The 72,089-nt window shown below is 38.3% G+C and overlaps 1 protein-coding gene across 1 annotated transcript; it reads right to left on the bottom strand.

Annotated features, from left to right (window-relative positions):
* Positions 1 to 31,196: 31,196 nt before the first annotated feature.
* Positions 31,197 to 50,176, bottom strand: LOC149078075 (cellular tumor antigen p53-like). Its single transcript, XM_089241665.1, has 9 exons — positions 50,062 to 50,176; positions 48,262 to 48,334; positions 44,414 to 44,597; positions 41,889 to 41,999; positions 41,475 to 41,574; positions 36,196 to 36,389; positions 35,774 to 35,874; positions 34,174 to 34,265; positions 31,197 to 31,727 (listed from the first exon to the last, which is right to left on the bottom strand). Exons 1-9 carry the CDS (start codon positions 50,169 to 50,171, stop codon positions 31,679 to 31,681), a joined length of 1,014 nt encoding a protein of 337 aa, XP_089097791.1. The 5' UTR covers positions 50,172 to 50,176; the 3' UTR covers positions 31,197 to 31,678.
* Between the last annotated feature and the right edge of the window lie 21,913 nt (positions 50,177 to 72,089).

Genomic DNA, 72,089 nt, shown 5'->3' with positions numbered 1-72,089 from the left:
CATGTGACCTCACCATACCCTTTTGGTAAAATTTTCTGCAACGGTCGCTTACTCATTTACCAATAGGGCAGACGCTGCGCCTTACTCAATAGGTTCTGAACTCGATTATTAAAGTCCTAAATTCTATCATTACAAATTAGTAGTAATTAGTGCGACATTATTACATCTTCCACAATTTTTGTTATATATTTTTATTTTATTATGATCGTGGATTTCGAATTCTTCCATCACCTAATGTTTAATTTTTAATTAAAATATTACAATTATTGCTGTCGCATCTGAACTAGTCCTACGGGATTGTGGGCATGTATTGGAAAACATTTACGCCGGTGTGTGTGTGGAAATTAACTCTAACTCGGCAAATTATTTATTCTGATATAGAAAGGCATCCTCAAGATCTGCAGGCAATTTTTGAATTGATAATTTAATCCGATTACACGGCCTATTGATGGTGACTTTTCACGTGAATGCTGAAGAGTTTTGTTTATCACACAACCGATTTCCATCATTTATTAAACCTATTAATTAGGATAACACCAAAACGTTATCTTCCTACTAGATATTCTGGGTGCTAATCATCTATGCAATTTAATATAAATATTAAAATACTCTCTTCAGTTTATCCACTTATAAACTTCTATTTAAATTAGTCTTCTTATAATGAGCTATTTTGTTTCTCAAGTAATAAAAATATATTTACTTTCTGTTGAAATATTAAACTTATATTCGGCGTATTCTTTGGATCATATTTCTGCACTTTGGCGCTCACGCAAACGCTGTCGGCGCATTCCAGAGGCAAATTTTTCAGCACGTTCACCTACTTGTTTGCCAGTGTAATGAGACCACAGGACATCTACGTGTGAGAGGAATGTATATGGCTGAATACGCACATACGGATTCGTCATACCCTCTTGATAAAGCTTTCTGCAACGCTCACTTACTCATTTTACCAACAGGGTAGACGCCATGCCTTATTTGATCGGAAACCCTTTTAGTTTTCAATTTATGTTTGATTATTCCATCTTATTTTGTTATTCGATATGTTTCACCGTTAGAAGACAATTTAAGTAAGTTGGAAATGCCCTCGCAACTGGTTGATTCACTCATTAAGGCGGCCCTGTTTGTATTATTTTTCTGTCTTATAGCGTCCGCACAGATGCTGTAAACATATTTCGAAGGCAAGTTTTCAGCAACGCTCACCTACTAATTTGCCTGACGCTTCCAGACATCTGTGCGTCTGAGGATTACATTGTCCGTCAGACAATGTGAACACTCAAGATGCTACCCTCTTGGTAAAGTTTTCTGCAACGCTCGCTTACTCATCTACCAACAAGGTAGACGCCATGATTTATACTTGATAACACTTTAGATCCCTTCGGGGTAGATTTACGTCATATGAAATGTGATTTCAACTTATGAAACTTTTTTGAAAAATATTTCCTTAAATTTAAGTCTTATTTCGTTTTATGTTGAATCAATTCTATTCTTTTGGCATATTTATTTACAAGGAAAATTTTCTCTCTCGAAATATTTATAATTATCTGAAGATTAATTTGCTCTAATTTACAGTTTATGGGTATTTTGTTTTATAAATTATATTTCTTAGACGTTACGCGGATCCTCAAGTTCACATTAGTTATTAAGTTTTATATAAAATTATTTTGTTTCATAAAATTTCTCAGTTATGTGTAATCTGTGGAAAAATAGTTTATAATTTTCTCATCTCTAATTTGTATCCAATGAGAATTATAGAATCAAAGGAATTTATGAGAAAATCTTTGAAGAAAATGCTTATTTTTGGATATTTAAGTCATTAATAATTAAGTAATTTTCTAATATGTTGTGCGATAAATATTTAATTATAAATATATATTAGAAAAAATAATTGAACTTACGTGATTCGTCGAAAAGATTAACATTATAATTATTTATACAGGATTAAAATGCGTTATATTAACTGTGATTGTCAATAAGCATTTTATCTTTAGTAATTCATGTTAATAATCGGAGTTTTATCAATATAATTGGTGATTTAATGGATTTTTTTTCTTATTTTCACACATCACTTATGTAATATTACAATTACAAATCTTATCGTGAATTCCATACTATTTATACTTTAGTCACATTATCTTTCGTTGGAAACATTATATTGTACTATTTGTTCTTTACATTTGAATATGTACTCCTAATTTTAAATCTATCGATTATGTATATTATATATGACTATTCGCGGTGGGATTGTGTTTGACGTAATAATGATGTAGTTCACCATTTAGATAGCTAAATATGTTTTATAATTTGTAACCTGATATTTAATATTATTTGTTTCCTTGAAATATTAAATAAATTAGATGTGAAGATGAAAGTGTGTTTACCTTCCATCGTATTTTTTACCTTTATTAATTTGACCGAAATGTTCATTATGGAATAGTTTAAAGTTATCCGTTACAGTAATTAAATTATTTTGTCTTTTTTTTAAGTTTATGTATGCATGATAATTATGGTTTTTTACGCCTATTTATTTCGAATCAGTTGATATCGTTCTACATTGTTTGTAAATTGCAGACTTTTTTGTTGATTCAGTGTAGTTCCAGATTGGGGTAAATGTCCGGATTATTCAATTATTTCACTTTTATCTTGAATTTTCAACAAAATTATCCATCTATTACTGTATTACAGATTCTTATCCACCATTGGGACTCTTCAGCACTCGTGTGACTTATTATCCTAGCAATTTTTTTTTTTTACTTTTGTCTATGGAGTTTGTATCTTAACCTACTCGCGCGAATTCGTGAGTATTACAATTCACATTTTTCTTATTGAACGTAATAGAATGTGGCACTTGTTAAACCTATTGAACTGTCCCTCTTTTTTACTGATTGATATTAATAATCTGATTTAAGAAAAATCAAGTTGACTCAAACCCCGAATCAGTAATTGGTAAATTTATTGGGAGAATATTAGTCTATGGTAGAGTTTCCCAGATTTCTCGTTACATCACCCATTTCTTCAGAAATTATTTTCTGTTATCGGCTCCAACTCAACCTAACCCACCTCCACCCACCTGTCATTCCATCGCCTCCCAGAGGGCGGCATTGCCCACTTTTGAAAACACTGATTTATACCTACAATTTTTTTTTTTTAAATATCGCTACACCATATTATAAATAGTGGTAATGTAAATATAAATGGATTGAGCTCACCCCGTTTGTAAAATATCCTAGCAAGATGGAGTCCCTTTTTCGATGTCATCCCTCAGCAAGATGGAGTCTGTCCTTAGATGTCATCCCTCAGCAAGGATGTCGCACAAGAAGACGATGATCCTCTTCAAGACAGCACAGGAAATCTATTGCAATATGATATATAACGATAAATACATTTTGATGATTCAATGCGATATAGAATCCAATTACCCACCCCCCAATGTTTTCAGAGCCAAAAAAATAATAAAAACTATTTGTTTTTATGTACAGTATATATATCCCATATATATATACTGTACATTCGAGACTTAGAGCAAGGGTTCTTGACCTTTTTTTTAAGTCGCGACCAAACATCCAACGGCATGATCAACTTCACGACGCATCGCTCTATTTTTAATTGAAACATTCTTATTATAAATTTTTCCTTTCAACAAAATTTTAGTTTCTGAAATGGAACCAGCCCGTGGCATCTAAACAGATGAATCAGAATCACCTGGACCCAAGGACCCGAATCAAACAAAGGAGGCCCCAATTTATTGAAAGATGTCTCTATTTCTGAAGAGTTATTTCTTTCACAAATTCTGGAACTTTTTTCCCACACAAGTTTCCACGGTTATTTTATTTTCCGTTAATCTCAGAATTATTCTTTGTTTGTTCCGAAATAATTTTCCATTAATCCTGAGCAATTATGTTGAATTATGAATTATGTTGCTCGTTCATTTCAAATTCTCTGTCAGGATTTTCGTTAATATTTGTTAAATGCGTTCATAATTTGACGCGTGCTATGACTGGAGGCGTTCATCGACCAATGTGTGGCCAGACGGATCGGGAAAGAAGGCGGCTTCTTTGACTTAGGTTGGGGGCTGGAAAATCCTGGTCGTCATTTGAAGGATGATTGCCAATGGTGGAGCGGCCAAACAACTAATAAAGTCGAATCCTCTTATTACGAACTCCAAGAGACCGGAGAAATCACTTTGTTATAACGAAATTTCGTTATAAAGGAATCCCAGGTTTTTACTTTGTTCCTGTGTAAACTTATCGGTGGGGGGGGGGGGGGATTTAAAAAGTTTTTCTTTGAAACGAGATTTTTGCTATAACGGTATTCGTTAAAACGGAAAAATCAACTGTACTAGTGCCGACATCAACCCAGACCCATAGCTCAGGTGATTTACTCCGTGTTACTCCAGAGGGGGGTGGGTTGAAGAAGAAACTCAGAAAACACCCGCTTCCCGACCGTTACAAGATCAGCCCGGTCCATATACCCAGGGCGAGCCTGGCACAATCATACTCGGGCCCCAAGCAGACATTGCTGATCTGCAACCATACAAAGTCGGCAGGGGGGGGGGGGGGCAAGACGAAGTCACATCGTTCATCCTACCAGACCAGCGTACAGCCCCCCCCCCTTTCCACTGAGCGCAAGCAAGCCCGGAGAAAACACCCGAAGGGGGAAATTCATTCGACTGGTAAACATTGTTACGGACAGAAATGTCCCGTTGTACACGGGACTATAATGTATACAGCAATTTTTGCTGCTGCGCGAGTGACATACGACCCACAATTCGTAGCCCAGCCCAAAAGCTCATAGGCCTCGCAAGCTCTTGCTCGTGCTGCGCAACGCACAGTGCACTCACCCATGACGGACTGAAACGCGAATGCAGCCTCGGCTTATTCCAAGGATCTCCAGCACATCGGCTACCATTACACTCATACGATATATAATTCCGGAACGTTTGTCAAATGGCCACGAAATATTAGACGATATATAAGACAGAGATATCAACCTCTAGTATTATGTGCGACAGAACTCATTAAAGTCTAATACATTCAAGCAAGTTACGCTGGTAGCATGTGATTTACAGGCCGATCCATTAAAACGCAATGAAAGACCATAGCTTGCAACCATCTCCAAAAAAAAAATTCTAATTTACTTGAGTAATTTCAATTCAGATGGTCAACCAAAGGCCTAGAATTATATTCAAGCTCACAGAATCTGAACGGACAATCTCATCCTATAATGCAGACTACAATACTGAATGAATCGATTACGCGAAAGAGAATTGGGAAAATAATATCAACTCTTACCTGAGGAATATACTCGAAAAAATTCCATTTCCGATCACAACACACGGTGAAGGAACCGGGTAGAGTCTTTATACAAAGGAGCTCCGGAGAAAGACGTCCTATCCGGCGGGCCGACAATCCAAAACTGAAGAAATATTGACTGTTGCGCTTTCAAATATTTTTTTTACAAGAATGCATTCGATTTAAACAGTCAAATGCAAAATATTGTTTCAAAATTGCATATATTTTTTTTTCTTCTATTCCTCTCAATCCATGAATTGAATACATGTTACGAAATTAATACATTTCTATGGTAATATCAATACTGTAGCTATATATAGCCTAACTGGAGATATAAGTGGCTCATAATTCAATTTATTAGATCAAAAAAACCCTCAACCTGTTGCTTGTATGTACCTAGGTCTCTACTCACTGGCATACCCAAGAGCGACCCATACCTATGCTCGTTTTCAGTCGTCGCGAAATAGACTATGAATAAAGTCTGGTCACTTCAGAAGACAATTTTTCTTTCAGAACACGGCCCATTGCCAACTTATTTAAAACGCTTCGGACTCTCCAATAACAAATTCTGTAAGGGGTCATTCAAGTATTACGTCAGCATCGAAGGGGGCGGGGTTGAAGGTTGCTTACGTCATCAACCACCCTTTTTTAAGATATGAAATATTCTAAGCTGCTGACGAAATTTTGCTGACAAGGGGGGGGGGGCTAAAAAATGGCTAAAAATCTGCTTACGTAATACTTGAATGGCCCCTAACTGTGGCGGTAAAGGAGACCTACTGCACTATTTCACGCAGTGCCCGTACACCAGCGATGCTCATTTTCCACAAGTAAATCCATCTTACATATACATGTGGAAGAAACAAATCATTAAATGGCAAGTCCTCACTAAAAAAGATGGAAAACCTTATAAATTCCATGGAGACCCATATGCATATATGGCACACCACGACTAGGCCTTCTGCTAGCCTACCTCCAGACTTGGGCACATCCACGACTTCAATCCTATCACATTACTCGAAGCAAATCCCTGCTACGGAATAGACTAACAATGTGATCAGAATTCGATAATCTCTATATTATAGTATACGCTCTGGTAGCGTATTGCATCTCTGACGACTAGCCATATGTGATTGGGTTATCTGATATGCACACATTTTTGTTTGCATTTCTGTCTCTGAAATGTTTGGAAATTGTGGAATGTGTATAGGACTAGCATATGTATTTTGCATATTAATCATACTGAAAATATGTTTCCCGGTGATGGCTTTTTGGTTATAAGTCCCGTAGGATATGGACCGAGCCACCACACGGTTAGTTAGTCATCGCAAAATATTCATGAATTAAATCTTTTATGCATATGGTACAATTAATTTTAAGCATACGTTTGTGTGTGTGTATGAATATCTGAATGAATGAACGCCAGGGTCTCGGCCACCGGACTTACCCCGTTGCTCTTCCAGCCCAGCTTCGTGGCAGAGTCTGGAACAAAGTGAGTGTGTGCACCTAACAGTCTGAGTGTGTAGCTAGTATTATGTATGATATTTCAGTGCTACCATCTATACTTCAAAATGTGAGTGAAGTGTAATGATTGAATATTTGTAACGTTGTAGGCCTGTTGCTCTCTGTGGCGAGACTTTTATAGGCTCTGTGGCGAGACCTCGTATGACCCGTCCAGGGAATTTGTTAGTGTTAGTAAACATCCATGCCCGAACCCAGACCTGCACAGTGAGAAGCCAGTTCCCTAACCACTCGACTGCCAGGCGGCGATATCCAGGCGTTAATAAGATATTATTGTTTACTTGAATTTTAGATAAAAAAACTGTTCGAGAAAGTTTTTTATTTGGGTTTTTAACTTTAAATGCAAATTCTAAAATATTTAATAGATGTGAAGAACAATTTAATGCATGGAATGAATAAAGTAAATACTACTGTAAATAATGTGTATCCATATATGCATATAATTATTATTATTTTTCTGTCTCTGTGTGTGTGTGTGTGTGTGGTGTTTTTTATTTGGACTATAACATATCCACCAAATTGTTTTGTATCTACCAAACAGGAACTTGCAAGAGCTATAGAATCTTAGAGCTATACAGAGTAAAAAGAGAGATGCCCAGGCCGGGTGCTATTTGACTGTGTATAAACTGAAGAGCCAAAAAAAACTAGTACAGGCATGCGTATGCAAATAAAGACATATGGAACCAATCAGAGTACGGCGCTGCAGTCGGCAACGCCTATATAACATAACAAATGTCTGGCAGAGTTGTTAGATCGGTTACTGCTGCTACAATTGCAGGTTAACGAGATTTCATTGAGTTTGAACGTGGTGTTATAGTCGGCGCACGAGAGATGGGACATAGCATGCCCGAGGTAGCGATGAAATTTGGATTTTCACGTACGACCATTTCACGAGTGTACCGTGAATATCGGGAATCCGGTAAAAAATTAAATCTACGACATCGCGGCGGCCGGAAAAAGATCATGCAAGAACGGGACAGACGAGAATCATTTAATGTGACAGACGTGCAACCCTTCCGCAAATTGCTGCAGATTTCAATGCTGGGCCATCAACAAGTTTCAACGTGCGAACCATTCAACGAAACATCATCGATATGGGCTTTCGGAGCCGAAGACCCACTCGTGTACCCTTGATGACTGCACGACACAAAGCTTTAAGCCTCGCCTGGGCCCGACAACACCGACATTGGACTGTTGAGGACTGGAAACACGTTGCCTGGTCTGACGAGTCTCGGTTCCAATTGCTTCGAGCTGATGGACGTGTACGGGTATGGAGACAACCTCATGAATCCATGGACCCTACATGTCAACGGGGGACTGTTCAAGTTGGTGGAGGCTCTGTGATGGTATGGGGCGTGCAGTTGGCGTGATATGGGACCCCCGATACGTCTAGATACGACTCTGACAGGTACGTAAGCATCCTGTCTGATCACCTGCACCCATTCATGTCCATTGTACATTCCGACGGACTTGGACAATTTCAGCAGGACAATGCGACACCCCACACGTCCAGAATTGCTACAAAGTGTCTCCAGGAACACTCTTCTGACTTTAAACACTTCCGATGGCCACCTAAATCTCCAGACATGAACATTATTGAACATATCTGGGATGCCTTGCAACGTGCTGTTCAGAAGAGATCTCCACCCACTCTTACTCCTACGGATTTATGGATAGCCCTGCAGGATTCATGGTGTCAGTTACCTCCAGCACTACTTCAGACATTAGTCGAGTCCATGGCACGTCGTGTTGCGACACTTCAGCGGGTTCGCGGGGGTCCTACACGATGTTAGGCAGGTGTACCAGCTTTTTTGGCTCTTCAGTGTGTATATATTTTTGTTTATATGCCATTGGCAGAGAGGAAATAATTTCCTGGACAGATATATTGAGAAAAAAAGTCACTAAAAAGAGTAAAAAATACCTGCGGAGAGAGTAAGTACTCTTCCTCTCACACATTCATTTTCTTTATTTTTCATAATCAACAGTCATCTGTTGGGGCAGATGGTGTCAAATTGCGATAAGACCCCAGCTGTGTGTGGGTGTATACTACCCTTCCTCACAATTACATACAAACAGCATATCCCACTTTGGGTATGTATGTATGTAGAATCTCTTCTAACCCAGAATTCGCCCCACTGCACATTGCGATTGGTGACAAATAAAGTGGAAATCGTTGGAAGTGTTTAGTCTCCCAGGGCATTTTTTTCCGCTTACATAATAGTATTCGATAATTTATTGCTCAAGTCCCAGTCTCTTCAACAGCAATGTCGGATGCCATGGCCTTCACAAGGGTGGAGATGGCAGAGCGCGTTCAGCGGAGGAGGTGATGACAGAGCACCAGCCCCGGGAACTACGACGATTATTATCTCTTTTTTTTTTCATTTTTTCACTCCATAAATTTACTATACAGGATCCCCATAAAAAAGCCCGATCTGGAAACCCACCACAAAGATCCCAGCCCAAGGGGTCCTGTTGCAGAATGTGGGGGGCATGTCGGATATAGCGAAGCTGCGTGTTCTGATCATAGGCGGAGATAGACTTGGACGTCTAGGGGGGGGCACGGTCATTATTTCTAGGGGGGCACGATGATGATGATGTCAATTCATATATGCATATATACATTAGATCAATCACCTTCACCTTTGACGCTGGGGGGGCGTCGTGATAAATATCATCATCTGTCGGGGCAGATGGTGTCGAATTCCGAGAGAATAATATCTTACTCTGTGTGTGTAAGTGGAGTCTTCTAAACCCAAAATTGGTCCCTCTGCAGATAGATGGCAAATGGAGACAAAATCAATAAACATGGGGAGGGGGGGGGGAGTGTTTAGTCTGAAAGGGCATATTTTTAAGCTCATGTGAAAGCCATGAAACTTGTATTAAATGTCGAAACTTCGGCAGTATTACGATAGTAATTTCAAATCACTCATTCTCAATGTCCCAGTTAGCGCAGAGAAATATCCGTACAAAAAAAAAAATAATTAAACACACAATTAAATGTTAATTAACACAAAAATTGATGGAGATAATTTTAAACTAATGTGAGAAACCGTTTCCGAAACTAATGAAAAATTTAGAATCGAGGGTGATTATAAAAAAACTATCCCGACATATGGGCCCCTAACTATCATACCATTCACAGAAACTGAATGAAATTTTGGCATAAGGTATTTTGAGGTATGCGCTCAAGAATGATATGGAAAACAACAGCGTCACTCTAACAGTTATGGTTGTTACAGTGAGAAAATTTCGAAAATATCAAATGGCAACACCAAGTTTTTTGTATTGGAATGTGATCTGCATTGTGAAAAACCCTAAATAGCGTTCGAACGGCAACTGTAGCATGAAAATCACCGGCGGTAGATAGGCTAAAAGTGAGGACAACCAATAAGGACAGAGAAGCAGCATAAAATAAAGCATTTTATTGTGTTTTCCACATGACCTTGTGGAGGACTAATCAGGCTGGGATCTCGGTGTGACGAATGAAACGAACATTAATGCTCTGGTAAAGTCACGGCAAAGTCCTTTTTCCTTGCCTAGCTCCGGGGATTTTCGTGCTACAGGTGCCATTCCAACGCTATTTAGTGTTTTTCAGTATGGAGATCGCATTCCAATACAAAAAACTTGGTGTTGCCATTTGATATTTTCGAAATTTTCTCACTGTAACCGTAACTGTTAGAGTGACGCTGTTGTTTTCCATATCATTCTTGAGCGCATACCTCAAAATACCTTATGCCAAAATTTCATTCAGTTTCTGTGAATGGTATGATAGTTAGGGGCCCATATGTCGGGATAGTTTTTTTATAATCACCCCGTATATATATATATATATAATAGAAATAATTTCGGAATAGATTAAAATTCAGAATTAATAAAAGTAATAATGCCTAAATTGATTAAAATGAAGAAATAAATGGAATTATAATAATTCAGCAATTGATGAAAATTGAGAAGCGACATGAAATAAATGAGCTCTCTCTCTCTCTCCTCTTTTATAAAAAAATCTGCGCTCTCTCCCGAGACTGCACAGTGACGGTGCGGAGATGTGTGAACGGCTACATTGCTTAGCAAAGAATTATTGTGATGACCGTGTGATGACCAACCCTCGGCCGACGCACGGTGCGGATATGTGTGTCCAGGCCTTTACGTGGGGTAGTTACAAAGCCTCCTAGAAGTACGGCAGTATCTAGGAGGCTTTGGTAGTTATGACGACCGTCGATTGTGTAACCAGACCAGAATTGAACGTTTTCGTCGGTTCCTAGCCTTTGCAGGCCGTCTTCCGACCTACAAATTGCCTGGGATCGGCATATGAAGGGAAAAAGACATGTTTGTGTTTACGTGTCAGTAGTGCAGTGAGCGCATGTGCAGAGAAATAAATTTTAATGTGTCAATCCAAGTGGGTAATTTACAGATCTTTGAATTCAGAGCACTCACTCATCGCGAGAAATATTTACTATATTCTAAAGGAAAATTTGTCATTAAGGGCGGAGGGGGAGGGGTAGCTAACGTTGTGTTACCCAAAAACCCCCACGGATAATGTGACATAATGTAGAGATGTCGGCTGTATAAAAAATACCAAAATTATATGTTTGTAGTTTTGAAAACTACAGAACAATCAATATTTTTCAATTAGATCACATTTATGACACACACACTGGAATTGAAATTAATCATTTATAGTTTAGTAACAAACTCCCGATGTTTTGTGAAGCAATTTATTAAAATCTTGTTCTCACATAAGTATTTATTGTGCTCATCTTATTTCGAAATAATTCAATGAATAACAATGTGTTGAAAACGAAACTTCAATCGCGTATTAGTTGGGACCATTCATTCACAGCAGCATGACACGTTTATTGTAAACCGCACTAGAAACTTGCCTTCTTGGGGCTTTGCGGCCACTATCCAGCAGCAGCGGCGTTCATAAAAGCAGAAGATTACAAAATTTTTAAAAGTATAGTAGTTCATATGGAATATATACAGTCGAATTCCGTTATAACTAGGCTGACCATATTTCCTCGAGAGAAATACGGGACATTGGGATTCCAAATACGGGAAAATACGGGACATCGCTAATTATCGCCAAAAATGACGCCAAAACCGAACAAAGTCGCCAAATATTGTTGAAATAATGGAGAAATCACAATGGCGGGAAATGCAGCATTACTGCTAATTGCAGTGGATTAAAATGAATTCCACGAAAAAAAAAAATTTCATTAAGGCAAATGTGGGAGATTCATATACTCATTTATAGTTGTAGTTATCATAATATAATTTATAAGTTGAAAATAATTTCAATCTTTGACTTTAATAAAGAATAAAAATTCAAGTAGGCTTCGTGCAAAATACGGGAAAAACCGGGACACTTTTGCTAAAAATTCGGGACAGCCAAAAAAACAGAAAATACCGGGACTGTCCCGGGAAATACGGGACGTATGGTCACCCTAGTTATAACGAACTCCAAGTGACCGGAGAAATCAGGAATTCGAGGTATTTGCATTTTTGCTACGTAAACTTATTCGGGGGATTAGAAAAGTGTTCGTTATATAAAACGAGATTTTCGCTGTAACGGTATTCGTTAAAACGGGATTCGACTGTAGATGCAATAAAATGGGAATATAAAAACTAACAGTTTCCTCGGTCTTTTACTTCTAAAAAAAACTAAAGATCTAAAAGTAAAGCTCCGGTATTTCTTTCTCGAGATAATTGTCACAAAATTGTGTTTGCCTGCTTTGAAGTCATTTATTGTACCACAATTGTAAATAAAATTTGCATATGCGTAATTTATATTTCTTTTTGACGTGTGTGATCGAAGTCATATACGTACATATTTTTCATTTTCAAGATAAGCTCTGACAAAATCGGTGCTTAATTCGACGTAACATCAAGAAAAATTTGTTCAAAATATGTCAAAATGTTTACACTCGTCTCGTTCACTGCGATATTTATTCGATTATTCACTTTTTAGAAAAATCTGACGATATATTTGCTTGTTCGGATGAAAGGAAATAGAAATTTTCTTATTTTATAAATTCCCAAGTGTTGCCATGTGTGTTTTCTCAAACACTGTTTGGATATTTCATTGAATCAGTTTGTTTCACTTGTGTTTCATAAACGTTCTTATAAAACTTGAAAACGTAACCACACACAATACTCATTCTCTCAATTTTAAAATCAGATACTTATTTGTTTTTAACCTACTAAACTGTCAATATTTTATCAAATATGAATCACATTCATTTCATCATTAAAAACTCGCATAAATATTTATACTTCTGTAATTATACATTATTATGGTGCTTTTGTTATGATTGTCTACATAACATCCTGTTTTCACATTTTATCGTGCTTTTGTTTTCAACAACAGAGGACGCTGTTCACACCACAGAATACCATAATGGAGGAGAGCGTGAGCGTACGAACATACACTGCTCAAAACAATTAGGGGAGCACATGGTTTTAACAAAATTACGCAAAGATGCATACCGATAAGTAACATAAAATGAATCAGCCATAATTTAAAGCCTAGCAGGAAACGGAAGAAGAAAACTTCATATGCAAATCAAAGTTCATGACGTCAAAAACCAGCAAAAGGAGATAAGGGCAGAAATCGGGATGTTGCAGAAACGTCTGTTTTACTGCCGTAACTGTGAAATTCGATTTTTGAGACAAGGTGACTTGAGGATGTCTCAACAACGTGATTTACCGGAATCCATAGCATGGCGTGTTATAGGCAGACTGGAATGCGGGCAAACTTCGACCAGGGCAAGGTCGGCCACGCGCCACTACAGCAACTGATGACCGGTATGTACGGTTAACAGCCCGTCGAAACAGAACAGAGAATGCTACGCAGCTGCAAAGACGGTTGCTCTTGGCAACAGGACGAAGGGTGTCCAGCCAAACAGGACGTAATCGGCTTCATGAGGCAGGGCTCTATGCACGTAGGCCAATGGTCTGCATTCCGTTGACCCCACGCCCCCGTGCGGCCCGAAGAAGATGGGCTGCTGAACATCGAGATTGGGAGCAACATGATTGGAGCCAAGTGCTGTTTACAGACGAGTCCCGATTCAGTCTGGAGTGTGACACCCGACGTGTTCTGGTATGGAGGGACAGGGGCACTCGAAATAACCCCGCATTCGTTCGTGAAAAGTCACAATACAGACGAGCTGGTTGGATGGTATGGGGTGGAATCAGCATAGGCGGACGTACGGACCCGCATATCATTCGGAATGGCACTTTGACGGCCCGAAAGTATGCAGACGAGATACTGCGACCTCATGTCATCCCTTACGCTGGAGCCATTGGAGATTCCTTTGTTTTCCAGGATGATAATGCCCGACCGCATAGAGCTCGTCTGGTGGAGAACATGCTTGAAGCTGAAACAATACAGCGTATGGGATGGCCAGCGTACTCTCCTGACCTGAATCCAATCGAGCATGTTTGGGACATGCTCGGACGACGCATTGCTGCGCGACCAAGGCCGCCTGATACTGTCCGAGACTTGCAGATTGCACTTCTTGAGGAGTGGAACAGTATTCCCCAAAGTCTGATCGATAACCTCATCGCATCCATGGCATACAGCAGTCTTAGCTGTTCGAGGAGACCACACGCCCTATTAAAACTCATGCATCATGTCTAAACAGTACTTTTTTTATCGTTTACATGTAACCAAATTGTTGCCCTAAATCATCTTTTCATGTTTTTTTCCATATTTTCAAAGAATTAAAGCTAAATTCCAAATTTTTTTTACGTCTTTTTTCTGTATTGCGCATTGATACGCGTGTACTATGTACATTGTATGCCAATACGTGGCTGTCTCGCACGGTTTTCTTCACTTTTTTGCTTGCTCTCCTACTTGTTTTGAGCAGTGTATATATTAACGGAAGTTAAATCAATTTCGTTAAAAATATCATTCATTCATAAAAGTCGAAAACGTATCGTATATAATTATGTATAAATATGATAAAAATCATGTAAAATGTGGTGTATAAAAGTCTATAGAAGCGGTTTTCATTCTGAAGGGCCTTGCGAGGTCCTGGGATATTTAGGAGGGGGATGAATATCAAGTGAAAGGGGTGCCAAGAAAGAATGCCGATAGAACCTGACCTACCACCATCTCTACTTTGTGCAGATCCGAAGATGACTCGTAGGCATATTTTCTACAGCGGGAATACAAAATGAAAATGTTAGCACTATTTTGGAGAGTAAAATACCGTACGTAACCCGTTTCCAGGTAACCTACTTCACCAAAAGCGAACTCCGGCCATATTGTCATTAATGAGATAGGTTGGAAATGAAGGCGATGTCTATCGGTAGTCGTATGAAGTTCGTTAGGGAAAATACCTTATCTATATCCTTCGTCGGGTTCGAAACCGGGACCGTGACAGCAACCTTCACGGAGGCAGACGAGCAGCTTACCACCACGCTACACGGGCTTTGCATGACCCCTTAACAAGAAGGAAGCCCACTGGAGAAAAAAACTATACAAAAATGAGTGAATGCTCAAAAAAGTTCCCGTAAATGCATTAAGCCAACACCACTTATAGAACAAGGCCTCCGCACGAAGATCGTGACGTCACTGAAGAAGGCCATTTCACCTATTGCCATTGGATAATGCGCATGCGATATCTTTATCGTTTTTTTGCAGTATGTCCAATGGCAATAGGAGAAATGCGCTTCTTCACTGACGTCACAAGCTTCGTGCGGAAGCCTTGTTGTATAGGTGGTGTTGATTAAGCCCAAAGTCTTGTGATTTTTTTACCCGTAAGAAAGCGGTATTTGACGTAGAAACAAGTTTGATGGTGATATCAACCACGTTTCTTCGATTCGCAAATTCATCATGTTGTACATCATTAGTTGGAGAGCATATTATTTTGTTAACAGTTACTCGGCACCTTGGTTCCAGCGATGCGCAGTGTCATCACAGTAAATCTTGAAGCAAAGCTGTATGTTGTTCGGACTGATTTATCCCAGGGTCAATCGAAATTTCCAGTGAAGTTTAGGATTCGAAAATCAGGTCAGAAATTTTGCGATTATTCACAAAAAACAAAAGATGCGTAAAGCATTGTTTTCACACAGAACACCTACAGATGAACCCGCTTATAACGTTCCCGCCATAAACGTATACATGCTTCTCGAACGGGGAGGGGTGGGGGGAAGGTTCGAATCACTGAGGCTATGAAAAGTGAACAGGAAGGAGCGAATGTATCCATCTTTGCCCTCCTGGCTATGCCAATACATAATACAAAGCGTCCATAATTAAAAGACCCTATTTTAAAGTAGCCTACAGGCGAAACCAGTCATCAGAAAATTGCGAAATTTTGTGGAAGAGTTCACGAAGTGATGGGAATTTGCTACAGGGGGGGGGGGGGAATTTGTTGCACATGTCGCCACATTTATGTGATGTCACGCCGCAGCTGTTATAAAGTCGAGAAACATTCGCGGAGATCTTGTTTCTCAATGTGTTTGCCGCTCACAATGACGATTAGTTTACGAGATTGCGCTTTTTCTCGGTCAAATGGTTTCACCAAAACAGCACACAATTCCGCAGCACTTTTCTCATATTTTTCAATTCGCTCGGAATTTCACTTGTAAAAGGACGATAAGATTCGAAAATAAGGTTAGGCTATTCCTTCAGCTCACTTCTAAAAATACGATAAGAAATGTAATAAGGGGCCGTTCAAGTATGGCCATATGCAAATTTTTAGCCATTTCTGAGCCCCTTCTCAGCTAAAGACAGCAAAGCTCTGACTCCCTTCTCCCCCCCCCCGTCAGCAAAATTTCGTCAGCGCTGCCCCCTACCTCCTAACGGTGGGATCAGAAACGTACGTAGGAGGGGGGCATAGGGGGCTCGTGCGCTCCCCCCAGACGACCAAAAATTAAATTTTTTTTAATGTAAAAAAATACTTTAAATTTCGAAAGAAAATACCTTTATAAGTTATTCTAATCGATTTCTGTTCATTTCAATGCTATTTGAAGGGCAAGAACTGAAAATTTATCTTATAAGAAATTCATTGCGACCCACTTTCTAAGCCATATTATGCTAAACCCATGATTCATATGAACCATGGTGTGGCCCGTCAACCCAAACCTAATTTTGTGAAAGTGAACTAAGAGTCATGTTTACATATCACAAGTGACCATTGGCACAATTCCACAGCGTTTAAGCGACCCGTGGAATATTTTCAGATCACTCAAGTAGGGACCGGATAGTTTTTGAACGCATTTTTATCATTTTTGAAATGGAAATTATACTTCCATGAAAAACGGTTGGTGAGATAAAGGCTGCATTAGCATTTACAGGACATCCTGTGTGTGTGTGTGTGTGTGTACTTACTGTGTCGGACTTTCGCTGGGCTTTGGCCGGCTTTCTTCACGTCGATTCCATATCTATGGACAGCTAAAATATCGATATTAAGATTCCTTTGATCACTAGGGATGCCATTGCTAAATATAATACTTACGGTTAGTTATGACTAATTATAAATGGGCATGATTATCATAAACAAAAATAAGCCCCGAAATCATTGGGATCGACATATAGGGATATATATAGAGGCCGGCCAAAGCTCGGATTGCGGGTGTTGGCCTTGCCAACTGGCCATGTTTGGGCTTTGGCGATAACATATTTTTAATATATTGAAACATTAAAAAAATATATATTACTTTTTTCCCAATTTTAAGAGCAAAAAATGTGGGATTCTTTATACGCGGTGAAATATGGAATAACTTATGCTTTAGAAACACACGACGGTTTGTCTTTATTTATCACGTGATGTTTCCTCTGATGGAAACAGTTTGTTATTTAGACCAGTCTACAATCTCCCTTATAACTATAACCTCATTTTACTTCTGTTCATGAAAATAAATATCTTTTTGACATTTCAATACAATTCATTTTAATTACTTAAATTTTGTTTAATTACTTATTCTTAATTAGTTTGTTTTTTTTTACCGTAATTTTGTCCGTATTAACACTTTCCAAGATGACTTTTGCAGAGTCCTGTACTAAAAAACAATTTACATAAAATATTAATGCAATAGATAGCGCTTTACGAATTTCAGATTTGCTTTGAAGGAGCATGGATGGTAATTTTTTTTTTTTATAGCTATAATACCCAGCGCTTCCCGGGTTTTCTTCAATGAGGCTTTATTTGGATCACGTGATATCTCCCTCTTTCTTTGAGGGACATGCGAACCGTGTCTAAGTTAACCAATATGGCGACTTCCTGCGCGAATCATGAAATAAAGAAATCTAGATTTAAAGAAACATAGAAATTAATACTTTTTTTTCCTTTTTTAAGGAGCGCCAAGTATTTCGATCCCCCCCCCGCCCCCTTCAGGTTATCGAGATCTGCCCGTTTCAGCTTCCAAAAATGCTTAGTTAAAGCCGTGGAATTACTTCGATGTACTTTACGGGCCCATGATTTATTTTAAAACAACCTAAAATATATCCATTTATGCAGTTGAATATTAAAAGACAATACAGACAACATTTTCATGTTTGAGAAGATACAAATAAAAAGTTTAAATCAATGTTATTGCATGGATATCAAAAATAGGTCCGACTAATTACTTCATATTTAATCTCCTGGGCTTCGTATATCTCTAAGCGAACGCAATATTTCAGAAATCGAGCATTCAATACAATTTTTAAAATTATTGATGTGGTGGAAAATCCACTAAATTTCTACAGTAAAATCGGCAATTTTAACACTGATTTCTATGGGGATCATCCTTTGCCTAACCCTGAAAGTGAACAAACCTCTCAAGTGGTCTCAAGCACATTTCGAAATCACTTGAACGACTAGCGGCACACCTCCAGTTCACTTAAATGGATCGTGAGTGATACATTCGCAGATTATCCTACTGAGTGGTTAGTGGCACATTTTCAGATCTCTCGAGCGGCACGCTTGCAGATCACTTAAGTGGCACGTGCCACTTCTTTTTAGATCATTTTGGAGGATCGAGGCTCATTTCTGGATAACTTAAGAAGTCCGCGAAATATTTCAAAACAATGAAGTCCAAAAAGTCGAGCACCTTTGTGCTAAATATCTGACAAAGGTGTTTCAGCGACTGGGACTTTGGCAATGAGTGCTTTAAATTATTATCGAATACTGGTGAGGTAGTATCATTGAATCAAGCCCCGGCAGAACTAAACACCCCAATCGTTATTGATTTTAATAACCGTTTGCCATCTGCAGAGGAGCCAATTTTCAGTTTAGAAGATTCCGCGAACACACACACACACACACACAGAGTAAAAGATATGCTCGCTCTTTCGTACAATATGCTCCTACTGAGCTGAGATACACTTCTCCGAGGTGTTATCGGAATTTGACACCACCTGCCCCTACAGATGATTATATTTATGATGGCCGTTGACTCTGAATAAAAACGAGTGTGTACGTGAGGAAGAGAATATCGTTCTCCCCCATAGATTGTTTTAATTTCTATATGACTCTTTTCTTCTCTCCCATTTTATCACTCCGTAAAATAATCTCCTCTCTCCGAACTATAAACAAGAATGTATGCAGTCAAACTAAGCAAATGGCCGTCCTTTCATTTCCAGCTGCATTTAAAGATCCTATCCTTTTCTGCTGGTTTGTCACATACAAAAGATCTATCGGAGATCAATCCAAAATAAAAATTTCTATAAAAAAACACACGCACACACAGACAGTTAAGAAATTTATATACATGTATTATTTACAGAAATGTTTGGAACAATTAATTATAGTTAATTTACGCTAGGGCTATTATATCCAAATCACTCTTGTTAATTAATTTACTGAACATTTTGATTACACCGAACCGGCTGCGTTTGAAGCAATCGACACAGCTTCGTAGTCAGCATACGGCAGCGACACGGGCAACACACGGAAAGGTGTGGTCTGAAGAGGAACGAGCCGAGTCACGGTCCTGGCACGGTGCGGATATGTGTGTCCAGACCTTAAGACGGAATAATGTACGCGGAGGGATGAAAAAAGTTGACGCGCGTGCTGGAAACGACATGGGGTTACTTGGAGGTTGATAAAAAGGTTTTCGCGGCCATCATTTGATGAAAATTGTTTGTCCGTAGACCGTCATCCGTTACTTCTCAACATTTCCCCAACGCTAGTGGAATCATCATCAGGAGAATCGATAAAACTAGCTTAAGGTACTGTTTAATGATTATTACAGGTTCAGTCCAATTCAGACCACCCCGTTACAAAAAAAATTGGATTGACGGCCATTTTACGTTCATGGAAATATTACAGTGCATTATAAAACTGGTATGAGATTATTGATACAAGTGAGAGCATTAAACAATATAATAAAAAATTGTACATGTACAGTCGAACCAAGAAGAAAAGGGCCCATAGACGCTTCACAAAAGCATGACACGTTTATTGTAAAGCGGACTTGATTGATAAAAACTTGCCTTCTTGGGCTTTGCAGCCACTATCCAGCAGCAGCGGCGTTCATAAAAGCAGAAGACTACAAAATTTTTAAAAGTATAGTAGTTCATATGGAATATATACAGTCGAATCCCGTTATAACGGACTCCAAGAGACCGGAGAAATCAGGAATTCGAAGTATAAGTACGTAAACTTATTCGGGGGGGGATTAGAAAAGTGTTCGTTATAAAACGAGATTTTTCGCTATAACGGGATTCGACTGTAGATGCAATAAAATGGGGAATAGAAACTCTAACAGTTCCGTCTTTCACTTCTAAAAAAAACTGAAGATCTAAAAGTAAAGCTACGGTATTTCTCTCTCGAGATGATTGTCACAAAATAACAATTTTCCTGCTTTAAAATCATTTATTGCACTGCAATTATAAATAAAATTTGCATGTGCGTTAAGTAAATATGTCTTTTTGACATGTGGGATCGAAGTCGTTTACGTATTTTTCATTTTCAAGATAAGCTCCGACCAAATCGGTATTTTACTCGACGTAACATCAAGAAAATTTGTTCAAATTTTACGCAGTCGTCTCGTTCGTTCACTGCGCGATATTTATTCGATTATTCACTTTTTAGAGAAATCTGAGGATATTTTTGCTTGTTCGGATGAAAGGAAATAGAAATTTTCTTGTTTTATAAATTCCCAAGTGTTGCCACGTGTGTTTTCTCAAACACTGTTTGGATATTTCATTGAATCAATTGCTTTCCCTTGTGCTTCATTTTAATGCCTTAGGCCGGTGTTATATAAACGTTCTTATACAACTTAATATTGAATGAATACTCATTCTCACGTGAGCTGCCGATACACTTGCAGACTCTTATGACTTATTGGTTACTATCAGCAGCAAAAGTCTACTGATGAACTTTAAATTCAGATACTTATTTGTTTCTAACCTACCGAACTGTCAATACTTTATCGAATGAGAATCACATTCATTTTATCATTAAAAACTCACATAAATACTTATACTTCTGTAATTATACATTATTATAGCGCTTTTGTTATGATTATCTACATCATTTCCTGTTTTCACATTTTATCGTGCTTTTGTTTTGAACAACAGAGGACGCTGTTTACACATGCCACAGGATACCATAATGGAGGAGAGCGTACGTAGTAATGGAAATTAAATCAATTTTGTTAAAAATATCATTCATTCCTAAAAGTCGAAACCCGGGTGACAAGATATTTAGTTGCGGCCCTGATAGCGGGCATTTAAAATGAAAAGGCAAGCACTATTTTGGAGAGTAAATACTGTATATGTAAACCCGTCTTCCAAGTAACCTACTTCACCAAGAACGAACTCCGGCCATATTGCAATTCACTGCCATTGATGAGATGGGTTGGAAATGAAGGCGCTGTATATTGGTGGTCGCCTGAAGTTCGTAAGGAAAAATACCTTATCTATATCCTCCCTCGGGTTTGAACCCGGGACCGCGACAGCAACCTTCAGGGTGGTAGACGAGCATTTCACCACCACGCAAGTAAGTTTACGAGATCGCGCTTTCTTGGTCAAATTCTTTTACCAAAACAGCAATTCTGCAGTAACTGCTCTACGGAATTTGGAAGAGGATTCGAAAAGGGCCAATGAATGTTAAAAACCTTCGGAGTATGATGATAACGAAATTCGCTCGAAACCACAGGATCGTTGGTTGTTCGACCTGGAATAGGAAGAAAACCCGTTTCTATAGACGCAGTACAGGAGGTTTTGCTTCAGGTGGAAGAGGACAGGGCTTCAAATTCTCACGGTAGCAAGAGAATTTGGACCTGACTAGCGTCAGGCGTGTAGCACAGGCGTTGGATAGGCCACGTTCAAATGTCCATCAGATCATGCAGATATTATCCGTACAAACTTTCACTTGTGCAGCGGTTGCTTCCACATGATTATGACTCTCGACTACGGTTCTCACTGCAATTTCTCGCTTGCGTTGAGGTCGATTCAGAACGGCCTTGGAATATCCTCTGGACTGACGGAGCGCATTTACACTTGGATGGTGCAGTCAATACCCACAACCGCCGAATTTGGAAACTGGAAAATCCGTTAGAGGTTCCGTTGCATTCATCAAAAGTGACGGTATGGTGTGGATTTCCGGCATAATTTATTCTCGGTCCCTACTTCTACGAGGAGTTTTGTTCTACAGGTCCAGTGACATGTTTGATGACCGGGAAGCGATATGCATTGCTGTTACAGAACGAAATTGTTCCGGCTCTGCAAGCACGTCACTGCCTTGCAGACACAATCTTTATGAAAGACGGAGCTCCTCCCCCTACATTGCAGTGTGTGTTAAGAATGTCTTTGAAACCCATTTTACAGAAGAACATCAGCCGGCACTTCACGTAATGTACGGCCTCCCCGGACCTTAATCGACGCGATTTTTGCCTGGGGGGGGGGCTTTGAAACGTCTTGTAAGTCGTGACAATCCAAGAACTTTACCTGACCTTAAAGGCAGCAGCATTCCACGCCACGTGCTGAACATTTCCCCGCACACACTTCTGTCAGTTGTGGAACATCCCATATTGCGATTTCACATGGTATCTGAAAATGATGGTCATCATGTAGAACATGTTTTGTTGCAGTAACAATTGTGAAGATATTTAACAATTGTTAAAAATTGTAAACGCTTTTCATTTTTTAATAAATTTCACAATTTTCACAAATTCCACAATTTTCTGATGACTGGTTTCACCTGTAGGCTACTTCAAAAAAGGGTCTTTTAATTATGGACGCCCTGTATGTATATACAGTCAAACCTCGTTAGTAAGTCACCCGGTTAACACGCCACTCCGCTTACCGGGTCACCCGATTGTCCTCAGGCAGGAATTGGCACAGCTACGGCTTACTCCGTTTAACGAGTCACTCCGTTCACTAAGTCATATTTGTGCTCTCCCAAGAGTGACTCATTAACGAGGTTTGACTGTATATATACAGTATATGTTTAATCGATACCCCATTTTCACAATGCTTTTAAATTATTCACCTTGATCATCGTATAATAACCTACACTTTTTATTTTGCATAACCTGTGATATTATTCCCAGCCGTCTAAATGAATTCTGCTGGATCCGTTGTATTTTTCTAGCCAAAAAAAGGCCGCCAGAGAATTTAAAGTAATTTGCTTACCGCGCGCACTAATGTTATAGAATCGGCATAGACATGATGAATAGGCTATCAGAGAGGGCCCTCGTTCCACCATTCAAGATTTCCAGGCATAGTTTGACCAAAGCAGAATAGCTTATAAATTTCTATGGCATTCGTTAGTTGAGAGAAACGGGGTAAAATTGGAAAAAAAAACCATCCGTGGTCACGCAATACTCGCTAATCATTAATGAACTCTACAATTCATTCATTCTTTAATTCGGCCTTTTAGGTCAAAATAAACGACTCATTTTCCGGAAAGAAGAAAGTGGTACAACGCATTTGCAGCCGATTTACAGATCACTTAAGTGGCCTGCGAAACGTTTTAAAACCAGTGAAGCGGCCAGCACTCTTCTAGAAGTCCAGGGCCCCTTGTGCTAGCCGCTAAACTGTAGATTTCTTGAACACAGAACCTGTCTACAAATACAGAATCATAACCAACGAGTTATTTGAAAGGAATGCTTTTATTAATATATGATCAAACAATACAAAATTTAAAAAAGGATGATTCAACATGCACATATTAAAGCAAAAAATTTGTATCTGAAACAACAAATTCTCAATTGTAAATCAGTATATATTTACCGTCAACCCAACTTGAATAATAAATGAAACAATCACTACATGGAAAAACGAAAGAAAAATACGTAACAAATAATCGAGGTTAAATATTGACTACAAGAATCATTACTCGTATAAAAAAAATAAAAAGAGTACAAATCAATCAAAATGAAAAACATACTTGAGCAAATAAATGAATGACTGACACATGAACATTGCCACGAAAGATCGCTCATGAAACCATTTGGTCTGAATTAGTTTGCTCGGAAAATTTGTGTAAATCGACAATACAACCAACACACTCACTGCTATAAGCACTTCGCCAGCAAAATGCAAACGGTAAGTGAGAGTTGCAATTGAATACAACAATTTGGGATTTTTTTAAACCAATATTATATCACAGCTGCATGCATGTTGGCTATTGAAGCCACGTTGAATTACACAATCTAATTATCTAACGATGACTTTGGTTTTTTTTCTCTTTTTATACGGTCAAATAAGCAATACGAAAAAAATACACTAAAAATTGTTCAGTATATCAGTCTTGAAAAACTTCAACATCTTGATCACGGGTGCACAACCTCTGGCCTGTGGGACAAATCCAGCCCCCAAAAGATGTTCAAGTCAAGAATTATTGGTAGTAACTGATTATTCTTCCATATCAATTAAATACGGGAAATCACAGGATCCATACAGTTCATTACCAATTATAGCCAAAAAATATTGTCGAAGGAAGTAAAGTTGTTAATTATAGCCAAAGAAATTATCAAGGGGAAGTAAAGTTGCTAATTTTTGGAAAAGAAAAAAAAAAGCTAATTATAGCCAAAAAAAAAAAAAATGAAGTTAGTGAAGTTGCTGAAAAATCACAAATGAAGGGATCTACCAAAACTCACTTTGCAATTCGCCAAAAAAATATATATATATACGCAGTAGGCGTTTGATAATCCAGCCTGTCTAGTAATCCGACGATTTTAGGTGGGGTTTCCTTCTGGCATGGAAGAGTCTGCATGCAAAAGTTTGTTATTTAAATGGGATTTTCCAGTATTCCGACTCACCCAGGTCTGATATGTGCTGGATTAGCGACAGTCTACTGTATATATGTTTAACAAATATCTGAAATGAATATACTTATATGACAATTGTTAATCATACATAATGATCGCAATTTCAATCTTTGATTTCAGTAAAAAAATATAAATTTATGTAAAACTCGTTGAAAATCGGAAAAAATAGGAAATTTCATAAAATTAATTGGAACAGACAAAAGGTTACATGCTCACTATATATGTTCCAATTTCGGGCCCTGGCAAAAATACTACATATCTGGTCCGCAGACTGAAAAGGCTGTGCACCCTTAATATTGGTTACATACAATTTCGAAAAAAAAAACTTAATAATCAAGAAAAATATCGTTGAATTTGATTAAGGCACCATCAGCATTCAAATTATCAATCGCAAGGTACAAAGGTAACCCTCCTTTTTCAAAAGTTATATTCAATACGAAATATTTTCAATAACTTTATATTGAGAAAATTAATACATTCTGACAGTCTATTAGAACGAGACGAAAAACAATTTCGAAATGTCGCTATTCCACCCACACACACAAAAAAAAATTCTCAAAATTTGACTAATCTAATGCGAAAAAAACCGGCCGATTCACGAAGACAGTGAAAAATTATCTCGACATACTTCAACTCATTCACTCACATAAATTTAAACCATCAATTTAACCACTGGATATGTTCAGCAATACAGAAGTTACATAAAAAGCTACCAAAAGGTGATACCACAGTTGATTCCGCCCACACTGACCAGCAGCACAGGCACCGTGGTATCATCTATTGGAAGCCTCGAATGGATTTCGGGAAACTTATGTATACTTCTGGATTTACTGATGGAAAATCCAAGACCTCAAATTAAGATACAGACTAAATTCCAGACTCAAAAATTACTTTTGACTAGATCTAATTTTGTTTTGTTGAACAATAATATTTGGCCTCAGGTATTTCAGTGCTGTCGTGGTTTTTGCATTGCCAACAAGTAAATGAATGGGTCATTTGTAATCAAATATAATGGATTACGATGTATACTCAAACACCCATTGGTTCTTTAGCTTTCGTTGATAGAAGAAAACAGGCCTCACAGACTCAACTACAATGGCTTCCAACAGTTAAGTACATGGCAGATCATAAAACATAACGACATCACTTTAATCTTGCTGCTCTCGATTGGACGATTAGTGGAACACTAACGTATGATACTCAGGCATGCAGTTAATTTATGTGGATCCTTCGGCACACAGAACTGGCAGATATTGTCTTACCAAATAAAGGTGCAACCATGGAATGAAGAAGTTGTGGAGGTCGCTTGTTGATTCTGCTTGTCTACTACAGCAATATACCAATTATGGAAATGAGTCGAACAGTTTATCAGACCTAACCCAATTACCAAGGGTTACCACCCCTTCTGATGATTGGTGTGGGTGTGTACATTGCTATAATGACCAAGTGAAATCACGAGATATGTTCACAGCTTTTAGATCCATGGTCGCAGTATCACTTCGTAAAGCAATATTTGCCAGTACTGTGCGCCGAAAGCTCCACATGAACCAGACTGTATGCCAGAGTACCACTTGCTTGTGTACCACAAGCCATTCACCTAGAGGGGCAAGATTAGAGAACATGTTGTCATTATACATTATGTTATATAAGCCATTGCATGCTTAACTTTTGGAAGCCAGTGTAGATAGAAATGGAGGGAAAACGCTACAATAATCTTACACAGGGTGAGACCAATGGTTTCTCGAATACCAGAATTATATCTCCCGAATTTGAATTTTCAGTCTTCTTGATACAAAGAACAAAATTTCTTAGTCTCTCAAATCTGTAGTTGCCAAAAAAAGACTACCACCATCTAAAAATACTATTGCGCATCATCCGGAAAAAATTACACCTTGACTTAATTGCAACGATTAATTTCATACATTAATCTTTATGAAATTCAATTTAAATACAATAGATTTGGCTTGTAAGGAGGCCTTGATGCAATGAAGGATGAAATGATGCATGATATGCATGTAATGGAGTTACGTCTGCATCAGTGAAAAACTACAATTCATATAACTTTTGTTCTGATGGCCAGCCAATGAGATATGTAGATCAGAAGCCACCAACTGATAGGATCAGTAAAATTTTAAAAAAATTACGGTGGTGTGTCCACAGGATTCAGAATCAAATTTGGGGGTAAACAAGGTATGAAGAGTTGGCGATCACTATGATGCACAGGTGACATGGACATCCAATTGAAGGATGAAAGAAAAAAAAAATGGCTCGTAAAATACTGAGAACTTTTTCAATTACTGAAATTATCTTACTCTTCAGTGACAGTCGTAATGTTGAACAGTCACGAGCCTATGACTACACTCAAAATGGTTTTACTATTGACATGACAAAAAATGAGGTAGAAGGCCAAGAAGTTCTGGACAAATCAACCAATTGAAATAAAAATGTGCGTTTTGTTCTAAAATACTTATAACCTAGGTTTTTTTTTGGTACATTTAAAAAAAAGTTTAAATTTCACCACAGGTGGCGCTGTAAAACAAAAAACTTAACATAACACATAGAATACAACACAAGCCTCGCATAATTAATGTTTATGACACAAAGTTTGTTACATAAAACTATAACATTCTAATATGAATGCCCATTTTACCTTGTGTGAAAAACTGCTCGTGTGTTGAAATATAGAAATTTTAACGCAATTCGTGATATGCACAGTTTGATTTTATATGTTGCCATTATTTGTTTTACAGCACCACCTGTGAGTGAAATTTGAAATTTTAGAATTGATCAAAATATAAATAAATAAAATTCAATGCCATGATAATTAATTTAGTGCAAACCACCTCTTTTTATGTCAATTGGTTGATTTATTATTCTTACAATGTGTCCAGCACTCCTTGTCCAACCTGTACATTGACTGGTCGCTACCTAAACTCCTAACTCAGGGGGGCCTGCCCCAGGATCTGAGAGGGGGCAACATTTTTCAGACATTTTAAATGCGTAATTACTCTGAAAAAAAAAACAAAGAAATCAATTTCATGTTACAACCATTAGGCTAAAATCCAGGTAAAGAAACGATAGTACTATATACTACCAAGGCTTTTGAATACTTTGAAATCCAGCACACGAAAGATCGTAAATCAGAAGAATTCCTATCAGAGGGTAAAACTATGACTGGATTTATTTGAAATAAGACGGTTTCTTTTAATATAACAGCGTAATCTTTACTTTGAAAAACTCTCCTGAAAATATTTGTTCAAATTTCAGTCTTTGATTTGTAAAGTGGTTGATAAAAATTACAAATTCGAGCTCCAATTGTATAAATGCATAGAAAAATCTCACACAAACTAATGTTCGTTAAATGGTAAGTACAAAAAAAGTTTTAAATTATCTCATACAAAAGATGGTAAACATATAAAGTTCCTGCCTGCGCAAAACAAATTAAATACATCAATTAAAGTAAAATTTCTTTCTGAATAACTACTCCAGTGCAAAACATCATTTCAGAAAGCAGCATTTTCATTTCAAGTCAACTTCAGATACACCAAAAAATTAAAAATGCAAACTACCAATAGACTATTCCGAAAAATCGGTTCATTGAGCCACAATTTAAGTACTCCGAATTTACCACTGACAATATTTCGGCAGATACAACAAATGTCTTCTCTTTGAAAGAAAATTAACAGATATCTCTCACTTTTTCAAAGTAATCGTTACAACAACATTCAAATATATAATAAACAAAAATCAACATTAATTTTTTTAATATAATCAGCATATCATTCCGACAAATCAACAAATTTCACAGACACTGAAATGTCAGAACAAGATATCACAGTATTTACTCGAACCTAATGTGCACTTCATGTCTCGGCTGCCGCAACTGAACATATTTCAGATTCAACGAATACAATTTTGCAAATTATTTCATTTTACTTCTAAAAAAAATATTGTGGTAGTGAGCCATTGTTGTTTTTGGGATAATGGCAGCACAGATATTTTCTGGATATTTTGAGCACAACTTAAAATTGAATGGAGAGGGAGCCATGACAGGCTGTTAAGAGAGGACAGCCTACAGAGAGACAGATTTGTGGTTTTGATGCTTGCAAACTATGCCTATTTTGCGCTATCCTATTTTTGCGAATGATACAAATGGGTTAAGTGCTCTAAAACTGTGCCACATGTCACTCAAGGGATCTATAAATATGCCACGGATCATTTAAGTGTTCTGAAACTGTCAAGGGTTACTTAAGTGATCTTTGAGGCCTACTTCAGTGATATGAAAATGCCACGGGCCACTTAAATGTTCTGGAATTGTGCCACAGTCAATTAAGCGGCAATTTGCGAATGTGCCGCTTAGTTCATTTTTAAAAAATTAGGTTTGTGGGGACAAGCCACATCAGATAACCTTCAGGGCCACATTTTGCTAGCGGGTCAACGGTTTACCATATATGGCTTAAAGGGTGGGTCACAATGAACTCCTTAGAGAGAAATTTTGCGTCCTTACCCAACAAAAAGCATTGAAATTAACAGAAATTGGTTATAATAGCATATACAGGTAATTTCATTTGAAATTTCAATAACAAAAATTTTGCCTTAAAAAAATAATTTTTGTCTTTCGGGGGGGGGGGGGGGGGGGAAGTGCATGAGCATCCTATGCCCCCACTCCTGCGTACGTTTTTGATCGATCCCACCAATAACCCTTAGGAGGTAGAGGGCAGTGCTGACAAGGGGGGGGGGTCAAAAATATCTACAAATTTACTGACGTAATACTTGAATGGCCCCAGAACAGACTGCCTGTATAAAAAGTTAATTTCTTTATTTTAATAACTATACAACCCCTTCCAATACGAATGACAGATCTGAAGTCCACACACGTTATCTGAATACTTTTTCTAATTGGAAGCATGTCTCTAGGATCAATGGTCTGCCAGTAAATTGTGATACGAGCTGTTAGATATGCATCCAGTACAAACTGTCAACTCTAGCTTAGTATGGATACCAGAGAACACCACTTTGGCCTTAGGCCAATGATGTTCAGACTACCCTGTATAGAGCCCTCAGTAGAGAGAAAGTTAACCAACTCTAGCCTGGGGGGAGGGGGTGGGGTCTGGAGAGAGAGACCACCATTACTAAAAAATTTTTTTATTATAAACTTACTAAAAAAAATCTAATCAATAGGGTCTCCCAACTGGATGATGGGGGAGTAGTTTTGAAGAGGATTGGGGGGAATGAGAAGAAAATATGATTGGGGGGGGGGGGACATGGACAAAAAGTTTATAAATCGCTGATCCAAGTTATGAAATTCTAAGACAGGAACAGGTGGCAGGAAGTATTCTGCAGGAAGAAGGCAATTTTGTTTGAACAGCATAGTCATAGCTTGCGATAAAACCATATAGATGATGTATCTCATATAACAGCCTCTTACTAGAATGTCATAGACATTTCGGGCAGATTCATTGAATAGTTTCGGACAAATAGCATGTGAGTGGGAGAAAACTGGAAACTATTTTCTGCTCTTTAATCTTACTAAAAATATGGCGTGCAAATATTGCAGATGTTTGAAACTGTGTGTGGCACCACAAGGCTAAGTACAGGATAATCATCTTGATCACAGATATTGTGTTGAACTCGTCAAAAATTAACATGAACAGCGTCCAGGCGGAGACGCGATGACTTTTCTTTCCGAGCTCACCTCAGCATAATATCCAGAAAATAACTGTTTCCTTAACATGAACAGTTCATAAATATAAAAATAACATAAATCATTAAGTTATTTCATTATTACAGGGCCAATAGCGACAAATTTTGCAATAAAACCATTTTTGATATTATATTTAAAAAAAAATACAATTTAACGACTATTCCCTTCACCCATATTAGCCTGTTAAAATTCAAGGGTTTACTAAATTGCATTTTCGCTCATAACACATTATTACCCTTTTGTATCCGAGCATGATGGTATTGAATTTTTAAAATGTTCTTCCTTTTATAGGAGGTGGAAACAATATCTAAATGTTCCTTCTCATAATCAGCACAGTTTTCAGCAGCAAGAGAAGCTCAGTTTAAAATCCTTGCGACTATTTGTGCTTGACTCTGACGAACACCCAGTTAAAACAGGGGGAGAAAAATTCAGATTTTTAGAGGAAAGGATAAAAAAGTGCATTAGATTCGAGTAAATATGGCGTTAGTCTCAAAATTAACAAGAAAAAAAAAGACTCGACATCATTACTTATCACAGCAAAACCAATGTCAAGTTCTTTTTTCTTTGAGATCAAGTTATTTTTTTTCCCTACAAAAATTCATTGGACTACACTTACATCGTTTTTCAAACAAAATTGTTCGATGGAGTTAATCAAGTATTGGCACATCAAATTACCCTGAACACGTTGCTTATAATTAACAGTGACATGGAAGACAAATCATCCACAATTCCAAACATGAACAAAAAAGAAATTACATTCTTGATGTGTGTGTGTATTTGTTCTAACAAATGCATGGGGGAAATAAACCAAGTCCATTGAAGAGAATTATCACGTTGACAAATGATTACACGAGAAACCTTTTCGCAGGATGAGAAAAACCTGATGAAAGCTCATAATATGAAAAATATATATGTATATAATAACTTGCTACACTTCATGGGGATAAGTATATAAACTTCACTCAGTTTCTTCAGTACTATCGGACTGGTCTGTTTCTCTTCGATTTCTAAAAAAAAATTGTATACAGTTGAGTCTATATAACAAAGTCACTTGTTCAACATAAGTTTTCCTGCATTAAAAATTTGTTAAACAGGATTTCATGTAAGTCTTAATGTGGCCTTTATCTCATCAACTGTTGTCGTAAAAGCATGGTTCCAATTTAAAAAATGCTCGAAATTCCCCGTACTGGTTTTGGGATTGAAAATACATTGTGTCGCAAAATAAAAATATCTCCATTTTTATACAGCCCGTCTCCTAAATTCAAATCAGGAAGTTGTTGCCCTGTCTCTCCTGAGGCCAAATATATAAATAAAATCCAAATTTCTTAAGAGCAATATTTGCTTAGATATTTGAATACTTTTAATTTTGTATTTTCAAATTCAAAATTTAAACGGGAGATTGGCAAACATCCCAAATATTATGAAATTTGAGCTTTTTTTTTTAAAAACTGGAACCATACCTTTAAAGCAAACGACTGATGAGTTTGAGTTGATTGACCACATTAAAATTTACAGCACACCCTGTATGGTGCTGTAGTGGTGGGTTGGTAAGATGCGGAGTTAGAGATGGGAAGAGTTCAGGGTGTATGAGTTCAAACCCACCCACCTCCAGAAAATTACACTTTTGCCGCTGTGGTGGTCGAGTGGTTATAGTGCCGGACTCGTGATGCGAGGATCCGGGTTCGAACCCCACAGTGGTGGTCGGCTGAAGTTGGTTTTCTGTGGTTCCCAACTTCAAGGCGCAAATGCGAGCCGATCTCCCCGTTAAAAAGTCTCGCCACAGAGAGCAACAGTCCTACAACGGTAAATCATTCAACCATAACACTTCACTCATAGTTAGTAAAACTGGGGGCAGATGACAGCACTACACATAACAAGCATTACACAGAAACAAACTTTACGTCAGGTTGCACTACACGTACACGCACATTACCGCATGTACCGATTCGTTGGGGGGTTCCGCGGTTCCGCGGGGGGAGGGTGCATGTGTGCTAGCAGTAGTAGGTAGGGGCTCGGGGATCCATGATGTTCTTAAGTCAGCCACCTCGTTGGGCAATTTGCCTGTTGTGGCGTTGTATTTGTATTTGTATTTGTGTGATTTTCCTTTTTTTATTAAAGTCTTTGATCCTCAGAAAAGTGTATATTGCTGAACATTAACAAATTGACACTGAATTCAAAAGAAGTTTTTTCTTTTGCTACATAAACATAAAATTGTCTTCTTTGAGGACAGTGACGACTAGGGCTTGCATTTCTATATTTTTGCATATATTTATCATATTGCACTATTTTTCCATGATGGGGCATATTTTGCATATATGATTTTCAATAAAAAGTATATTTTCTCCTCGCTATTCTAATCCCACTTCACACTCCTAGGGCTAGGATTTTTGTGCACTAAAAATGGAACCTCGTTGCTGATTGGTGAAAAATCCCGAAATTCCGGTTTTTCAGTCAATCAGCAATGACAAAATACTAGGCCTTCAACGACACTGGTGTGTGTGTGGCTGTAAATAGATTATTCATTTGAGTGTGTGTCTGTGATGGTAGCTCGTGGCTAAAATTGGTAAACGGGGAAATTTTTAGCATTTGAAGGAAATTTCAAGAGTTTTTATCAAATAACAGGATTATTATTTTTATTTTTCAACTTCGTGTTTTTCTAGAGCTAAATACACTACTTGGCTAGGTATTTTCAACTCCACTTTGCCACTAACTCAAGGGTTCTCAAACTACTGTGTGCTGTAGCACCCTGGAGAGCCACCAACTTTTGTCAGGAGCACAGCACCCCTTTACAAAGGTTTTTCAAAGATACTCTTTGTTAAACTGCTCTGGGGAGCTATGGATAAGCGTTGATTGAGAAAAGAGGCACAACACGGGTAGAAAAGGTTTGAGAACCCCCCCCCCCTCACTAATTGAAGGGGGGAAATGGTAAATGCTGTAAGTCCCTAAAAAAACCAATTCAAACAGCGTTTTTTCATGAAGTGTCAAATAAGCAATGTTTTATAATGTTGTCAATTTGAAAAGTGCCTACGGTCGGAATTCGCCAACATGTTTTAAACTATAGTCACAATTTTTGGACAGGAGACTGACGCAGATTGGTTAAATTCAGGCTGTTAACTAATCAGTGTCGATCTTCTATCCAAAAGTTGCAACCATAGTTTAAACCATGTCAGTGAATTCCACCCTGAGTGGTTCAAAAGAGCATGTAAAGAGGTTGCAAATGTGAACGTCCCTACAGGCTGCAAAAATAAGTTTTTTTTTGGTTTTTTTTCCAACATTTTTCCCTTCGACACATACAGCATTTACCTTCCAATTTTCATTCTGTACTTTACTTTTGGGGGTGTATACCTATTGGAAACAATAGGTAAAACATCACTAAATCTTATTTATCACATGATTGTTCATATCAGTGGATGCACTGATGCATTCAAAAAAATATTGACACGAAATGCTTACTGTCTTTTGTCATTCACCTTATCCTGGAAACGTAACTGATTGTAAAATTTAGCCATATTCATGAGAAATTCTTTCTCCTCTCTATCTGCTACCTGTAGAAGTACAAAATACATCATTACCAAAAGAAAACTGTACATGGATTTTTTTTTTTAACCATTGCATTCAGACATGAGTCAATATGTTAGCAGAGAAATATTTACAAGGTGCATGTGCGGTTTAGTAGTAGTAGTAGTACAGTAGAACCTAGATAACTCAACGTTTATTATTCTCATGTGTGGTTGGCATATACTAAATTTAAATAGGCAGAAACTTTTTTAACTTAGCACAAGAAGATAGCTTAACCACACTATGCGCACTGCGATCTTCATTTCACTATGGAAACAAATCTTTTGAAATTATCCATGGATTGGCCACTTAATAAATTTATGATATTTCTCTCGTATGTTTCAACAATTTTTTTTTTTTTTTTTGTCGTTTCTTGGTCAAAGATACTTTCTCATACCTAGGGCCATTTTCCACGTTTTTGGAGCCTGGAAACTCGACCTGCAGACTACAAGTAAAAAGTCATAGATAAGCGTGGGTGATATCTGAAATTTTCAAGCGAGAGATGAGCTAAAAAATAGTTATTTTTAAATTTTTAAGTAAAAAAAAAAAAAAAGGAAGTTTTCCTAACGTTCGGCGATCGCACTGCTCATTTGCAAATAACATATTTCGATAAATTTATACTTTATTCACCACAATTCAAGATTATCTTGAAACTTTTTGTAGAAATTACAGAAGATGATTATTTTGTTAATTCAATGGAATGGAATAGTTCAACTATGTACAGGATGTCCTGTAAGTGCTAATGCTGTCTTTAACTCATTAACCATTCGCCGTTGACATATGATACCAGTTTAAAAAATACTCAAAAGGCATTCAAAACTTACCCTGTCCCAGTCTTGAGAGTGAGAATACAGTGTGTAACAAAATAAAAAGGTCTAAATTGCTATACAGTCACTCCTGTCCTCTAACTTCTGATTAGAAAAAAATCATGTTTTTCACTGAGATATTTGAATTCAAAAATTGAAGTAAAAAAAACCCCCAGCAAAGACTAATGAGCAATGCCTTTTTCCATCATTTTTGCTGCCTTTTCCCAATTTTTTCTCCCATTTTTGAATTTGATTATCTCAGCAAATATCACACTCAGAAACTTAGAATTTTTTCTATTGGGCTAGGACAAGGAGACCGTATAAAAATTTGGAATTTTTTTAAATTTTGTTACACAGTATTTCCACTCTCAAAACTGGTAGAAGGTAATCTTTTGAATTGAAACCATACCTCTACAATGGATGGTTGATGAGATACAAGTTGCATTAACACTTGCAGGACACCCTGCATCTAAATACATGTAAAGGCATAAATGATGTTTAAAAATTGGGAGGGTAAGATCAAATGAAACCTTGCTAACTTCACATCTGCTTAAGTCCACATGTTCATCGATACTTTTGAGGTGCCAAGTTAGAGGTTCCACCAGTTACAATTTTCACCTTAGTATGTCACTTTGGAAATGGCAATAAATGTAAGCATTATAATAAACCTTTCACTTAAAATAACTTACAGTTATAATATAATAACCGTTCTTCTTCTTCACATTTTTCGGCAACTTGCCTTCCACATTGCTGTTCCGACAACAAGTTCTCATTATGTCCATAAGACGAGCTGCAAAAGAGGAAAAAATAAATAAAACTGGTTGAGCCATTTCTGCTCAACTGAGTGAACAAAGCTCAAAATTTTAGCTGATAATGCAAATCGTTGTGCATTTATTGAGTAACAATTTGTTCAAAACGTTTGCTAATCTTGCGAATCATTCATAACCTTAAGTTCCATGGTACTTCCATACATTTATGGCATAAGAATTTAAAAAAAAAAACGTTGATGGGAGAATGGGTGTGTGGATTGTTGAAAATAGGGATTGTAAACTGCTGGTCGATTACAACAAATCACTGCAATATTGTAAATAAAATATAATGAAAAACTCACAGCACAAGTTCTCTTGAACTTCCGGACATCCTGCACTGATGTTCTCGTTGATCAACAAAGACTTCTCATGCTGTTTCATCAACACCTTCTTGCTTTTTCCTGAGGTGGTCTGAGCATTATCATCATTTCGACAATCACGAACTGGACACGAACAGATTTTGATAGCGAGTGAACGCTGTCCAACTACATCAGTTCTTTGAATTAAATGAAAATCCATCAGTATCAGAAAACTAAAACATTAAAACACAAGAAATAAACTAAACAAGAACCAATAAAGATAAAATTATCAACTCCTACATAAACTGTCAGGACCATGTGTTGCATCTCTTACTTACCCTGGGAGACAATTATATACAGTCAAATCCCAGTTTAATAACTTAGATTGGACCTATATTCAATACTTTTATTGAATGAAATCTGGATCAAGATGAATAGAAATATACATACAGAGACTTCAAAAAAATTGATTTCATCAGAGTATAATTGTACTATAGTCTTGGTAATTTGAGTTTCGAAAGTTTGAGGTTCCAGATAATTTTAGGTTTTGGAATTTTTCACAATTCCTTCCCCCAAACCTATGCCTATGTTAGTTTGCTAAGAACATACTTTATTTCATTTTGTTCGATTGCCCCAACTAATTTGAGCTATTTCAGTGTTAAGAATCTTGATCTCTGGACACAGTGGGTCTTCCAGGATTTCCCCACACCAAAATTTTTACAGACCTCCCTATAGTAGCTTGGGTTGGGTTTCTTCCTGGACAGTGTAAGAAATGGAAGAAACCAGATGAAAATAAAAATGTGCATTAATTATCATTTAATCGAAGTACATACAATTAATGCTTGTTATTCCACCACATTGGTTGTGAAATAATAACAAATAAGTTTTAAAAACAATATTTTTTAGCATAATTATAAATATATATATATCTTACCAGGATGTGCAATATATATTTTTCCAATGAAGTGTTCATATTAAAACAAATTATTTCAATTGCTACCCAAAATGTTAATCTGGATATAAAAAATATCATACAGTGAACCTGTACGAGACAGAACGTGAAGAGACTGAAATATTCCGTTTTAGACAGATTTCCATTTTATAAAGGTGCAAATCAAAGCACTAATCATTGAACAGACTATATTTTAATTCAGTTTAAGACCGGTTTCCGTCTCATACAGTGTCAGTCTTAGACAGGTTTCACTGTACATCTTAACCTTTTACCGGCCGAATTCAGATTCCAACTGATTTTCATTATTTTTTTTGTTAATTTCTCCTTCTGATTTTTTAGTTAAGAGATATCAATCGAGAAATTGAAGAAAAAAAATTTCCCTATGCGTTTTCTTGAATGTTCCCAATTGGGAACATTGGCCGGATCTGACTAAACATAATTTTCGCAGTGAAGCCATCTTACAGGGTGATGCAAAATTCGTCATCATTTAATAAATTTATTTTAAAAATTAAAGAATATACATACAGAATTTTAAAAATGATAGAAATAAATTTCTCTCGAATACACTCAAAAGGCATGTATATCTGGATTATAATAAAGAGCTTATGATGAGCTGAAATGCTGGTCTAAAATTCACAAAAGAATACATACATACGGATTTAGGTTTTTGTATGGATCCCTTGGTAAGTTAAAAGATATTATTTAAAAATATAAAGAGAGAGAAAATATTATTTACAACTCTGGTACCTAAAAGCACAAGCTCCGATGACTGCTCACTAGCATATACTTCCATTTTATATGGGAAACCACACTGTTTGAGCAAATCATCCAAATTTTAAATCCAAAGCGAATCGGTTTTCCCCATATAAACATCTTACTTGAATGATGAGCGTAATACGGTACTATTGATTCATCGATGCTTAGTTTATCATGGAACAACCCAAACCGAACGTGTGTAAATTTTTCATTTAATTCATCATAGATAGCCAACTTATCACCGGGTTGTAAGAAAGAGTTATCCATCAAATGGAAGTTATTTTTTATGTCTCTAAAGTTATTTCTCGGCATAACAGTGGGGACGATCGGTACTGCTGTGTCTACTGAAAGTACCCCAGTAATCATTTTCACTTGGTATTCTGTGATACCCACTTAGCAAAACAAATCCAAAAAACTTTGCGATTTTTTTCCACTCAATTTTTCAAATTCAATCCATGTTGTGCGACATAAATATTTGTCATCTCAGCCAAGTAACTGAGGTACTCTTGCGGTAAAAATTTGAAAAAATATCAATCGAGTCGGCTTGCACTTAGCTCAGGAAACTTATGACTGATTGCTTCAGTAGGTTCACTTATATTTTTGTCGAATTTCCACTTCGGTTGCATGAATTTTAGTCTTTTGGCACTTGACACATGATGTTTTCTTATTTTTTGACTGGGTAATTATCTGATCTTTGAAAGGCAATTTTGATGTAGAAGGCATGTTGATAGGATCTACAAATTCACCCACAAATGAACTACGTGGTGATCTTAAAACACAGATATACACAAACATCTGCAGGAACGACCGGGCCAAGCATGTTGTCATCGATATCTTCCTCATCTGTAGTCCGCTCATTTTCATCAGGCAGTAGCTGGCACATTTCGAATTCTTCATCAGAGAGATGTGATATATCAGAATCTCTCAAACTCAGTCTAATAAGCTACTAGTATAACAAAAAAGATGGGAAAAAGAAGTGTAGAAAGTCACAAGACCAGATATCAACTGAGAACTGAAAGACCAGCGTACCAACAAAATTACTCAAAACGTAGAGGGAAGGTTGAAGGGGCGGGCGGGGGAGGGCAAAGTCAGTCACAGAAAAAAGGGGGTGCTGCATGTAAAAATGTGAAAAATGATACTTTTCCTTCCTTTTGAGACACACCAGAGAGAAGGAAAAAGCAATAAATTGTTTTTTCGGAATGCCACTCCTCTGCATTGCATTTTAGAATAGTCAGTAGTGGCCAATGTTCCCAATTGGGAACAATCGTAGGAAAAGTTCCCTGGAATTCAAACAAATTTTTTTTCTCTCTCATTGAGCATTTCTTATTCTTGGCAATATTCTACAATTGAAAAAAAATTGAGATGCATGTATGTTTACAAAAACTATTTTAATAATTAAAACATAAACTTACAGATAATTTCCCTTGAAAATGGGTGATTTTAGAATAATAAATTGATATGATAAAAGCTGAATCGAATAACTTTTGTCTTTTCTAAATTAAGTTCAGAACCTTATATGTTCAGGGAAAAAAAATCAGCTATTTTCGTTAAAGAGAAATATTTTTTTTGAATTAATCAAAAGTATGTTCCCAATTGGGAACATTGGCCGTTAAAAGGTTAAAGTGTAATTAATAGATACATGTTTATGCAAAATAATTGTATTGCATAATATTTTTTATGGTAAAAATGTGTTAAGAACTTGAAAAAGCTTTTCATAGGCTTCATACACAATAATGCAATAACACCAAAGCTGCTGGGAGACATCAGATATAACAGCCAATTAAAATGCTTAGAAAACTTTTTAATTATGTTTTTTAATCGTGGTGAATGACTATCTGCATTTTTATTTTCTTCCGGGTGGTTAGAAGCATACTTGACATAATTAGAAATTTTAAGTTGCATGGAAAGTTCAAAGATTTAATGGAGCAACTATAAGTACTATAACTGATTTTTATAGCACTCGATATAACAGTGACAGAAAGATTGTGTAAATAGTGCTTATTCTTGTCACGAATGAATGGGGCTCCAGTCATAGTGCAAGAAAATAGTACTTTTCATAAAAACTCAAGGCATGCACGCATAAGTATTGACAACAGAGCCTCGATCCACTGGAAGCCTTTTTCTGCTATACCAGATGCCTGTGGATTAGTCTATAGCATATGTTTTCTAACTCCACCAGTCCGCAAAACATTTCACCCAATTCATGTAGCTGTTATATAATTTTAAACTTAATAAATCAAACATCTCTATTTCAGTTTTTGTCTCAGCTGTCAAAAGCTTTATGAATTATTTCTCTAGTTTCTGCCGGTATGTGAAATCGTTCAACTATTTTCGCCAGCTCGCAGGCATGAAGAAGAATACTGCTATGGAAGATTTCATTATGAGAATTAACTTCTATGCAGACAAAATCATAGCCACTAACTATATGTAATCCACTAACACTGTGTAATGAATTATGTGAAGATCCTTTGATTGCCAGTGTGAGATTGTACTGACGCACTCAGATGTTATTATGGGAAGTTATGTGATATTCCTGTGATACTAATAAAATTGTGCAGCTCAGAAACTGCATCCACCTGAAAAAAAGTTAAATCAATTATTCCTCACGTAAGGGAGTTTGACAAAGCAACCCAGGTTGAATGCTATGATTTTTGTTTTCTTAAACTGTAAATTTACAATGAAAGAGCCTAATATGAAATTCAACAATTGCAGCTTCTTCTTAACCTTACATGCACTTCATATACGCTCATCTATGGAGTTTCTAATAAATCGGTACATGCTGGAAAGTGTGGCCCTAATTTGTGCTAGTTTAAAAACACTTAGTCACTTATGTAACCAAAAATAACGATTGTAACTGGAACATAAATTATAGTTAAATCAAATCAAGGATGCTGAAAAAAGTTTGTGAATCCATCAAAAATGCTCATATTTCTAGTATTTTATTTCTAATATTTTATCAACAAGCCCTATATTTTTGGAAAAGAAGGCTGAGATTTGGTGATTTATACCTCCCTTATGGCCGTATTCACCAACACAGTTTAAACAGCAATCGTAGGTGAAAGGATTGAAGATCGAAACGGATTGGTTAAATTGAGGATTTTAACCAATCCGTGTCGATCGCTAATCCTTTAACCTGCGATTGTAGTTTAAACTCTGTCGGTGAATACGACCATTTGTTACCAAATTATAATTTGCAAATTGATAAATTTCAACTAAATAATTTGAACTTCATATAAATCAGGAGTTCTCAAACTCTGCATCAAAAGAGCTAGGGGAAGTCTCCAACTATTATCAAGGGTGACGCAACAAGCTGGCAACATTGATGTGCACCTGCACAGAACTTTGAAGTTCTTTTCTTGACCATTTTAGGAAGCAATGGATAAATGACGACGGGGAGCCATGAAAAGCAAAAAATTTTGAGGCTGTATTGTTATAGTGATTTGAGTCCAACATTTAAAAAAAAAGCCTGAGCACAAACCAAACGTGTTGACCAACATTCAACATCAATCCATATTACAATTTGAAAATATAGTGCATGTGCAACTGAAAATAGTAGAACTAAAAAAAAACTTACCCCCTTTCAAGCCTAAACACAACTTTTATAGGTTTCCTGTCCAAACCTTTGCATGAACTGAAGCATTTGAACTTGAAAACATAAACAGAGGACTGCTCGCCTTCAAAAAATAGGGGAAAAAACAAACATGCTTCTGAGACACATTCAGACAATTTCTGGTTATTTTGCTATAAATGTTGGAAAACTTGTAAGAAGTAAATTTAACAAATAGAAGGAAAAAAAAAAATCAATGTTCTCACCCATAAAACCTAATATGAAAAATTCTCAGCCATTTTCATTCATGCAAGAATTCAAAACTATTATACCTTATTTCTTGAAAGCAAAGATGTGCTTTCCCCATTATTATTGTACAAAAAATAGTGGATAGTAATTTAGCAGTTGATTAGTACTCGATTAAACAGATATAGATGCTACCTGGGGGATTCTGGAGAGGTACCAGCACACTCAATCGACCAGTTTGCCTATCGACATCATAGATCGCCAAATCAGATTCGCAACGAATAAAGTGTTCTGGGAGAGAAACACCTATGACGAAAAAGTTTTAAAAAATGCATTAGTAATAATTTTGAAAAATTTCCAAAAAAAAAGGGAATTCAATCATGTCAAAAGACAGTCGTTAAGAATTTTTCAAGAATACCATGAACACCAGATAATATAGATGCTTCATTTGTCTTGACGTTGCTTTTTTTTTTTCTCCCTCTTTTGCAATGGATTTAGCTCATTATTGGGTTTCTAGATGTAGTCGAACCACATTAATTTAAAGACTTTTGCCAGCATAGACCAGTAGTGGACAAAAATGGACTAGGTGTGTTGTTTCATTTAAGTGATCATTAAAAAAAGAAGTTTGATTGGCAGTTGGAGAGCTCTTACCATTTTAGTTGAAGTGGATGTGAAGTGTCTATAAGCAGTGCTTGAGTGATTAAACACTTCACCATGATGAAACTGTCCACAGGAACATTACATCATGCACACACTGCCCTCATTAATATTTAAAAATTGAGCCAGTTACGTGAAGTTATTCCTGAAAAGAGATTATATAAACCAAATTCCGACCCTAGCAAGACAAAAATAACAAAAACTTTTAGGATACAGCCACTCCCCAACTTTGAAACACATTCTTTTCCGAACATATTCATATCATTTCATTGAGACAGAAACATCCAGACAATTATCTCAACCATATTCCTTAGGACATCGTAACATCTTCCAGGTGTACTACGAGACATTCTGGAAATAAAATTATACAGGTAGGAAGTAGCAACAGCGATTCCTATGTTACCGAGTTCCTCAATATTGAACGGGGTTGCCATAAAGAACCAAAAACTATAATCTAATTACCAAAGGTACAACAAAACCTAAAAATTTCAATATCTCGGAAATCAACTGTATTAATAATCCGAGGAGGAAATTAAAACTTATGGCAGTGACTATCAAAACTACTTCAGCAAACTTTGTCAGAAAGCAACGCAAAATAAAATAATTACAGTCAATTAGTGATAAGTTGAATATCTAGTTCAGCCGAAATTTTCTTGTGGCCTCAGATCCAGGGCACGTGCTTAAGGCCCTGAGATTGGCTGCCATTTGTATATATAGGAACAAGCCCCACTTCCATCCTTCACAGATCAAAGAACCACTATATTCCAGCCCAAAAATTTGTATTTCCCAGGGCTTGAACATATGGGAAACAGACTCTGCTCAAATCCTTTGACATTATATGAGTAGAAGTTTTTTGTAGGCCAGTGCATTTTCAACTAATCAAGATTTGACTGTATGTGCATCACATATATTCATTCGCATTATAATTTCTTGATTACATACCATTATTACTCACAAAATTGTATCATAGTACAGCTGATACACATTTTTATGAACTTAAACAGATGTGAAAAATTAGGTTGTAAATGGGAAAAAATGTTCAAAGAAATGGCATACTGTTGAGGACCAGAGAACTAGTTCCTAGAAACGTGTCTGTTCATAAAACCAAGAGGGTACTTACTTGTACTTTAATTAAAACTTATCATCACATTTTTTACATTAATTTAGCAAAATATAGTTCAAGATGATGCCTTTTATAGCACAATTTTGCTGGTGGCATAATCACAAAGAAGTTTTTTAAATCTGAATTCATTGCACATCTCTATCATATATCAATATAGTGATACACAGAAAAATGCAGATACGTTACTGCCAACCAGTTCACGAAGTGGCCGGAGGCCCCTGGCCGAAGTCTGATAACAAAAGTCATAACTCAGAGTGTCGTCACCATATTTTTATCATAATTATATCAATGTTAGCTATGACAACCCATTAAACGGCAATATTCATTTTTTTTATCTCAAAATTTGACAGAAAAAGTATGTCAATAGTTATATTTCTCCTCAAATTTTTTTTTTATTTCTTTTCACGGCCTGAACAAGTACATCAAACATTAGTCAGGAATCTCCAGCCAATTCGTGAATTGGCCAGCCAAAGCCCGAATCGTTTCTGCAAATCAGACTTTAGCCAAAACTCTCAGCCAATTCGCAAATTAGCTTCACTTCGGGCTTTAGCAGTAACAGATCTATATATATATAAATATATTATAGCACATATTAATCTACCTTCATAATGAGGCTTCTTAGGAGCCAAGAATATTCCTCCACCCCCCCCCCCCCAAAATAATATTCCTCCCCAACTTTTCCACGACTTGCTAAGCACCTTTGATTTGTCAATGTGTTTTATAACACTGATTAATATGTTTTATAACACTGTGTGTGACAATTTTATTACCATCAAATTTTATCAGATATAAATTTAATCATAATATTGCCAAATTATTTTTGTTCGTAAGTCAAGGAGTGGCAGTATTTCTGATTCATATCACAGAGTGATAAGGTTTCAATGAAACTAAAAGTCATCTAATTCAAATAGAAAAATAATACGGAGAGGAAACTCCATACCCTTCTCAAAATCTTCCTGTATGTGATTCGAGCATCGTTCAACGACGTGAGAAGCACATTCCTTCTTAGCAAAAACTGCACAGACTCTGATTCTCATCCCTTCAGGAACAGGTTTATTAGTTTTGAACCCTATGGCGCAGGGAGAATCTATCGTCGCATACAGCTTGTCTCTTTCCTCTGAATACTGCACACATAAAAAAAAATGGAATAATAATGACAGCAATATGGATATTTACTTTATCACAAAAAACTGATTAAAATGGAAATAATGAATGAAGAGCACATCAGGACTTCAGGTTTCTGGTAACAATAACTTATTGATAACTATGTCCAAAAAATATCCTGGTTGTAAGTACGATTACTAGGGCTCAGTTATTTTTAATCGAAAAATCTCGAAAATATGCACACGTTTATGACCTAAAAAATGTGAAAATATTACTTTAAAATGAAAAAAATATGACCTTAAAATTTCCTAATTGTTACTTCTCTTTTTTTTCTGTTATTGCTTCTTATCTTACTGAGTTAAAAAAATAAACAAAAAATTCATCAATTTACCTTTTTAATATTTAAATTCTCTCGTCAGATTCAAATGAAAAACCGTGCCTACCTTATGAACAATAATTGTTCTTCAGCGCATTTTAGAATAGCACTGAATTTTATGAGGTGTAGTTTCGAATGTTTTAAAAAAGCTGCTATTGTTTAGTTTCAACTTAGAAATATTTGAGGGAACTTTTTAAATTCAATAAAAATCACCAGATGGAGCAATATTTGAAGAAGGCTCGTCATATAGCAGATGTCTAGTTTCTGCTTCTCGTTGATTGTTTCTCAAGTTGAATCGAAATGTTGCTGCATACAAAATTAGAGTTTTGTGTTGGAACTATTAACATATTTAACAAAACAAAAAATACAGTGATACCATTTGTCGTTTTGTGAGTTGTGCTAAAAGTGTGTATATGTTCTGTACCTAACTGATACCTGATGTACCTAACTGCCTGCATGCATATCCAGTGTTGCAGTTAAGTTAATGCTGCCAGCTGTATTTCAAATTGTGAGTGAAGTGAACTATTTGAATATTTGTACAGGCAGGACTACAACTATTGCCCTGTGAGCTGGCCAAAGAAGGGTGCCAAGTTTGCTTTTTGCAACACTCATCTTTAGACAGCCCCAGAATCAGAGGGATGGGGGCAACTACCGAGATTGAGGAAGTGGCAATCTTAACAATGGAAAAATTGAAAAAATATATATATTCGTGCTTCACAATGTGTAAAAAAAACATTGTTACAGAGTTTTGGAGTTTTACAACGACAGGGAGTGCTGCCAAAACCAAGTCTGCCTCTCCTGACAAAAAACTGTGTTTATGCACAGTTAAAATGCACTAAACAGGGAGATTTCGTGTGTCAAATGAACAAGATCTTAGACACATACTTTGCATGTCATTCAGTTTCCCTTAAGAAATATAGCAAGAGGATCCTCCTAGAATAAAGAAATGGCTATCGAGAATGCAAAACATCCCCCCCAAAAAAGGAAGTAAAAGACAATAATTCATTGTTAGTGCATACTATACACTGAAAAAATAACCACAGATCAAAATTTTTGCCGATAAAATGATCTAGTATTTGAAAATTTCTAAAACATGACCGATTGCTCAAAAATGCTCAACATATAACCAATAGCTCCAAAATGACCAAAATATTACTTATCATTTTAAAAACTGACATCATAAAAATCAGAGCCATGATGATGACCATGTGTTCCATTTGGTCAAACAGGACGATGCTGCTTTCCTTTCCAACACAATGGGTTCCAAAATGTTAAATTATATATGTTTTTTTATATGTACTCCCAACCAGATTATAGCCTGCCACTCTGTCCCAATGAAAAGGTTTTAGCAGGTGCTCAAAAAAGACCCGTGCCATGCTGGACGATGTGCGTGTATGTGTTGTGAACCTAACAGAAGTTTATTTCTGTGTCATGCTTGGTATAGTGCTGCCATCTATATTTCAAACTATGAGTGAAATGCGATGACTGAATATTTGTACCGTTGTAGGCCTATTGCTCTCTGTGGCGAGACTTTTCAACAGGGACACTGGCTCTCATTTGTGGCTCAAAGTTGGGGAACCACAGATAACCAACTGTAGTGCCAGTGAGGTTCGAGCCCGGGCCCCTCAGGATGTGAATCTGTGACTAATTGTTCTAAAACCAGACACCACCCTTTAAGCTAAACTTTCCCCTAGAAATTACGAGGAATTACAATGGAACTTTCTCATGTGTATTAAGAATCATGATAGCTTTTTATAATGTACAGTACATTCCCTTGCAAAAGTTTCCCAGCTGAGAAACTGTGAATGTGGTCAGAATTGAAAACCCTGATCATGAACTGAAGAAAGAGAAAAGAATATTTTTTTATTTTTCATATCCCTTCACTATAGGAAAGGAATCGCGAAAGAAGTGTCATGTACACAACAGATCATAACGGTCTGATTAGGACATTGTGAATCGAGTACAGAAATTTTTGTCAACTCCTACTTAGTCAAGAAGATAACGATAAATTATAGAGAAAAAATAAATCTGGTTAAACCTTAGCTTCAAAATATGCAAGACCCGAATGATAACATTATCCATGATTCTAATGAGTGGCATCTACTGTATTTCCATTTTTGTCTGAACATCAGCATATTTCATTCCATTCACCACATCAAACCTCTATCACAGAAACACAATGATATCATTAGGGTATCGGAAACAGGTCAGAAATCTTTAGGCGCCCGATATTGTGAAAATTTATTCACTCAATAAATGCCAAATATTCTTTTTTCTCTGAAATTGTCTTGCTCTCATTTTTACAGTTTTTCATTTTGAAAGAGAATCACTCATACGATAATTAGTCTCTTTTGAAATAATCCAATTTTTCATACATCAGAACATCAAAATAGCCATTTAGAAAGACAGAAAACAACGTCCACCCTCCCCATCAGCGATTGTCAACAATGAAGACCGCAATTTTGAAAGATGGAAATGCATGCATGCATGCATAGCATAATTACAAGCCGCAAACCCGTGGGATTTCTGTGTTTTTCTTTACATTGACAAATGTATGCCTTATTTACATCAAACAATATCGGTAAACGACATTGAACTGTACCAAAATTTTAATGCCGTTCTATATCGATGTGCTACTAGAGCGGTTCACGATAGGTTCAATTTCGATGAGTCAAATATGCATCCTTTCCAGTCAGTTTTCTCTTGAATCCAAACAGCAGCATTTAATATCTTGTTTCATTGATATACCTCGCACATGATAAGGTGAGCTCACCCTTCAAAGAAGGGGTGCGGGGACTTCCTGCAGTAGCAATGTATGCGGTAACAATGCTGTGATAATTTTATTGTTGTTTCTAATGCTTTGCTGTATAATAAATCTCCTCATTATAAATACTTCAGCGTCAAGCATACACACATTTCCCAGTATGAGCAAATTCTCCTAGAGGGATTTTTTACAAGGTGCATGTACCATGCAGTAAAGTACTCATTGCTAATTAAGTCACTTTGGAACTTGTGCTGAAACCAACAAGTACAAAACTCCGCCGTACAACTAGTTGGCCTAACAGGCCATTGGAGAATGAACATAAGCATTATTAACAACTAACAAAGCTTTCAGAGGCAAGCCGTTTTCTCCTGAATGCGTTGATGAGTTCCAGGAATGCATGAATACTTTTATTTTCATCAAAATATGATGAGCACAGTTTGATTTTGGAAATAATTCCTAAAAAAAATTTGTTCCAAAGAGGACATTGTGTGTGTACATTTCTATAATATAACACTACAAACATATAAACATCAAGTTTTCTCACAATAAAATTTGGTCCTCTTGATTTTTCATTCAGGAATTCAATGTTGAAGTCGAATTCGCCAGTAAAGTTGTTACTTTGAAAAGGAAAGAAATTATACAGAATATAATAACATATCAAAAAAGAAGTTAGGCAATTGAAAAAATATATATATTCACCAGCTTACTTACAGGGGAAGAAAAAAAAGCAATGAAATATGTGCAAAACCCAAATGTGGGAAATCAAATGACTCCATATGACTTGGCATCAACATCATTCTCTCATCCGATAACCCTACAAAATAATACAACAACAACTACCCTACAAAGTAATACAATACTGTGAAACAGTAACTTCCTAAACTACATGTTTTCAGACATTGAAAAAAAAATTCCATGAAGCTCCAAGGCCAACAAGTCGTATTGATTCAAGTCATATCTTAATTCACACAGTGGCATCTTAATAGGTGAGTCCATTAAGTTACATACGTATAGCCTAATTTTATTATTTTGCAAATAAGGTACAATGCTGCCTCAGCTAACGAATGGCTCGGTTTACAAATTTTTCAAGCAAAGATTTTTTTTCAACATTTTTCTGCCTCTGCTAACAAACATTTCAGCTGATATGGATGCACATGCTAACATAAAATAGCTGTGTTGTCAACGAATAAAAATTAATCCAATGAGCGACAGAATACCAGACACCTCTATTTCTGTTTCAGAAAGATTTAGAGTCATTTTATGTGAAATGAATGATTTAGCTAAGGGAAAATGCATTTAAATACAAGAATTTTTTTAAAAATCCATAGCCCAGGATTACATTATAAAAGTTTGATAAAAGATCTTTTACAAAACTTGAAAAAAACCAACCAATAAACCTATTGATTGCATTCACTCTAATGTAAATGATGCACTTATCACTGGTTGCATTGTCAAAGTTTTGCAAAAGATCTTTTATCCAACTGTTATAGTGTAATTTCAGCCTTGAGACTTTTTCAATGGCTTCAGTGGATATGGTAAAAACTTGATATAACATAGCATACCCCCTCACACACACATTTTTTTGTCACCATGGCTCACAAACCCTACTGTATAGCATACGTTCGTGGTTTAAAATAAAAAAAAATGTGTTCAGTATCCTTTTCTTTTAATTCTCCTTCATCCAATTGTGAATTTGTTTATCTTAGCAATCAGTCAGCATTTGTCTTTTCTACAGTGCTTCTTAGTGTTTTATGAAACTCATCTTCAAATTTCAGGCCATTTCTGAAACAAATCAAACAATTTTTCACGAAGACCAATGGAAGATTGCGTTCGGGCTAACAAATATGATTCTGGAATGAATTATCTTTTTTAGCTGAGGTATCACTGTACACATTTACCCTAATAAGCGGTAATTAACTTGTGCTGTTGCAATTATTATTTCTCAGATGTACTGAGTGATCTCAACTAATGTCTTAACTTTGGCAGTAATATACAGGGGGGGGGGGAAGAAAGGACATTAACAAAAACTGTAGGGACAGCTGAAATTACAGGAAAATACAGAAATGTATGTTTGCCTAAATTATCGCATATCAGGCTCACAAACTATAAAAAGGTTTTACAACTCTGATATTGACTCTTGATTTCCCATTTTTCTATAAATCCATTAACCCTCTTCTTTAAATTTATTAAGGCAAAATTAAAAATAGCTTTGTGGTGTATCCGACAGAAAAAGACCAGATGCATCCCCATTTTACATTCTTTGGAGATTTTAATGAATCTAACAGATAGATTGCATCCGAGTGAGAATTAAGACTGTTTCAAAGAAGAAAAGGCTGTTACTTACTTCAATGAATGGGTAAGAACAGGTGGATTATTAAGTATTGGAAGCTCCATGGGCAGCTGATATCCTGAAATGGCAGGTGGTGTAGCAATGGGAGCAATCGGGGGTCTCATGATCATCTGAGAAAAAGTTATTTTGATATTTCAAAATCATATCAATACCAAATACAAGAATAAAATACTGCTCACAGGCAGAAGAAGATAAATTAGTCTGATCCACTTATAATCAAGTGAAAAAAAATAATGTCAGAAAAAAATATTTGTTATATGCTCACTTTGCAATAGTTGTACCATCTTGATAAATATAGATAAGCGATACAAAATTCATGCAAAAACAGTTGGCAATATCCATCTTAATTATAAGCAAGTCTGAATACATTACAAATAATAACATGCTATGGTACAGAATATGACACGAGTCACATTAATGCGTTTCAACGAGCCTCACCCTTATATTTTGTTTCTCTTATTTTCACTTTTCCAGATGCAGCAACATTTGGTCATAATACATTGATTATCGGGATATTATTTATTAAAATAGTTATAAACATAAAAGTTTGTTTGAGAAACATTTTTTACTTTTCATTTAATGATATTGTCTCATTTTAACACATGATTAGGAATTTTTTTTTTTCAAAGCGACGTGAAATGCAGTGGAAGGCCCAGCCCTTCATACATAAGAAAATCTATTCTTAAGAGAGGTGGCTACTGAAGATTGAATGCAAGAGAACTATTGTTCAAAGGAAAAATTTCAGACCTGAAAAAGTGGCACTTCAAGGAAATTTTGTTTTTTAAATTTTAACGGATCTCAGAAAAAAATTTCTTTTGAGTATATAACCTCACTAGAACATACACCAAGAGAATAAAAAAAGTTTGTGATGTAATTACTGCACGTTACTCAAAACATTTTGAAACTTCATGTGGAATATGATTCTTTTTTCGCACTTTGGGAACTTTAAATGTTTGGATAACTAATTTTTATTCATTTTATTTTTTGCTACACCAGTGTTTGTTGTAATGAACTAACTACTGTAAGTTTCAATCATATCCAACTTATCCGAGGATGATCTCAGTCTCCACTATCCATATACAAAGGTTTTTAACAGCTGGCTGATGCAAAGATATACAGTAAAACCTTGTTAAGTCGTCACCCTAATAAGTCATCACTCTGGTTAAGTCACCATTTTTCTTCAAGCCCTTCCACCTCTCATAGACAACAATGTTATTAAACCCTCGTTTACTCGTCACTATGAAAAAATTTGAGAAAGTGGAACAGACTATTTTTATGGCTCCCATTAAAAAAAGAGCTTGATAACAGCATTGCCATATGCTTAGAAGTCACCATAAAATCCTATATATCCAAACGGAACAGTTTAAGTAACGAAAGTTACACTGTGGAAGTTCATTTGCCGACTAAGGTTTTTGGAACGTTGGGGACTGTTCAAGCTAGATCTCATTTCTGCATGGGCTCCATTGGAGAAACTGGAAAAACCGTGAGATACCCAAGCTCTGTCGCAAGAAGCTACGTAAGCACTTCGCCCCCCCCCCCCCCAGGGCATCTCCGGCAAAACCAAAATTTATTGATACGTCAAAGATTACACATAGTGCAAGGAAATCAAACATGATGTAAATCGAAGAATCAAATTAATCAAGTTAAAGTCAAAGTGCAAGGCGGCTAAGGATAAAAAATTATCATAGAAAGCATGGACTTTACCAGCCCTTGGGATGCGGCCCTCGCGCTGGGAACGACCCCCTGCGGGTGGGGATCGCAACTTTCGTTGCAACGGCAGCGCCCCCTAGTGATGCGAACGGGGAGTCACGAGGTGTGGAAAAACGGAAAATTCCTATGGGATTTAACATTGGAACGAGCGAAAAACACCACTTGCAGGGGTGACCTTAAAACCGATCGTTGGGGATCGACGCCGCCGTGTTTTATATGTACCCGTGGCGCCTTCTAGCGACGCGAAAGTCTCGTAAGACGTATAAAAAAACCGTGGTACGACGACGATCGTTTTCGGACGGTGATGCTGCCATCTGGGGAACGAGAAACGAACGGAAGGAAAACTTGTGTTTGTTTCGAGCGCAAGAGATGGCAGCATCATCGCCGTTCGTCTTTCGGAGAAAATGGGTGTGTTTGTAATAATCACTCTCGCGGATTATCAAATTAAGCACGGAATAGTTATTCACTCGCTTTGTCTGTGACCAGGGCTCGGACACCAGCAGAGAAACGAGCGAACGCACAACTCTCTTGCATTACTGATGTGACGAGTACGTTCCAGGCATCCACTTGTGGTCTTGGCTGCTCGTTTTAATATCGCGCACATCACGATCCCACCAGGAGAAACTGCGAGAAAACAGGACTTGCGCTGGGAGAAACGGGAAAAACCACTGTGAAATCGTGTCAATCTGCAAAGGTCACGTCGTAAAGGTTTCGGTACTTGTTTTTCCGGGGGGGAGCGAGTGTCGATGCTGCTGCCATCTACAAAACGCGTTAGTGAAACCGAAATACAACCGAGGGCGCCGTGTCTCCGGAGTATTGACAATACGGGGTGAGGCTCTGACAACGCGGTCATTCGCTAGAGGTCGCGCAATGGCCGTTCATCTCTTGCCTATTGGAATCGATTAACGGGACGTCAGACTCTGCTCCCGGGTGGGTGCTGCCATCTGGGAAAACGTTTTGGCAAGACCCCGAAAGTTGTCTCCTCGGTAGTATTTTGAAAACGTGGACACCACGTATAAGACACCCGCTAGACGCGCGATCATCATCATCATCATCACCACCAATAACCCAAGAGAGGCGGCTTTTTTGTCTGGTTCGAATTTGGCGGTCATTTCGCTTCCCGAATCCATCCCGGTAGGACGTACGCGAGCGTCTCCTCCCGTTATAACGGTTGTTCTTCGTTCCGCCGTTTTTTGGATTTCGTCGCGGGATCATCTGATAGAGGGTGAGTCTTTCATTTTTTCTTTCGGTTCGTCAGATTTACGCGCGGACACTTTTAAATTACAAATTCGTGCGAATGCGTAGTACGTCATAATTATCATATTACGAGACGTTAATGGGAACCGAGACACGAACCCGGTTATTATAGGTTCGTGAATTGCATTATTTTGAAACGTTATTGTGAAGCAAAAAAATAATAATAAGAGAGAAAGTTGGCAGTTACAGTAAAAATACATTAGAATCCCGTTATAACGAACTCCCAAGAGAAATCGCTTCGTTATTAACGAAATTTCGTTATAAAGGTATTCCAGGTTTATACATTGTTCCTACGTTAACTTGTCTGGGGGATTAGAAAGGTGTCAGTTACAACGAGATTTTCGCTATAACGGGATTCAAATGTAGAACGGATAATTAAAGGACGTCGTTATTAATGCTCGAGTCGATTCCGGAGAAGAACAACGAAACGCCGGTAATTATTCCCAGCGACTGTTGGATAACGATAATTATTACTCCTCGCAGTTTGGCCGATATAATATCCGCGAGGGAGGTTAGTTTCTTCATTCAAAAGGTACCTTTATTCGTCACTTTTCTTTGAAATGGTTCTGGAGTGAACTTTAAATACATGTTTCGGTAGAAATGGTCAAAACAGTGACAAACTTTGGTCTATGTGTTTTCTATGGAAAAAGTCGTTTTTATGTCAGATTTCACGTGACATTCGAAACACGATTGCAAACAATTTTATGATTTTCACGGTGCATTTAGCTAGTAATGTTGCGGGTTGTGAACCTAAATTTAAAGGATTGCGTGATATGTTCGTAAGTTACACCAAAATACTCATCGTCCTATTCGATTCAAACACAATTTCGTCTATAAAACACTGCAATTCAAAAAATATATGCGATAGACCTTAGATTTTGGTTCGTAACCTCAACAATTTATAGCAAAATATCACGTTAAAATTCCGTAAGGACGCAATGAATAGATTTTTACAAATCGTGTCACGTCACAAAGTCAAGTAGAATTCGTAAAACACGTTTAAAGTCTTTATTGCTTGCATGTAAACACGCGGCACTAAAGTGAACGTAACTTTGATTCTAAGCAACGTATAAACAAAACAAGGCCCGTTTTGGAATCGCCACAAATAGGGCTTTTGTAAAAAAAAATGAAAATTTTCTTGACAAAATGACGTTTTCAACGTAGCTAGTCGGATACCTTAAGCGAACAAACAGCAAATAACGAGATACGTATTGAAATATGCAAACATAAGTTACGCAAAAGCACACGCACTATGTGTAACCCCAAGGTATGGTCTCCTCCCAGCACGATTTTCTTTTAGTTTTCTCATGTAATTGATACGCGTCGGCATTTATTTAGCAATTAATATCCGTGTTGTCGATCGTATTAAAGATATTGTAATTTGTATTTTGTGTAATTACTAGAGTGGACATTATTTTTGGTGGCGGTGTAGCGAAAACTTGTTCGAAATGGCGTTTCGTTACTTGTAAATATTTTTATTATTTTTCACCGACCGTTCTTCGTTTTTGACGACGAATTCATAAGTTGTGTGGCACTGTATTCTTTTATTGCATTTATTAGTTCGTTCGTTGTTGTCATTGAGGTTAATTTGTTATACGCGTGGCGAGGTTTTGAGCTCGTCTTCTTCTTTTCTGTTCATTTTTCAGCGAAGAAAATTATTTTTGCGCGTCGATTCGATTTGTTAATAACGAACGGGACGTGACGAGTTGTTTGTGTTCTTCGTTTCATTCTCATCGTTTCATTTTCCCCCAACGAAAACTGCTCCTCTTCAGCGTTTGTTCAAAAATCGGGTGAAACGTTTCGTATATCGATCATTCGTCGGATGTACACGTACGTGGCCGTTGTTTTTCACCAATTACGGGAATTGTATTTTGTTTCCCATTTGCAGATTTCGTGTCTGCAACTCGTCCGCTGGTTTCGCGATCCGTCGCTCTGAAGTGTTTCACATTCCGTGTTTCCGAACGTTTTTTTGCCGCGAAAACCTCAGTTTCCGCAGTAAGCGCGATATATTGTTTTTTGCGTGTCATCGAATTGTGTGCCCAGCGTCGCGACGCGCCTTCACTATTTTGCATTTATACGTTTCATTATTATTTTCTTTTCAGCGAATGATCAAGCCTGTAGTAGTGACCACTGGTCGAAGCGTTTAGTTATTGTTTATCTGTTATGTTATACGTACGACACTTACTCGTTTCGTTTGCAGAGATTTATTTATGTTTATTCGGAAAGAGTATCGTTTGCTTCCTTTTTTTTGTATTACGTGTTCGGGTTTTGTTACCGATTGCAGTGGAACCTCCCCGTTCGTTAGACAATGCTCGTTAGCGTACGAGATTTTCGGTCCGAAGTTATCGAACTTGTTTTTGCTCGATTTGATATTTACTCGATGTTATTATTCCGAACTCCGTGCCAAAAAAGGACGCTTTTTCTTTTTCAGCCGGAATAAAGACGCTTATTTTGTTCGCGGAGATGAAATTATTGCGTCATACGTACTTGTGTGCATTTGACGAGATTATCTTCACGCACGTTTGTTTCTTTACGGGTCAGGTTTTGTTATCGGATTTCTCGATGCCGTGGGAACCTCCCACAACGGACAGTTTTTTTAGATTTTGTCGACGACTATCGAATAAATTTTCGGTCCCATTGTGTCCGTTATCGCGAGGTTTCGCCGCACCAAGTTTGTTTTTTTGCTCGATTATTGTGGAAGGTATGTTACGTTTACTCCGTGTGCGCAAGGACTCGCCCTCTTCTTTTTTTCAGCGGACGCATAAAGGCGCTTCGGGATGGTTGTTTGTATTTACAGAATTTTTTTTCGGTTTTGTTCCCCACATGCGCGCGCAGATTTCATTTTTATTGGTTTTATCGAATGAATAATATATATGATATTTCCGTGGGGACTTTCTTTCATCATCGAATTGTCCGATCGGTTTCGGTCACGAGAATTTATTTATACCCGGCGGGGCATTTTTGTGTTTCGTTTTCAGCGGAGCCGGGAACGAAGACGACGCGAGTTGCCAACGTGTTGACGGAATCAGTGGGACGATCGATGATTGATTGATTGATTGGTGGTTTCTTTTCTCGACAACGATCGCTGTTCCGAAGAAACGTAAGTACCATTTTATTTGTTTCGCAGAGATAAAATTACTGTGTTTATTCGAGATGATTTCTGAGGGTTTCGTCGGAACTTTTTGAAGGTAAATTGTTGGGGGGTGGGTGGACACCGAACTCCGTGCCAAGGACGCGTCCTCGCTTTTCTTTTTATTTTCAGCGGAGGAATAAAGACGTTATTTGACAGGTTGTCGTGTGTTTGATGTTTGGTTGTGAACTCTTTATTCAAGCGGGGACGCGTCGTTGGCACGGAGTATTTTTTAATTGCTCTTACGCGACGACATTTCAAGTCACGTCAGAGATACATTTTGAATTCCGATGTACCTCTGACGTGACTTGAAATGTCGTCGCGTTTCAGGACTATGAAAATGGGGGGCCTGTTTTTTCTTTTTTTCCGGCCGATTTTCGGGACTTTTTTTTTTAATTCTTTTTTTTAATTCTTTTTTTTAATTCTTTTTTTTAATTCTTTCGTCTGCGGCACATGGATTTTTAGTGTTTTTCGAGCGCGACACGATCAGCGATAACTATGATCGATAGACATGGTAAAACATCGATATTACTTTGCCGGTCAATCGATAGATTGGGCAGGCCATCGATGCCTCCGAATGGAATCATCGATTAAATTAGCCGAACAATCTCCTCCGTTGTCTCGATGCAGCGTGGTGCCAACTACGCGTTCGTCTGGTGGCGCCCTCTGTCGCCTAAACATCGAGGGAATAACGCGGACACGTCGCCGACCACATTTCCTCTAGAGAAATACAGCAAATTACGATTCCAAATGCGGGACGTCGCGAAAAAGTAAACAAAGTCGCTAGATAATAACGGAAAAATCGCAATGGCGGGAAACGAAGCACTACTGCAAATTGCAGCGGATTAAAACGAATTCCACGTTCGCCAAGACAAATATGGGAAATCAATTTTCTTATTATGAGTTGAATAATTTCAATCTGACTTCTTCATTCAATAAAAATGCAAGTGGGCGTCACGTGAAAAAACGGGACACATCTTGCCAAAAAGTCCGGGACGGTCATAAATGGGAAAAACGGGACGTATGGTCACCATACTAATCCAATCGCTCGAATTACACAAATAGCACCCCGAGTCTCGGCGGTGTGTAGTGCCCTCTATACTGCAGTTTATTCCCGGTGTCGCATTGGAGCGGCAGCCTGTTATCTCTGCTCCTTCGTAGGTGACTCGGGCAACGCAAAGCGCCGTCAAGCTCGACTGGAGAGACCGAAATTTCTTTTTAATACTTTTCGGTTCTCGCCAGACTGGCCTGAAAGCCACGTTTCGTACCTCGAGTCACTGCGGGGAATTCTCCCTCGACACTCTTTTCCTCATCGCGCGACATCCCATGCGTACGTAAGTCCGCGCAAGAAGCGTGTTTGCAGGGGAGCCCAGGTCGGCAAAATTCGTATAGCCCACGGATTCTCCGATGATAAATCCTCAGCGCATACAACGAGTTCAGTGAGTGCAATTCTATTGCCGATTCCGAACGGAGTCATTTTTTTTCATACTCACCGAAAGGAGCCCCTCGATGTGGGCAAGCAATTTTCTCCTGTGTCGCCGTTACTGTTAAACCACGGCCGTCATTTCAATTTTTTCCCGGGGGGGGGGGGCAAATAACATGTACTCAATTTATTGAGGGGGGCGCTACCCCCCCCCCCCAAAGGCAGGTTCTGCGTTGCCCCTGAGCAGAATATAATTCCATGTCAGCCTTTTCATGCAGAATAGAGAAATCACATCATGAGTGTTTCCTTTCGTGGATGCTATCAGTGATTGATAATCTTGGATGTACGAACTCTTAAAAGCTTTATATAGCTCTTAAAGTTTTATATTTTCTTTCTGAAGATGTTTAAAAAAATTCGAATTACAAAGCTGCCGACGAAAAAACGCGTTTACCGCACGGCTGTTAATGGAATACAATAACGATTATACAGGGATTTCGGCAACCGAGGTCATGCCCCTGATAAAAATGATTGCCGATAAACGCTACGAAAACGAAGTCGCGTCTTTGCCAGTTGCTTAAATGCGGTCACAGACTTTTTTTTTAAGGCTGCTCGATGGGAATGACCGCGGCTGTCCTCCCTAACGACGACGGTAATCATTGACCCCACGACGTGAAAGCTCGCGTAAAATCTAATTTTCTGCAAAAATCCGGAGAAAGGACGAAAAATAGGCAGAGTTGGCAGGTCTGCTATATCTGCTATTTTTAGCGTATTCTCAGAAGCCGGGGAGAGGGCAACGGGGCCCCCAAATGACGGGCCTGTCGCGACACCTCTAAACGTCCTCTGGTACTTTAAGCGAGTATCTTATCGACCGGGGCTACCGTGTCCACCCAAAACAAAGAATATTTCCAACTGAAATATTCGCCGAGATATTTAAATTTACACTCATGTCCATAAATTAAGGATAATTCAGAATCGCACGGAAATCGAAATCTAAAGTAAAAATTTCACCTGTAGGATTATCACACACATCTGCAAGAATGATATGCAAATTTCAGGAAGCCACCAGATGATGCCGATAGTACGTCACAATGACGAGAGTGTAAGAGGGGGGTATATAAGGAATGGTGGCAAAGAAGCAAAATTGTTCACAAGAGTTCTGTAAGGCGCTCAGTGCCATAAGCGAATAGTTATGACACAGAGGACGCATGTGGATGATTTTTTACGTGGTAGAATCAGCGGCCGCCTGGAATGTGGGCGTACTCAGATGGAAGTATCCGAGGAACTTGGAATTGCCCAAAGTGTCATCTCTAGGCTTTGGCAACGATTCCAAGATACGGAAATGTCGGTAGACGTTACAGTACAGGTCGCCCCCGAGATACAACGCCGCATGGAGAACAGGTATTTGGCCAACTGTATAACTACCAAACAAAAGCAGACGGAGCACAGCATCCGACCTGTCTCGGCAGCTATCTGCAGCCACGGGTACCACAGTTTCAAGGCAAACCGTGTACAGACGTTTGGGAGATATTGGTCTATATGCTCGCAGGCCTGTCAGATGTGTTCCGCTCACGGCAACTCACTGTCGGCAGCGATTAGCCTGGAGTAGAGAACATGCAATGTGGACATCGTCACAGTGGGCTTGTGTGATGTTTTCCGACGAGTCCAGGTTTAGCTTGCAGTCAGATTCCCGTCGGACTTTCATATGGAGAACGCCAGGTACCCGTTACCACCAAGACAACATCATTGAACGACACCGTTACGGTGGTGCAGCATTGCTCGTTTGGGGTGGAATTATACTGGGTTCCAGAACAGATCTGCATGTTCAAACCGGAACCATGAAAGCACGAATTTATCGGGACATCATTCTGGAACAACATGTACGTTTGTTTAGGGGTGCCATGGGCGCAGAATTTGTGTTTATGGATGACAAAGCCCGTCCTCACCGAGCAAAAATCGTAAACGAATGCCTTGAATCTGAGGATATAACCCGTATGGAATGGCCAGCATTCTCACCGGACTTGAATCCGATAGAGCATGTGTGGGACATGGTTGGCCGACGAGTTGCAGCCCGTCAACCACCTCCTACATGTGTACCGGAACTTCGGAGAGCATTGCTTGCTGAGTGGAGTGATCTTCCCCAAGATCAGATCGATAATTTGATACTCAGCATGCCTAGGCGTTGTACGGACTGTATTTCATCGCATGGGAGACATACAATGTATTAACCATCATACCAACCATGTAATAGTAAGTTTTTGTAAAGAAGATATTTTTTACAATTGCTCCAGGGAGCAAAAATAGTAGTTTTTGTGAATGGTATCATACATACACCATCGTTCTTGTTCTTTATCTTTTGTTTAATAAATGGGCTTTATGAATAAGTAACGTTTGTTTTGTTTTTGAACCTTTATTTGCCGGAGCTGGCATTATCCTCAATTTATGGACATGAGTGTAAAAAATGGACAAAGTTGGGGGAAACGGCAACTAACGTGGTGTTTCCCAAAGTGGGCAATAATCCCCGCAATAGAAGCTACGGGCACAAAGTACGATCCTAAGCGTTCGCTTGAAATGGGGGCGATGAGAGGAAATTCTCATGAAGTGGGCGGTTTAACAAAAATTTTAGGAACTACGAACGGGAAAAATGCTTCCCCCCCCCCCATTATGCTAGGTTCTTTCTCTCCGTTTTTTGGAGTCGAATATCTAGGTGGATGCTGCACTTGGAAACGTCGGAGTCTCCTTTGTTGGCCTCGGGGGTGGGAAGGCAACAACTTTCTAATAGGGCTTTTGGACGAAGGGTTTGTCCGTACAAAAGTTTCATTTGTTTTTAATTTTAATAACTGAGCTGTACGTACGAGGTCCCTGCGTTTATTTATATGGATACTTCTAATTGGAAGTAGGCTTCTAGGATCGACAGTAAATTGCGGTGCCAGCTGTTATCTCATGCACCCCGTTTAGAGCTCGGGGTGGCAGATTTGGGGAATGATCGATCCGGAAAATTCGGCTAGAATGGGTGGAAAGTCGGCCACGAATCTGCATCGCATCCAAAATACGGACGGTGGTCCTTATCGCAGCACGGGGTCGTGCCTTCCGGGGTTTGTAAGTAATAATTATTCTCGGCCGGATGATAAACGCGGGACGAAAAGGGGAGCCGAATCGACGACGTTCGATTCTCGTGTTCACATGCAGTGATCGCGTTGGGAAAACTGGGTTGTGGGCTGGTTTCTATCGGGGACGCAATATATATCTTTTATCACTATTCATCTGTAAATATGAATCCCTTCTGCGTGTACGGCCTTTTTTTTTTTTTTTTTATTTGTGTAACATCTGAACGACTTGTAATTGGAGTAGCGGCGATGAATCTCCGAAACGGGTACCTTTATCCGATATTCAAGAAATTAATGGGGAAAAAAAGATGAGGAGCGTATCTTTCGTGCCCTTCCCAGTCACCCATGTCTGTACTCGTTAAACCGAATGCGTTTTTTTTCCCACCGTCCGCTCTGAGCTGAGATGTCTCGCTCTTGTACGCAGTATTTCACAGAGTTAAAAAGTTACGCGAGGAAAATCATCAGCTTCTTACCTTTTTAGAAATTAAAGTTTCGATGAACGAGAGGGAAAAGCAGACGTTTTATGCGATTCGCAGTTCAAAATGCAAATCGAAGAAAAATTTTCGGAACGAAAATTGGGCGGTCGGTGTGCGCGTTCCAAGACGACTGGAAAATGAGTATCGGCGCCCTAAAATTTTACTTGCGCTGTTGCTAAACTCAAGTGCAAATTTTTCGATTTCGTAATAACGTGTCTTTCAACGTGGGAAACGGTAACATAGTTAAAAAAAAAAACATTATTCAAGACCTTTTCCCTTAAGAGGGAAAAAACATGCTTGGCTCTAAAGAAATTTGCTGGCGCCTAAATGTTTTTTTTCTTCTTCTTTTACGTTTGTCCGGCATTGCTTTATATCAATTATCGTCTTTATATTATCATCATCTCGTCGAATAGGATTGTTCGAAGCCCGTTGATCCGTGAAGACGAAATCCTATACCCATTCCAGATGCGTTAAATACAGGGTCCGCAGCTAGAGAAGGGTTCCTCCTTTTTCCGTTGAAAATTACGGGGAAGGGGGCGCCAAAACGTAAACTAGCCCCGGGCGACAGAGTTAATTTTCGTTTACAAAATTACGAGAAGCAAATCTCAACTGGGAGAAGCCTATAATGCCACGGCACCCAAAAGGTGTGGGGGACGATACGATTCTTCTTAGTTTTTCCTCGACGTAAACTAATTACCTACGGACAGGGCCTGTGAAAAATCTGGGTACAGGCTCCCCGTATTGTACATCGTTAAAAAGAAAAGCAATCCAGAAACTTATGCCGACTCTAGCCTAAGCCTGAAGGTACCTCCTAATGACGCACGTACAAATTATAAGATCCATTCTCACGTGTGCTACACCAACGTGGGCCTACGCTACCAAACACAAATATGCTTACACGTATATATTACATATATGTAATACGTATGCACACCAAACATTTTGAGCAGAATTACCCGGCTCTCCACGTAGTTACGATATGATGGATTGACTGGGTGCACCGCGGAGCTGGGCAATCGACAAAATATTTAGGCGCCAGCCGAATTTTTTTAAGGAGCAGAGCATGGTTTTTGTGTGCTCACGAAAAACGGTCTCAAATAATGTTCTTTTCAAGGACATTCCGATACCTTCTCATGTTGAAAGACCCGGGTTGGACGGTGGCAAAAAGTGAGAGGGGGAGGGAGGAGAAACGGTGAAAAACATTGCTGCATTTCAGTCAAAAAAATAAAAAAAAAAACATCGACACACACACACCCGATGCGCGCCAGCAATTGCTACTTACAACAGCCACATTCCTCCTACAACTACTGATAAGGAAAGAGAGCTTCCTCCCCCTTCTGTAACCAAGACTAAAGTCCCCCCATCGAAATGGGTTCTGCATTCCAGACAACATACATGTACGTGAATAAAGAGACTCAGTTGCAAATACTGCCGCAATATTTCGTATGGGACATATTTGAATGAAAATAAAATATAAATGTTTTGTTACATAAAATCCAGACAAATCGCACAAACAATACAATTTAATTAAAAATAAAATCCACACACAACAGAACTTTCACTGGCCCTTATCGAAACGCAAAACGAGAAGGAATCGTTCCCCACATTTCGGCTTCTGTTCACGCTCTTTCTTTTCTTACGGTGGCGTTTGAAATGGTCGTTTTAGCATCGGAATGAAAATTTAAGCACCTGCGACGTGCTCGGAATGGGAACTTACCGGGCTGTTGGGCAGTGATCTGCTATCATCTTCCTGTCGTTTAGCCCGCAGCTATGGCGGGCATCTTCAGAGGCGAGTCTGGTACCACTGACGAAGTCTCATTCTTGTCAACTTTTCGGCACTCGGTAGCACCAGACTCAACTCGGAAGATGCCCGCCACAGCTGCGGGCGAAACGTCGGAAAGACCACGGCCCAGCAGCCCGGTAAGTTCTCCTCTATTAGACGATGGCCGTGGAAGCCTACGCAACTATGGCATAGTCCCGATTCGTGGTTCCCTCTGTTTGACCACGCGGTTTTCGGTTAAGGGAGATTTTTTTTTTCCCACATGCCGATCCTCTGAGAGACACTCTGCAATGAAACTGCATAATCGAAGGGGACGACGATGAAAAAATTTCCTATCTGGCAATCGCATGCAGAGAATGTTTGTTCGGCGACCTGGCACTTGTCAAGCCCCGGTGCACCATCATCAATAGAAAAATTGCATGGGCCACGACCGGCCAAACGTCGCGAGTGCTAGAAAAACGAAAATGCAAGAATATTTTCTTGCGCATTTATTTCAGAAAAAGAAATTTATACTAATGTTTTAGTCTCTTCCAGGCTCTGGTCATTTTTTTCCCGTGTTGGTGAATTCCGAAAATTTAGCGTTGTTTTCAACGATTCCCGTTTTGTCATTCGACACAGAGATCTTTGCGCACCGACGCCAGAACTTTGGTCGGCACGGCGAACTGGCGCCTTGGATTTGTCGATCGCTGTTACGTGATGGGGGAAAGCAGCATCGAGCGACAACTTGCGCGACTGATTCTCACAATAAAATAAAAGTCCATAGAAACGAATCGGTACATGCGGGAATGTGCGTGTACGTGTAGTGAAACCTGACCAAGTTTTTTTTTTTGTTTCTCTGTAATGCTTGTTATGTGTAGTGCTACCATCTGCCACCAGTTTTTCTAACTATGAGTGAGTGAAGTGTTATGATTGAATGATTTATCGTTGTAGGACTGTTGCTTTTTAACGGGGAGATCGGCTCGCATTTGCGTCTTGAAGTTGGGAACCACAGAAAACCAACTTCAGCCGACCACCACTGTAGGGTTCGAACCCGGATCCTCGCATCGCGAGTCCGTCACTATAACCACTCGACCACCACAGCGGTCGATGGCACAAAGTGATTAAAGAAATAAAGTAATACGTGCTTTTCGTCCGTCCGCCTATTTCCGAACGGGGAAAGAAATACAAAAACCGTTTTGAGAAACCTCGTATCAACGACTTCGCGTGGGAAGCTGAAGACAACCCCCTACGTTTCTCGATGCCGACAACCCTTTTTCTCGTGGCACGCACCTCTGCCTGCTAACATGCGCAGGGTGGAGGGACACGATAGGCTTTTTAACGTTGGAAACTCGATTTCTTTGCCCTCCCCCGGAACGTGGATGCTACGAACCAGGACCGCCGCAACTAGGCGGATCTGGTGACAAACCAGAAATGGCGCGAATTCCTACTCCTCCTTCAACATTTCAAGGTGACGGATCTTCCTGACGAAGTCGTTAATACTAGTACTTAACTGTACATGCACCTCGTACACATTTCCTCTGGGGAATTTATAACGAATCGCCACCTGCTGGAACACGAGACACAAAAAACGTAGTCATTTTTGCACCTTTTCAAGGCGGGGATACTAAGAAAAAGTCTGCCCACAGCCCGCTACGCCCTTGGGGAGAGGGTTCTGATAAAATATATATCTGCTTTTTGTAGGATAGATTACCGTGAAATTGTAGTTTTTATGTCCCTTCCTAGATGGCAGCGCAAGCTCGAATAATTTTGAGCTACTTTTTAGGATGATTTTGAATGGACATTTTTTAAGGATTTGGCAACTCAGATGGAGCACTACCCACGCACATCCGTTCTCTACGGCTGTAACGAAGAAGTATGGAAGAAAAAAAAGGGCTTGGTCTAACGCGCGTATCTATTTTCATAGTAATGACATTAAACATTTTAAAACGGAAAAATAACACGTTATGTGAAGCTAAGAAATAAATTGTCAAAATTGTTTGAATTCATTTACAACGTAAGAAATATTCATAGATTAACTGCAGATTAATGAACATTTTATTCAAAGTATTTCAAGTGTGCTACTTTGCCCAATTGAAATTCCAACCTGCCTCCGTTATTAATTGCTCAAACGACAAACGTTAATGTGTCCTATGACCGATCACGTTCTTTCCGTCCGGGCAATTAGGCTAGCATTTCCTGGTTTTGAGCATGCAATAGACTCTCGCTAATAAGGCACATATCTGACCAGGGTGTGCCGGATTACCGAAATCACCGGATTACTGGAAGTCAATTGAAAAAGCCCGTTCAAATAATATAAACTTCTGCGCCCAGACATGCAGTGGCATGTTTTCATCTATGTTCGAACAAAACCCCGCCTTAAAAAACGAATTATCGAGTCTACTGTATTTTACGGCAGCAGCTCTCAACATTTTTCAATCCAACGCGGTGGCGTCGGAGCTCGAGCACCCACAGCAATTTGTGACGTGGGTCTGAACACCGTGAGGAAAGATTCGTGAATAAAACTTTTGTACGTAAAGGCTCAATACGAGCACCGATACACTTGCTTATATGAATGAGCAAAAGAAGTAACTCGGGGACAGTGGCGTCGAGGCCAACCTCGGTAAAGATCGACACGAGCACCCACAATCTCCAAACACTTCCAACGCGCCCCCGAGTTTTCGATAATACGTTTTCGTAATTAAGCACAGCAAGGAGAGGTTAGAGCAGCGTTTCCCAAAGTGGGCAATAGAATGGTGCAGGGGAGCGATAGAAGCTTCGGGTATAACGTACGATCTAATGAGTTGAGGGGAACGATGAGAGAAAAAAAATTCTCCGAAGGAAGGGTGATGGAACAAAAAGTTTAAGAAACTATCGGTTAGAGGGTGAAATTCGCGCCCCCTCTGGTCCACTGCCCCGGGGCAGTAGACCAGAGGGGCACGGTTTCGAGAAACCATGCTGTATTAGTTAGTGGGGCGACATTTAATTTCTATAATAATAATGAGTCTACAAACAAACCAACAAAAAGGCTCTTGTCATACTGTATTAAATTATGTTCCTTCGGAATGTGTTCGAGTAGATTAACGATAGATTAGTTGTGGCTCCACCTGTGGGTCGTGGTCTAATCAGACCTCGCCGATCCTGAATGCCCGAAGTGCATCCCACGTGCCCTCAATTGTTCAGACATTCACTCTCGCATACCAATGCTAAACTCAGTTTTAGATGCCATTCAGAATTGCAAACGACGTGTTTTTTTTTTATCCTCATCTGTCGTCTGGTTTTCGTTGCAAAAAAAAGTATTTTCAGAAATTCCAGATACGCTTGCTTTTTTTTTTCCTTCTTCGGTCCGTACAAAACAGCCTCGTTTAAGTCGTTCCTATGTTATCTCGTATCGTTTTGAGAAGAACCATCCTTTTAGGGGAGTTTACACACCCAACATTCCAGTGTTGGATGACAGTTGTTTATTGCTTCCGACCGAAATTCCTGTGGTTCGTAACGGAAAATTCCCTACTGAAGTTGCTGCGTACATACGTCTACATACACGTGTTTTTCGAATGGCGTCAATGACTTTGATGATTGACGCAAGATTCTCCTCGTTTTCTGAGCCCCGTTTCCCAACTTATTTTTTTTCTCTCTCTTGTTGGACAGAGAACTTCTAGGAATAGTAATAGAATCTTTTATTGAATCCCATTAATGAATAAAATTAGGCGGTACGTATATCATAGTAATAGGTTTACGTGAATACGCTTCCACACACACACACACAAGGAAACGCGGACGTTCTCTGTATTTATGAATTATCTTTTTTTTTTATTTCCGTTAACACTGAGGCGTACGCGGGGCGGGGAGTCCTCAAGAGGGTTCCCGACAAAAAATTAGAAAGAAATTCAGTATTCCGGTGAAAAAAAAATTGAAATATAGTCGAATATCGTTTTAACGAATACCGTTATAGCGAAAACTTTTCTTATCCCCTCCCGATGAGTTTACGTAGGAACAGTGTCGTCTAACACATGGACCCACCAGGGCACTGCCTCAGAAAATCTTTACACAGCCCTGCATAGTAACAATGCAAAATTCTTGAATTCCTTCATAACGAAATTTGGTTATAACGAAGTGATTTCTGTGCTCTCTTGAAGTTCGTTATAACACGATTTTTCCGATTGTGCCCTGTATCTACTCTTAATATAAAATTACAAAATCGAAAAAGGGCCTGTTTCTATGCAACGGAAATCGTGCGACGATTTTGCGTCAACATTTCATTTTCAGCCTGAATATATCGAGAACCGTTGACCCATCGGGACCAAGTTATGTGTATGTATCACCAGTGCTTCTAACACACAGGTTCCGGGTACCCAGGGCGGGGGATTGTACTCGTGCCTTCAAGGGGAAGTTGAGAGATTTCGCGCTCGATGAATCTCAGTTTTCTTGTTGCTTTAACATTCAAAAATTTGCAACAGCGGAAGCCCGAGATAAATCCAGGCTGGGGCCCCCACTAAAAACATGCGGAGTGGGTCCCCGGTCCTTGTTTAAGGGGCCCTGAATTTCAGTTGTTAGTAAAATAAATGCAAGCGAACATTTTTCGTGTACCTCAAAGGGGTGATGTCCGACAGGAATCCAGGTCGGAGGCCCACGTGGAAGTTGACAAGTTTTAACAACAGGCAAGGCAGTCTTAAGAGCATCATGGGCTTCAGGCCAAGTAATTTTTCTGAGGCCCTAACTGGCCAATTGTCCAAAATTTCAACCGGTTCTCGTTTTGTGAGGCTCAGGTGGGCCCATACGTTAAGACGACACTGAGTGGGGGTGACTCGTCCGCTTCTCTCCCCCATCTTACAACCGGGGCCCCATCTAGTGAATTTATAGCGTGAAAAAATACCTTGAGCTAATTTCATTTGTAGTTTTACTAAATTCTACTTGTCTGTACAATAATCTATATACCAAGTTAATACTTGTACAGGGCGACTCAGAAAATCATCCGATTTCAAAATGGCATTACAAATTGAAAGCACAGAATATGTAAAAAATTTGAGTATAGGGGGGAAAATGTGTAAGTTTCGGGAACAGTTTCTGTGACTGGTCGATTTCAAGTGCAGAATCATTTTGAAATCACAAGATTCTTTCTTAATCACCCTGTACCCAAAAATCAAGCACCTCGCTGCACTTCTGTCTTGTATACCGGTGTGAAATTCTCGAGAATAACTTTTAGGGAGAATATTCTCTGGAAACACTATTATTATAAATAACTTGAGAATATTCTTATAAATTCTTGATGAGAATATTCTCCCGTTATTTATAATATAGTTATACTTTATATGATATCCTTGAGAATATTCTCCCGTTATTTATAATATAGTTATACTTTATATGATATCCTTGAGAATATTCTCCCGTTATTTATTATATAGTTATACTTTATATGATATCCTTGAGAATATTCTCCCGTTATTTATAATATAGTTATACTTTATATGATATCCTTGAGAATATTCTCTGGTATGACTACTTTTATAAATTACTGGGGAATATTCTTATCGAAAATAGGAAGAATTATTCTCATGTCAATATTATTCTCAAGTATTAATAATAGTCCTTCCACGGAATATTCTCCTCAATCAGAATATTCTTCAGTTTTATAAGTCCTTACAGAGAGTAATCAAGAATATTTGTAATAACATGTAGTATAATCCGAGGATATTCTCACCTCACATCTCCAATCTTGCATTAAGAACACCAAGTACATCAAAAAACAAATATATATGCTTATCTCCACCTATATATGTAATATTTAAAAAACAAACGTTAAACATCATTAAAAGTCAATATTGCCTGATCAAAACCGAAACATTCCACTGGGAACAAACAGTATGGGAACCTCATTATAACAGACTAATAAGGGCTATAGGTTATCCGTTTCAATGAAAGTGCATTTATAACGAACAATTCTCACACATGGGGGTGTTACACAACAATGTGTATGTCAATGAAACGTGTCTGGCTACGAAGTGTTTAAAAAAAAAAAACCAGCTTTCAACATAGGTTCAATTGAAAAACGGGTATACGAAAATACTGTTTTGATCTTAATTTTTCTGGCTGGCAAGCATATGGAGATCATGACGCACACAGCACATCCATCTCCAAAACAGCACGATGATCAACGATATGTGAACATAATGGAAATGTGAAGCTGGTCAAAATGAAAGGCCTTTATTATTACAATTTTTTCACCTGTCCGTTATAATGAGGTTCTACTGAATGCCAGAACTTTGCCACTGGACTTACCCCGTTGCCGAGATCTCTTCCAGACCAGCTTCGTGGCAGAGTCTGGAACACTTTATAGTGTCGAAAAAGAACACACACAACACACAAAATTTTCACAACATACTTTCCCTGGACAATTGGGTACTGTCACGATTCACAAATTTTAGATGAGGTTCTACTATATTTGCACAAAAACAAAAAGTGATTCTCAATTTTTTCATCTTCAATGTAAATTTTCATTAAGCTTATTTGTTATTTAGTCACCATGGTTCACGGTGTAATTAATTTTTTTTCCAGTTCTCAGAAGTAACTAACTGTATGAGTTATATTATTGATATTAAGTGATAGACATTAAATTAGACTTCTCCCGGATCGAACCCGTAAACCCTGGCAGTAACTTGCACGGTGGAAGACGAACATCTTACCACTGCAACACCAGGGTCCCAGCCTGGAATCTTTGCTAGGGCCCCTCTGTAATGAATTTATATCATTGAAGAAACAGAATTATGAGAATCGTCCAGAGGGAAGGGGGGGGGCGGAGCTTCTGCAGCCTCCCCCCCCCTTAAATACGTTTCACAGAAAATATATATACATACAGCAAAACCTCGATAAGTCTCTCTCTACAAGGATATTCTTCGAGGCTTTTTAAAAAATGCCTGTACTCTAATATTAAACTCTCATTAAAACGAAAGTCCCTCTTCTGCGATATTTTGTCTTGGTCTCTGAGCAGAGTATCATTATATCGAGGTTTCACTGTATCTGTTTATATCATTCATTATCCATGACATCGCAAACACTGATTCGCGAATAATTTACTCACAGGTTTAGGTGATTTCGCCAACGACAGTCACTATGTGAGAGAAACTTGAACATCAGAGGCACAAGTTGGTCACCTCACAAAACTACATGTTACCAACGTTGTTACGATTGCATCTTACACACACACTCTTACCCTCTCGTCTTCTCATAGAGAAACCACACATACATACATACATGGGATGCAACACGTGTGCTCTCCTTTCCCTCACCAGGTATTTCTAAGACGCACTTGAGCACCGAATAAGTACGTATTACATAACATCATCACAACTCTGCAGACAGACATTGTGCCTCTGGGCCAATGAAACCCCTCACAGAAATCAGGCGATTGCCTTTGACCAATAGCAGTGGTCTTCACCAACTTGGTTTGGGAACACACGAGGCTTAGTCGGAGAGAGAGACAGAGAGAGTATTGCTGGAGGTTGGACGACCAACATGTCGCGCTTGAAGAGTCGTGAATTTATCCTAACCCCCCGGGTCGAGATCCCTCAATGTAGGGGACGCAAGAAACCTTGCCCCGAGTGAGGAAAAACTCGTTTTTTTCCCCGATTTTTTTCCTTCCTCGTTGTCTCCTCCCTCGCAACTCATGTCATGTCTCCGGTGGAAAATTTTATTCGTGTTTCGTTTTGGTTGTGTTGTTTCGTGATCACTGTTTAGCCGATTAGTTTCCCAGTCAGATTTTTTTTTAATATACACATAGGGATAATTTCACACAGACTTGCACAATTCACAAACATTGAGGTACATTTTGGATTTGAGAGGACCACTAAATATTTGACGTGTGATCCTCCTCTTTCTCGTCCCCTCTATCGTTCTTAAAACGGTAAAGGCTGCCGCCTGTACACTTCTCCAGGCGAGATACCTGACACAATTTTTCTTTTTTTATATTTTTTTACACACATTTGCCCCTTACGTGTTTATTGAGAGTCGGCTAAAATTTTTTTTTCTTTCTTTCTTTTCACACTACATCATGGCTCACGAGGAAGCCCAAGCTCAGAATGTCCAGCAGTTTAACATGTTTCCAATCATAGTGGGCACTTACAATTCCATACCCGTATTTGATGGAACAAATTCAGGATTGACAGTGACTGATTTTTTTTCAAGAATTGATCGTGCATCAGCCTTGGCGAATTGGGATGCTCACACTAAGAAAGAGATTGCATTACAGAAATGTTCTGGAGCTGTACTTGCTCACATTCAGTCAAGCTCTCACTTGATAGACCCTATGACCTATGAACAATTTCGTGCTCATGTAATAGACAGATTTTCTTCACCTGACAGACCTGAGATAGTGTTGTCTCAACTGACAACAACACAATCAGATTCTGAGAAAGTCAGAGATTTTGCTGATCGTCTTGAGTCACTGGCTCGACGTGTGCTATTCAGGCACAAGTTGGTCACCTCACAAAACTACATGTTATCAACGTTGAGGGACCTGCTGCTGAACTACATTTACGGAACCAATTCATATATCGATGAATATCATCGCCCCTAAATTGAATGGTTCAACTGAGAATTTGAAATTGCGTCTCTCGAAAACTTCAAATGACCCTAAAAATCACATTCATTTAAAACCTCCATTTGGAGCGACTTCTAGTGTTGTTTTTGCTCGGACTGGCCACCCACAAAAAACCATCGAAATAACAGAAGCCCGAGATTACTACTAAAGAATATTTTATACCTTAACACAATCACACGTTGAAAAAGAATCAAATACCTTAATGACAGGAAGAGAACAAAGACCTCAGCTTCAACGCGGCAGACGACGGTATTGATGCGATGCTTTGTTTAGACTTGGCGGCGAAATTATTCAATTTTCTGATGAGGCACACGGGGAATGATGGATCTCTGGCGTGTTTTTTTACTCATTTTTCAATTTCGTTGCGAAATTTTGATTTCTTTTTAACGAACGAGCCCATATTTTAAACCCACGAACTTCGAATGCACCATATTCGTTAAATAATATTAAAATAACCGAATTTTTGCCGGAATGATTCATCGAACATCGTGCTGGAATTCAGATCTTTCATTTGTTGTCACTGAATAAGACATTAGAAATAATGAGGCTTTTTTGAGGCATCACTGAGGGACA

This window comes from Pholcus phalangioides, unplaced genomic scaffold (assembly GCF_987345545.1).
Source record: "Pholcus phalangioides strain wild (caught in Gottingen) unplaced genomic scaffold, Ppha-v1.0 ptg000014l_1, whole genome shotgun sequence".
Lineage (NCBI taxonomy): Eukaryota > Metazoa > Arthropoda > Arachnida > Araneae > Pholcidae > Pholcus > Pholcus phalangioides.
Note: the sequence above shows the minus strand (reverse complement) of the source record. Positions and strands in the feature narration are given on the sequence as shown.

Coding starts and splice junctions, on each gene's coding strand:
- LOC149078075 (XM_089241665.1), bottom strand. CDS start 50,171: ATGAGACCCCCGATTGCTCCCATTGCTACACCACCTGCCATTTCAGGA. Junction 44,598..48,261: donor CAAGAGGACCAAATTTTATT/GTGAGAAAACTT, acceptor TTATGTGTGCAG/TATTCAGAGGAAAGAGACAA. Junction 34,266..35,773: donor ACGGTTATTATATTATAACT/GTAAGTTATTTT, acceptor GTACTTCTACAG/GTAGCAGATAGAGAGGAGAA.